Genomic DNA, 72,089 nt, shown 5'->3' on the forward strand with positions numbered 1-72,089 from the left:
CATAAAACTTATGATTCACTTTACAATTCAATCATTATTTCATTTCCAACTTGAATTTTTATCAATTTAGCCCTTAATTCATCTTTTTGTTCAACTTAATCAACACATAAAAATTTATTAACTTCCTAACTTTTGATATAATTCATGTAGTACTCTTCTCTAGAATTCCATAAACATCAAAATTGCAAGAAAAGGGATCAAATTGACTTACCTATTAAAGTTTAAAGCTTCAAAACCTTGATTTTCCCTTTTCTCCCTTTCTTTCTTTCTTTCTTTCCTTTCTTTCTCCCCTGTTCTTCTCTGTTTCGTTTGCTTTGTTTTTCTTTTTCATTTCTTTTATTTCATTTCTTTATTTTATTATTAAACTATTATAATATTTTATTATCTATACATGTGTATATTTATTAATACACATGTATTCATTTATCACCTTACACTTGTCATAACTTTTATTTATTTAATTAATTAATATAAAATAATATTAATATAATATACTTTAATTATTATTTATATTAATATTATTTTACTTATATAATAAGTAAATACACATGTATAATACATGTATACCATTTATATTTGTACACATTTAACTTATTTTAACCATACATTTTCACCCCTTTTTGGCTTATTTGCCTATTTAGTCCCTTCACTTTTCTTTATTCTATAATTAAACTTTCACACTTAATTCAATTTAATCCTTTCCACTAATTACTCTTAATTAAGCTAAATTTACTTAATTAAAGTCTAATTAACCACTCAATTGACTTCGTAAATATTTTTAATAAATATTTACGAATCCATTTTTTAGAAATGGAGACCCGAAAATTTACTTTCCCGATAACCGTAAAATTTGGGTCATTACATGGGTCGTGTGGGGCACACGGGCATGTGAGCCCATTTTTTGAAAATTTTGCTTAGGCCCGTATTGTTATGTGATTTGTATTTAGCCACTCAGTAGGGTACATATTGTATAAATAGGACTTGAAAACATTATATGTGATAGTATGTTACTGTAAGTAATGTAGAAATAGTATGTGAAATATATATATATACGTATGATCTATATTCTGATAATTTTGATAGCATGTCTTATGTGAGAAGCATACATGACATATGTGCATATGTAAACTGATAATATCTGCATGAACATTGGGGTGAGAATCTGAATTAACAGAGGAAGTGTTGGCAGTTTAATAATCTGTCTTATCTGGTGGTTTAAAACCACATATATTTGTTCTGGTGGCTCAACCACATTTATCTGTTTCTGGCAGTTTACCACGTACTATATCTGACAGCTTGACTGCATTATTCTGAAAAGTGACATACGCTCACTTATAAGTGTGTGGGGTTGGATGGGTTTTTAATACCCTATTTGGTATGTAGGGATAGACAAAGATGATGTGTAGCGAGTGGCGGTAAGATCTAATTATGCATATGAATATGCATCTCATTATGTATCTGCATCTAATTATGAAAGTACATCTGATTCTCTATCTGATTATGTATTAGAAAACGTATCTATAAATTTATGTGTATCTAATTTGTTGTTTAGGATGTGTTACACACTGATGAGCTCGTAAGCTCACTTTCTGTTTGTTTTCCTTTTGGGTAACCAACAAGCTTAGGACGAGTCAGTATAGTAGGAGCTCGGGTTAAATTTTTTATTGAATTTGGTTAAGTCAAAGTTTATTCTTAGTTGGACTATTTGTTGGGAAGAAAACGAACAACCGAAACAAAGCGAAAGCACAACCGGTGTTCTTTCTCTCCTATAACTCCTGTCAAAAATTATGGCAAGCACAATAGCACAAAATATGTTCTCTAGGAACCTTAATCAACCACAAATCAACTAATGCAACCACAACAAAAATAAATAGAAACACCGATATTTTTACGTGGAAAACCCCTCTAAATCAAGGGTAAAAACCACGGGACTTTAGAGTCCGATAAAGAGCTCCACTATCATCAAATGTTCGACTACAAGATCACAATATCAAGCCTACAACAAGCATTCAACTCCGACAAGGCTAACAATATGTAATCTTTAGCAAAAGAGAGACAAATGAGAGAACATCACCAAAAACGTAGCTGCTGAAAAACGGGTATTTCTGACGCTACAAGACTCGGATGAAAAATCTGACCGTACAAAGTCAAGAACACCTTATCGCCTAGCTGCTGTCCAAAAATCAGCTCAATCGAACCACGGATGGACTTTCGATCGAAGAGTTGATCACTGCTGCACCAAGCTTGAAAAACTGATTTTTCTATTCTCTCTTTTTCTCCAACGAGCTTCAATCTCACTCTCTGTTTTTCTCTTCTTTTAAATTGAGAATTTGACACTCAATAATAATAGAAAAGCTCTCACACTTTCTGCCCACACCACCCATAAAAGCCAAAAATGAATGGCTCTCTTTTTTTTTTGACAAAACCAAGAAGACAAAGACACTAAATATGTGGCAGAAAATATGGGTTTCCCACATAGTGGGACCCACACCTAACAAATCTCCCCCTCCAACTATGTGGGGGAATGCCTCCATGCTGGAGGTCAAACAACATGCTTCAAACTTTCCTCTTGGTAAGGCCTTCGTCAACATATCAACACCATTATCATTAGTATGTATCTTTTTAAGCTCTAATAGCTTAGCTTCAAGAACATCTCGTATCCAATGGTACCTCACATCAATATGCTTACATCTAGCATGAAAAGTTGAGTTCTTACCAAGATAAATAGCACCCTGGCTATCACAGTATAGGACATACTTCTCCTAAGTAAAACCAAGCTCATGCACAAACTTCTTCATCCAAAGCATCTCCTTACACGCTTCGGTTGCTGCAATGAACTCTGATTCGGTGGTGGACAATGCAACACACTTTTGCAGTCTCGATTGCCATGCCACAGCTCCCCCTGCATAAGTGATTAAGTAACCTGAAGTAGATCTCCTCGAGTCAATGTCTCTGGCCATGTCTGAATCTGTATACCCAACAAGAACAGGTTTCTCATTGCCGTAACAAAGTTTCATGTTGGAAGTGCCACGAAGATATCTCATAATCCACTTCACTGCATTCCAATACTCTCTGCCTGGATTAGAAAGAAACCGACTAACTGTACCAACGGCATAAGCCAAGTCTGGTCTCGTGCAAACCATTGCGTACATCAAACTACCCACGGCTGAAGAGTAAGGAATTTTCTGCTTCTCTTCCTTCTCCTTTTCTGTGGAAGGACTATGCTTAACACTCAATCTAAAGTGCATAGCAAAGGGAGTATTCACCGCTTTAGCTTTGTCCATACTAAACCTTTGAAGTACTTTCTCAATGTACCTCTCTTGTGATAACCATAATTTCTTGGCCTTTCTATCACGTGTCAATCTTATGCCAAGAATTTACTTTGCTGGCCCCAAATCCTTCATTGCAAAGGATTTACTCAACTCTTGTTTCAACTTCTCAATTCTAGAAGCATTCTGACCAACAATAAGCATATAATCAACATAGAGCAAAAGAATAATAAAATCATCACCACAGAATCTCTTAACAAACACACAATGATCAGAAGTAGTCTTTTTGTAGCCTTGCTCCCCCATGACAGACTCAAACTTCTTGTACCATTTCCTTGGAGCTTGCTTCAAACCATACAAGCTCTTCTTCAATCTGCACACATAGTCATCTTTCCCTTGTACAACAAAACCCTCTGGCTGCTCTATGTAAAGCTCTTCTTCCAAGTCACCATGAAGAAAAGCAGTTTTCACATCCATTTGTTCAACCTCTAAGTCATAACAAGCTGCCAAACTCAGTATAGTTCTGATAGAGGACATCTTCACAACCAGAGAAAATATTTCTTCAAAATCAACCCCCTTTTTCTGAGTGTAACCCTTGACGACCAATCTAGCTTTGTATCGTGGAGATGAAGACTTCTCTTCTTGCTTCAACCTGTAAACCCACCGATTCTTCAAAGCTCTTTTGCCCTTAGGCAGTTTCACCAATTCAAAGGTATGGTTCTCATGCAAGGATTGAAGTTCGTCTTTCATCGCTTCAACCCACTGATCTTTGCATTCACTCTCCATAGCCTCTTCGTAACATTCAGGTTCTCCCCCGTTAGTTAAAAGAACATATTCATCAGGAGAATACCTGACAGAAGATCGTCGATCTCTGGAAGACCTTCGAAGTGGAACTGCTGCTGGAGCTATAGGTGCTTGTTGTTGATCATTCACAACATCATCCATGGGAGTATCAAAGTCACCTATAGTCTGATGGTCACCACTAACATCACCATGCACATCATCCTGGATAGGATCTGGTGAAGAGTCTAGAGGAGCCGGATTCACATCGATCAAGTCACCACTACCTTGTGAATCCACTTTCTCCGTCTTATCAATGTCATCAATGGTCTGATCCTCAATGAAGACAACATCTCTGCTTCTCACGAGTTTCTTCTGAACTGGATCATAGAGTCTATAACCAAACTCACCATCTAGACCATAACCAATAAAAATGCATTGTCGAGCCTTGGCATCCAACTTGGATCTTTCATCCTTTAGAACATGAACAAATGCTTTACAACCGAACACACGTAGGTGATCATATGACACGTCTTTACCAAACCAAACTCTATCTGGCACATCACCTTTCAAAGGAACACTAGGAGACAGATTTATCACATGTGTCACTGTATTCAAAGCTTCAGCCCAAAACGATCTTGGCAACTTTGCATCTGACAACAAACATCTGACTCTCTCAATCAATGTTTGGTTCATTCTTTCAGCTAACCCATTTAACTGTGGAGTCTTTGGTGGTGTTCTCTGATGTCTGATTCCCTGTCGCAGACAATACTCATCAAACGACCCTGTGTACTCGCCACCATTATTAGTACGAATGCACTTCAACTTCTTCCCAGTTTCCCTTTCAACTGATGCTTGAAACTGTTTAAACACCTCAAAGACTTGATTTTTAGACTTCAAAGTGTAAACCCATAGCTTTCTTGAACAATCATCAATGAAAGTTACAAAATAAAGTGCACCACCATGTGATCTTACTTTTATCGGACCACAAATATCTGAATGGACCAACTCTAGCAATTTTGATTTTCTATGAGGAGGATGGCTTCTAAATGAAACTCTTCTCTGTTTTCCTGCTAGACATTAAGCACAATTCTTCAGTGTAGCATTCTTCAAACCCGAAAGTTGATTCTTCTTCGCTAAACAGTTAAGCCCCTTCTCACTCATGTGACTGAGTCGTTTATGCCACAACTCAGTTGAGTTGTCATTCACTGTCACATTCACCATTTCTCGAGAAGTCAAAGCTTGCATCAAGTACAAATTTGAGCTCTTCTTTCCTCGAGCCACAACCAAGGAGCCTTTAGTCAGCTTCCACTGCCCCTCACTGAAGGTGTTACAGAATCCCTCATCATCAAGCTTTCCTGCAGAAATCAAATTCAAACAGATATCCGGTGCATGTCCGACATCCTTGAGAGTTAACTTTGTTCCATTGTTACTCACCAAGCTAACATCTCCCATACCAATAACCGAAACCAAACTGTCATTACCTATCTTCAATACCCCAAAATCACCAGGAGTAAAAGATGTGAAGAATTTCTTCCTCGACGTGACATGAAGTGATGCACCAGTACCAATCACCCAACTAGTCTCGTCGCATGCTAGGTTGACCAAATTCTCATCACAAATAACTAACAAATCTTCACAAGCAACAGTAGCAACACGCTCGGATTTTTTATCATCATTCCGATCGTGTTTATCACCACCACCTTTGTTCTCTTTCTTCCACTTGAAGCAATATTTCTTGATATGACCTTTCTTACCACAATGATGACACTCAAGATTCTTGTATCTCGATCTTGACTTGCTTCGGCTTTTATATCTACCCTTTCCATCTTTGTCTCTGTTTCTCCCCCTGTTCTCGATAACCAACACCTCGGACTGTGATGTAGAACCCTGAGATCTTCTTCTAACCTCTTCATTCAACATACCACTCTTAGCCAAATCCAAAGTAATAATACCCTGTGGGGCAGAATTAATGAGCGAGACCCGAAAGGTCTCCCAAGAGTCTGGTAGAGTAGCAAGCAACCAAAGTCCTAAAATCTCGTCATCAAATTTGACACCCATACCAAGCAACTGATTCATCACACTCTGAAATTCACTAACATGGTCAGCTATAGACATTCCTTCTTTATATTTCAACGCCATCATTTGCTTCAGCAAAAACAACTTGTTATTGCCCGACCTCGAAGCATACAAGCTTTCAAGCTTCTCCCACAATGTTCGAGCATGTGTCTCCTGATCAATGTGGTTGTAAACATTTTCTTCAACAAATTGCTGAATAAAGCCACACACTTGTTGATGCTCAAATTCCCATTCTTCATCACTTTTCGAATCGGGTTTTTGAGTAGTAAAGACCGGAAGATGCAAAGCCTTCACAAACAACAAATCCTTCATTTTATTCCGCCAAAGTTGATAATTTGTGCCATTCAACATAATCATATTGCTGGTATTAATTTCCATAATTATCTGACACAATAACCAAGCTCTGATACCAGTTTGTTGGGAAGAAAACGAACAACTGAAACAAAGCAAAAGCACAACCGGTGTTCTTTCTCTCCCTATAACTCTTGTCAAAAATTATGGCAAGCACAATAGCACAAAATATGTTCTCTAGGAACCTTAATCAACCACAAATCAACTAATGCAACCACAACAAAAATAAATAGAAACACCAATATTTTTACGTGGAAAACCCCTCTAAATCAAGGGTAAAAACCATAGGACTTTAGAGTCCGATAAAGAGCTTCACTATCATCAAATGTTTGACTACAAGATCACAATATCAAGCCTACAACAAGCATTCAACTCCGACAAGGCTAACAATATGTAATCTTTAGCAAAAGAGAGAAAATGAGAGAACATCACCAAAAAGGTAGCTTCTGAAAAATGGGTATTTCCGACGCTACAAGACTCGGATGAAAAATCCGACCGTACAAAGTCAAGAACACCTTATCACCTTGCTGCTGTCCAAAAATCAGCTCAATCGAACCACGGATGGACCTTCGATCGAAGAGTTGATCACTGCTGCACCAAGCTTGAAAAATTGATTTTTCTATTCTCTCTTTTCTCCAACGAGCTTCAATCTCACTCTCTGTTTTTCTCTTCTTTAAATTGAGAATTTGACACTCAATAATAATAGAAAAGCTCTCACACTTTCTGCCCACACCACCCGTAAAAGCCAAAAATGAATGGCTCTCTTTTTTTTTTTTGGACAAAACCAAGAAGACAAAGACACTAAATATGTGGCAGAAAATATGGGTTTCTCACATAGTGGGACCCACACCTAACACTATTTTGGACTTTTGGGTGATTGTTAATTGTTTTGAATTTTATTTTTCGTTTTGAATTGCTTTATCGTACTTAGAATATTTTATTCCAAGCTGCAATGTCTTGAATTTCAAAATCAAACCATAGTTCCAAAACTCTGTTTAACTTGAAGAATTCTGCTACAAAATTAAGTGATCTTATAAGTGCTTTTCTGCAAATAAAAAGAATTAACTTAATAAGGTGTTTTTCTCTAAAAACTAGAAATATCATTATCAAGTTTTATACTTTGTTACGTTTTTGAATTTTAATTTTTTTTTTTAAAACGAACACATATAATTCCTCAAGATTCGGCCATAGTGTCTACACTAGGCATGAGGTGTTACATGAAAGTTGAGTGACTATTTTGTCATTGAAATCAAAATTGAGTGACTGTTGATGTATTTTACCTTAAAATATAATAAGAATTGATACATAACACAAAAATAAAATTAAAAATTTTATTATGTATCAAAAAAAAATCCTAGAAACCTTCTTCAAAACATGTCTCAAGAAGTATCCTGAAATTCAACTATTTATTCTTTCATGAGTTGCCAAAAAACCCTTTGAATCTAGACAAATGCCATTACTTATCCAACAAACCTAATCTAATTTATTCAAGCTTCGGTATTTTTCTACGCTTCAAAAGCTAAATTAAAATTTTAAACATCATATTTATGTTCATTTATGACAAATATAATGATCCAATTTTTAAAGTAAAATAAAATAATTATAATTATAATTAAACTAAAATATATAAAATATAAAATAAGTTGAAACATCAGACAACATATACCGAAAATAATTTAAACACCTCACGTAATGAAAAATAATATTAACATGATATAAATTCACTAATGTATCCAAGTTTACATAAAATAATTATTAACATGAAAATTTATATAGATTTATAAAATGCTTTAGAAAATTTTTTTTGTGAGAAATTTATATATTTTTAGGGTTAAATCATTCCATTAATTACTCTAAATAGCGATCGTTCATATTTCGATCACTTCAATTTTTTTTATGAATTTGATCACCTAAAAAACTTGATTACACTGTATTAAATGATAACGAATAAGATACCAACAAATATACATCAATGGCAAATTGTACAAAACATATATACATCAACATATATAAGTTAGATTTAGGCATAACATGAATAAGATACCAACAAATAAACCTCTAAACTAAACCTCAATGACAAATTGTACAAAACATGAGACAACATGAAAATAGTATAGTAAACACAACATATATACATCAACATGTCAAATTTTATATAAAATAAATTATTCATGTGTAAAAATTATATAAAATTTTATAATATATTCGCATAATACAAATGTAATTTAAAAATAACATAAATACAACTATATATATTTATATATATATAGATGAACGTATCAAAATTACTTAATACAAATCATTATCGTATAAAAGTGTGTATATGTACACATATATGCTTAGAAACAACTTTTTTTTTCTATTTCTTTTCATTTCTTTCTAAAAAGAAATAGGCATAATGTCAAATTTAGCCCTCAGTGTTTACACCTTTTGTCAATTTGGTCATTATTCTTTTTTTAACTAAATTTGACCCTCTACTTTTTTTAAAAAAGTTGAATTTGACCATTAACCTTTCAGAAAGAGTTAAATTATATTTTTTAACGAAAATATTGTTTATAACATAAAATTTTAAACTTGACAACTCAATGACAACCACATGTACTTCATGCTTTTTTTTTATTTAAAAATTTTATGAACTTTTTGTTAGATATTTTTTGAATTTTAAATATTTTTTAAATATTTTAAATTATTTGTTGACATGGCATATAAGACAAATAGTGTTATGTCAGCATGCAAGCACATGTGAACCACCATGCAAGTTGCCACACTAGCGTTGTTAAAAAATTAATGTTTTAGTTAGTATTTCTGTTTCTCTTCTTTAAAAGGTTAAAAGCCAAACTTAGCTTTAAAAAACGAACTAAATTGACAAAAAAAATAAACATTAAGGGCTAAATTTAATATTATGCCAAAAAAGAATCCCTATTTGTCAAGTGTTCACCATCCTTAATAACTAAAATGACTTCAAAGAAATTGAAAATGGCATTATTGAGTTGTCATTAAATTCATTGTTTAAATTGTCTAATTCTAGCATGAGATATCTTCGGGATAATTTTAAAGGTATTATATATATATACATATTAATATCTATACCATATATTAAAAAGAATTAGTTTAATTGAGTTTTTGTCACCCATCAATTGTGTCTCAATTCGATTGTAAAATTATTAAAATATATATATATTACAAAAAAAATTATTTTGAGAATATTTTTACTTTTTTACATTTTTATATAAAATTTTAAAAGTACATACCTACGTACGAGGTTGGTGTAACACTCCCTACCCGTATCTATTGCCGGAATAGGGTATGAGGCATTACCGGAGTTTACTGAACATTTTCAGATAATTCTGAGTCATTTATTATTCATATTTTGAAAATAATCATAACATCTCTTTATTGGGCCCTCGAAGCCCCAAACATACATTAGAAACCAACCGGAATTAAATTGGGATCATAGAAAAATTTTTTGCAAAATCTTAAATTTTATTTTCATCTAAGTACTTACTATTTCAATGCTCCTTATAATTAAACATGTTACCATTCAATCAATAGCTTGGCACTTGTCTAAGCGTCAAACAACATCATTGTTAGTATACTTGCACATATTTCATCTAAATTCAACATTGATATACTTATTTTCTCGACATATCGCATTTGAGTTTAATAATCATCTCAACTTACATAATTTCCTTGTATCAACATATCAAAGATAATCATATATGTACATGTCATGAAACATATCATGTTCTTACCGTTTCTTCATAAGCATATATCATTCATTTCATTATATCAATATTTCATGCTCCATCATTTCCATATATTTTATGTATATTTATTTCGGTAATAGTTTATATCAAACTTAACATAAATTATATTCCATGTACTTATACTTATTTCGTTTATCTATCTTCATAATTATTTCATACAACTATTTTGTACATATATTTCCATATGACCAGTTCTTGTAAACATTTCACACAACCATTTCATATAACCATTCGTCATCTGATATGTATTACCTGAATATCAATTGTTCAATAGATGTCATAGCGTCTCCCATCCACGGTCTTATTTATCTTTGACATAATGTCATAGTGTCTTTCAACTATGGTCTTACTCATTTTCTGTCATGTTGCCATGGTATCTTTCAACCATGGTCTTATTCTTTTCATGTCACGTTGCCATAGTATCTTTCAACCATGGTCTTATTCATTTCATATCACGTTGCCATGGTATCTTTCAACCATGGTCTTATTCATTTCATATCATGTTGCCATGGTTCTTTCAACCATGGTCTTACACATTTCATATTAGAGAGCACACTCCCGCGAACCTCATCCTTACAGTGGGATTACCAGTCCAGGCTAAATCCACTACAACGACAATTACTCTAATGAGCTTGGTCTGAATTACCAATCCAGGCTAAATTTAGACCCTAATTCGGATTACCCTTCCGGGCTAAATCCATTTTACACATATTCTTCAGGAGGGCTATATCAGGATAGGATCACCCGTCCAGGCTAGATCCTTTTTACCGTCAATTTCTTTTTAGAGATCCATCAAATTTTTCTTTCATTCAAACAGGATTTCTTCCCATTTTATCAAATATATCAATATTTCATTAATTTTCATACAATGAACATTCAAATCATATTCACATCAATAACATACAATCTCAAGCAATTTAAGAATATAATTCAAGTTACACGAACTTACCTCATTACTTGTTTGTGTTTATAATTTCATTAATCCGATATCTTTTCTTTTCCACGATCAAGTCTCAATTTGAGTCGTTCGGATCTTTATAAATAAATTTGATCATCATTTTCATTCATTTCATATTCTAATGCATTTAATTAATGCACTAGGAAAAATTACCATTTTGCCCCTAAATTTTTAATTAATGACGATTTCATCCTTAGGGTCAGGAAAATAAAATTCTTGCAATTTAATCCTTATTTCCAGCTATTATTCTCATACATATTGATAACAATCCATGAATTCTATAAAATATCAAAATTTTCAATAATTTCAAAAATTTTCAATTTAATCCCTAAAACATGTTTTCCCCCTATCTTGAACTAAATTAATAATTTCATTCAATTTTGTAATTTAAATAATAAATTAATCCATTTCACGCAATTTGGTCATTTTTGACATTTTTATAAAATTTTCCATAAAGTTTTACTTTTATTCAATTTAGTCCCTGAGCCTAAAATATGCATACTAGCCATGCTAAATGAATATTCATATATGTTTTCCTCCTCCTCCACTCCATTCCACATCCTTAATGTATATAACGCACTTGTAAGTAACATTATCTATATTTTTTTATTATTTACTTTTATGAATATTCAAGTTGTCCATCTGTGTCATAGTCACTAAATTATTCATATCTGGAGATATAGAACTCCAAATTAAGATCCGATAATTTTCCCTGAAACTGGACTCATATATCTTCTTATCATAAAATTTTCAGAATTTTTGGTTTAGCCAATAATACAGTTTATTCTTTAAATTTACCCCTGTTCTACTGTCTGACAGTTCTGACCCTTCTTCACTAAAAATTAATTATCTCCTCTTACAGAATTCAAATGATGTTTCCGTTTGTTTCTATTGAAAATAGATTCATTAGGATTCTAAAAATATAAATTTAAGCTCATAATTATGTTTTTTTCAATTTTTTATGATTTTCCAAAGTCAGAACAGGGGAACCCGAAATCATTCTGACATTGTCTCACAAAATTTATTATATCTCATGATTTACAATTCCATTGCTTACATAATTTCTTCTATAAGAAACTAGACTTAATAATATTTAATTTCATATTTTATTCATCCTATAATTAGATTTCTACAATTTTTGATGATTTTTCAAAATTAGACTACTGCTGCTGTCCAAAACTGTTTTAGTACAAGATATTAATTACCATGTTATAACACCCTTATTTTCTTTTTCTACACCATTTCTCATCACTTTCTCTTATTTTCTCTTCACTAACATATCAAGAACATAGGACCTTATGTAAGAAAACTCTACTATAACATTATTTCCATGCTTTGTCAATAATAACAAACTTAAAAACATATTGAAATCTTGATATACTTACCTTGTTCTATTGATACTAATCTTTAACTTGATTTTCTTTTCCTCCAGTTTCTATTTCTTGAATCCAACTTGATATTTTAACTCCCCATGGTCTCCTTAACATTTTTCTCTCTTGGTAGCTATGGAAATTCTTTTGATTTTTGGGTGAAAATGGTGAATTTTTGGTAAAAGGACCAAATTGTAAAGAAAGTAAAATTTTCTTTCTTTCTCTCTTTCTCTCACATTAGTGCATGAGAAATATGGATGAGAATTTCTTATCTTTCTTTTTTTATATACTAATAAAATAATAATAAAAATAATAAAATATATTATTAAAATATTAATAAAATAATATTTATCTAATTAAATAATTATAAAATATCAAAATATCTCTAGCATCATTATTACTTTCTAGATTTCTCTCTCTTCCAATTGACCATTTTGCCATTCATTATCTTTTAAAATTCCATCCTTGAGTCATCATTTAATTTGGTAAAATTGTAGTTTAGTCCCTCATAGTTATTCATCTACTCAATTTGGTCCTAATTCATCCATTTTCCTTAGTTTCTAGATCATTCCACCCTTAAAATATTTACACTATTGGTCCTTCAAATTTTTCATATTTACACTTTAACCCCTCAAATTTTGAGTATTTACTCTTGTGCAATAAAACTTTTTTCACTTTTACAATTTAGTCCTTTCTTGAATTAATATATCATAATATACTTCCCAATATTGACATAACTCAAAATTTCCCTTTTTGTCACTTTATTTCCTTATTTTACTATATCACGGATAATATTTTACTGTAAAAATTTTCGAAATATTACAGTTGGGATTTGAACCTAAAAAACCATGATTTTCACTCCCTCAAGTTTATCATTTTAACAAAAATCATATTTAATTTTTTATATAATTTTTTAAAAAAAATTGTTACTTAATTGTTTGTATACACGTGACTGTACCATAATATATTGGTGTTAAAAGCAGAGTAATTGTTGTATAATTGTCGAGACCTAAAAAATAAACTTAAGCAAAATAATGACTTTAATGATCAAATGTAGCGCCTTTAACTTAGTCGAAACTTCTTGGCTGGGTCAGGGGTGTTACATTAAGTGGTATCAGAGCTTAGGTTTTCTAAACAATAATTTTAAACTTTTTAAAGGAGTATGCATGCATAGGAATAAATTATTTTTGAAAACTAGTCCGAGGAATCCGATACCAGGTACTATAGAAAACTTTCTAAGAATTAGAAAAACCTTAGAAAGAAACCTTAGAAAGAAATGTGGTATAAACTAAAAACTTGAATTAAGTACGAATTGCTTGAAATTGTAGATTTTCATAAAATATCATTATGAACACTCAAGGCAAATGTGGTAAGGGTAGGCCGCATATGGTTGTACCCGTTGAACCATCCACAGTACAAGGAGAAAACCTAACTCGGGATTATGTAGAAAATTCTACCGCTAATGATGGTAGAGGTAATGAGAACAAAGATATAGGAATGGAAAATCAGAATGATGGAATCGTTGGAGACGATGCTGTGACTCAGGCTATGCTGGAGCTCTTTAAAGGGTCGTCGAATCGAGTAATGGAAACGAAAAGATGATCGCTGAAAAACTCAAGTCTAATGGGACTGAATTGTTTAAAGGAGTGGCCAGAAAAACTCTTTCTATAGCGAAGTACCAGATGGAAATAACAGAAAGAATTCTAAAGGACCTAAACTATATTCTGGAGAAAAATTTAAAAGGAGCCGTGTCCTTGTTAAAAGACGAAGCCTATAGATGGTGGCAAGTTATTGTTAGGGGAATGCTTGTAGAACAAATAACTTGAAATTATTTCTAGGATGCTTTGCAAAAAAGGTATGTGGGTCCCCGATATGTTGAAGCCTGCAGGCCTGAATTCATCGAGTTAAAACAGGGAGATATGTCAGTTTCTAAGTTTGAAGCTGAATTTTTAAGACTAAGTCATTATACTCTTGGATTTGTGACGACAAAAGAAGATAAAAGCGCATGGTTTGAAGAGGAGTTGAGATATGACCTGAAAGTACAAATGACCCTCATCCAATAAAGAAATTTTGAAAATTTGGTTGAAAATACCAAAATCTTAGAAGAAATTAAACGCATGGAGCAAGAGATGCAGAAGGTACCAAACAAAAGAGATTCGAGTTCAAACAATTCGAACCACACGCCTAAAAAAGAGGTTACACCACAACCTGAGTCCACTAACGAACGTGCTCCAAAATGACAATATTATGAGAAACACCATAATGGTGAATGTTGGAAAAAGATCGGTGCTTGTTTTAAGTACGGGTCAATGGAACATCAAATAAGGGATTGTTCTTGTTGGTATAATTCCACTCAACTGTAAAATCAAGGCCAAAACCGAACCCAAACACAAGGAAATCGTGATCCCAATCGAAAAGATGGAAATCGAGGCTAGAGAGTGCCAGTACAAAGTGTAAACCATGCAGAAGCGAGGCAACCAACCTTAGTTTATGTAGCAAGAAGACAGGAGGGTAAAGATGCAGTCGATGTTATCACAGGTTCTTCTTAAAAGTCTCACCTTAGAAAAAAACTGAATCATCATTTTATTGGACCTTACCAAGTATAGAAGAAAATTGGCCTAGTGGCTGCCCAACTTGAACCACCTCTTGAGTTAGATTGAATCCATAATGTGTTCAATGTGTTAGTGTTACGACGCTATCGTTCTGATCTTTCCCATATCGTTCCTATTGAAGAAATCAAGCTTCAACCGGACTAAACTTTTGAAGAGGAACCAATTAGAATAATAGACAGAGAGGTTAAAACTCTAAGAGATAAACAAACTCCTCTAGTAAAGGTTTTATGGAAAAACCATGGAACTAAAGAAGCAATGTGGGAACCTGAGGAGTTGATTCGTCAACATACCTTCACTTGTTTGAATAAGGTAAGTTAAAATTTGAGGACGAATTTTTTTAAGGGATAGAGATTTGTCACATCCTAAAAATAGGGCTAGAAGAAATAGGGATAAAATTTAAATTTCTAATTTTTAAAAAGAACAGGGTAAGAGAATCAGAATGCCAATGAGCTTGCTAATTCAGTGGTAAAGCCTTAACTTTCCCTTAGGTCTAAGTTCAAAACCCTTTATGCACCTTTCAGCCAAAATATTTTATTTTCTTGTTTTTACCCCATAAAAGTGCCAAAATTTTAACATAAGCCAGCTTAAAAACTATTTTTTTAAATTTAGTCCTTAATTTAAAATAATTGTAATTCTACATGAATTCCTAAAACCTATTTCAATTAAGGAAAGAAGAGTTTTATAAATAGAAAATCTTTTCAAACCTTAGAATTTATATTTAAAAAAGATTCAAGAAAAACTCCCAAAGTTTTTCCTTTTCTCCTCCATTGCTGAATCAATTTTCAACCAAAAGATTTCAAATATTTTCAAATCACATCCCTCTTCTCCCAAGTAGAACGTCTATCTCCTTATCCAAATTAAGGTTTTTGTGTTTTCAAATCAAGTGTGGGATTAAACATAAATCATCGTGTATGATTAATTGAAGTATTAGAAAGTAAGTAATTTGTACATGTGCGAACCCTCTGTATGCGTATCCCCTATAGGCGAACCCTTGTATGCAAACCCCTATAAGTGAACCCTTTATATGAGAACCCCTATATGTACGAACCCTTATGAATGAGAACCCTCATATAAACCGTTATATATGTGAACTCCACTAGGCGAATTGTAGTAGATATATGAGAACCCATATGCAAAATCTTATATGATTTAGTATGTGATAAGCCATAAAAGTAACTTGCTTTTAATCCCATTCTTGATGCGTTTTTGGATGATTTATTATGCAAATTAGTGAATTTGATGCTCCTAATCCTTTAAATGCATGTTTCTATACTTAGGTGAGCATAAGGGAGCAAAAAGAGTGAAAAACGAGCCAAAATTTAGGCAAAAAGAGTTGTTTCTAGGATCCACACGGCTTGGACATTTCCATACGAGATGGCCACACGTCCGTGTGAGCCACATGGGCTGGCCACACGCCCATGTACTAGCCTGTGTCAATTTTGCACATTGTTTCCCAAACACGTAAAAAAGCCTAATTTTTAGATTTTCTGAGCATTCTAAAGTCTATAAATACATATTAGAAGAAGACCTAAGGGAGGATGCAGAGAAGAACAAAGAAATTCCGAGAAGAACGCCATCAGAATCAACTCAGAAGTGGATCTCCTTCAAGATTGAAGATATCCATTTAATTTCCTTAAAAATTTTATTGAGTTTCTTTATATGTTGTTGTTATCCTAATTTTGAGATGTTTCCATCCTAGATTATGAACTAAATTCCCTAGATACCTAGGGAAGATGAAACCTATAATGAATTTTATTATTTGATTTTTGATTTACATGATAAATACTTTATTCTTGTTCTCAATTATGTATGCTTATTTCATGTTTTAATATTTTCAGGATATTTATTCATGTTAAATGTGCTTATTTCAACAGAGCAAAAGTCCCTATGTAAGAGTAGATCTAGCATAATTTAATGGAGTTGCATGCAGTCCTATAAATAGAACAACATAAATATACCGGATTAGAGTCAAATCTAATAGGGGAATCCATAGATCGAGTTAATGCAACAATAGAGGTTTTAATTAGAAAGAGAATTCAATTAATCAACCTAAAGTCAGTTTTTTTGCTCTCGATAGAGATATTAACATAATTTAGGGATTTCTACGGATCAAGACACAAGTGAATAAATCGTTTAAATCAGATTCAGAATAATAGGTGAAGTCTAGATGGATTCTTTCCTGGTATTGTCTATCTCATTAGTTATCTTTAAATATTTTCCTAATTCATTCTCTGTTGCATTCTTAGTAATTAGTTTAGTTAATTTTAGATTAAAAATAATTCCTTCAATTTATCAGCTAAATAATAGAAAAACGAATATTAATAGTACTTTTAGTCCTCGTAAATATGATATTCCCTATTCACCATAGCTATACTATTGTTCGATAGGTGTGATTGCCTTTTCCGTAATTATAGTTTAGTGACCATCAAGTTTTTTGCGCCGTTTCTGGGGACTAAAATATTAGGAACACTCGATTTTTATTTTTATTATATTTTTATTTTTAGTTTAATTTTTTGCATTCTAATTTTTCTTTTCTTTTATTTGCTTCTGGCAGGTTTCTTTAGTTTATGACTAAAAGAAACCCGTCGGGACCATTATTATTTGACAGTGAGATTGAAAGTACAGTTCGCAGAAATCGTAGAGAAGCGAGGTAGAGTCGACAGAGTATAGTAGAAGAGCAAGAGGGCGTTATTATTATTACTGAAGAGATGGGTGATAACCAGCATAATCAGCTACCTCCTACAGTTGCTGCAAATCCAGATCCTACTCCTCGTACTATGTATGATTATGCCAAGCCCACTCTAACTGGGGCTAAATTGAGTATAGTGAGACCCACCATTGCTGAGAATAATTTCGAACTGAAGTCGAACACTATTCAAATGATGCAACAATTCTTTTAGTTCGATGGTTTGCAAGACGAAGATCCAAATACTCATTTGGCTAATTTTTCGGAAGTTTATGATACTTTCAAGATAAATGGTGTTTTTGACGATGCCATTCGCCTACGGTTGATCCCCTTCTCGTTGAGGAACAAAGTTAAACAGTGGTTGAACTCCTTACCACAAGGTTCTATCATTACATGGGATCAAATGACCGAGAAATTCCTACTGAAGTACTTCCCACCGGCTAAGATAGCCAAGTTAAGGAATGTTATCTCTTCCTTCGTTCAGATCGACTTAGAGACCTTATATGATGCATGGGAGAGATACAATGATTTATTGAAAAGGTGCCCTCACCATGGATTACCTCTATGGCTACAGGTTTGGACCTTCTACAACAGTTTGAACTCTTCAATTAGGATTTATTGGTATAGGTGAATTAATACTTCATGTAAGTGATGACACGATTACACTCCAAGCTCGTGATTCTATTAAGATATCTAGTAATCGAGATGATTTTACAAGTTCTGTTAATATGAGTAACCATGTGGCTCAACCTTCTTTGCAGGAAATCCCTCGAAAAAATGTAACGAAATCATGTTCCAATCCATGTGACAGAAACAGAACGAATCATGAAGAAAAAATATTACAAGTCGATGACTTAGATGAATGGCGGACACATATCAAGGAGAAACCAAGAAAACACGATTAAGAGCTAAAGCGACGCCATGATGAGCATGTGGATAGAACGAACCAATTTAAGGTTGGAGACAAGGTACTTCTAGATAAAACGGATCCTCAAATTACTACTTCAGAGCTTGATGCAAAAGGATCGAACCCATTTACAATACTAAATGTCTTTCCATACGGTACAATTGAGGTAACTCATTTTGAATTTGAAACATTTAAGGTAAATAGTACTTGACTTAAACCTTATTTTGACAATTGAATTGATAACGAGAAAGCTTCGGCTCTACGAACCACCGTGACCACACGAGTATAGGGTAAGTCGAGCTTAGACTTCAAATAAGCACTTCTCGAAAGGTAACTCGAATGTTTAACTTTTTTTAATACTTTTAATTCCACTACATGCCAATTTAAAATAGTTAAAAAAGGGTGTGTGTTTTACCCACACAGCCTGAACACATGGGTGTGTGGAGCACACGGCCTAAACACATGGGCATGTCACAGGCCGTGTGTGAAATGAGGTAATCGATAGTGAGTTACACGGCCTGGCGATCACATGGCCTTGCCACACGGGTATGTAGGATCTCAAATGGGTGTGAGAGAAGCGAAGGAAAACACACACGGCCTGGCGACTTGGCCATGTAACTCACACAGCCTGGACATACGAGCGTGTCCTAGGCCATGTGAAATCTAGAGATAATTTTTTCAAAGTCAGAGAGTTACATGGGCAAGGCACACGGCCGTATGAGAGACACGGTCAGGCCACATGGGCATGTGGAATCTCACATTGGCGTGGGAGAAGCGAAGGAAAACACACATGGTCTAGCACATGGCCGTATGGTACACGGCCGTGTGTACCACACGGTCGTATCCATGGTCGTGTGAAAACTAGGTTAATTTTTAATTGCACACGGGTGAAAATACTCCACAAGACCGTGTCATACGGCCATGTGGCCCAAACCTTATAATTTCTTTCTCAATTTGTCTTTTTCTTCTCCCCCAACCAAGCCACCCCATTTTTATTTTATTTTATTTATTATTTGTTATATTATTTATTTTTATTTTACCAATTTTTTATTTTTTATTTTTATTTATTATTCTTATACTTATATTTTAAATTTATTTTAATTTTTTGCTATTTCTATTTTTTAGTATTTTTTTACTATTATTATTACAATTACCTTTAAGTTTATTGGTATCATTGAGTTTATTATTATTATTTTCGTTTTATTATTATTTTATTTTATTTATCTTTTTTTTAATTTTGTTTTAGTTGCTTTATTTTTTTTATTTTCTTCAACTTATTATCATTATTATCTTTTTAATATATTTTTATGATTGTTTCTAATCGAGTTATAACCCCTTAATCTTCTTTATTATTTGTGTTTATTTTCTTATTAGTTTGCTCAGAATCATGCGTTATATTTAGATTTGACTACAATTCCGCTTTTCACTATTCTGGGGATTTCATCCAATATTCAAGGCATTTCAGTTTTCTCCCTCTCTTATAATATTCTATTTTTACTGTGATTATATATGTTTGTACATTGAAGGCAATGTACATCTTAAGTGTGGGGAGGTTATTTATATAATTATTAGAAAATCCCTGAATTATGTCTTGTGTTTAAATCATTTTCTCATACTTCTATTAGAATAAATTTTTATCGATTTGTGATTTTTATTGATGTGTTTTGGATTAAATTCATAAGTATTTGTGCATTGATTGTTTTAAACTTTTAAGACATGAAAGAATCAAGCATGATAGGTTTATTTTCATAAGTAAAAATTTTAGGTTGTTTCCCTAAATTGAGGTATTATCTTGAAGTTTTAAATTTACAAGTTTGACATCAAAATCATAATTTCTTGTGAGATTTTGAACCTCTAGAGCATACACATTTCTTGCTCATTTTATTATTTGGTTATGAGTGTGTCAATTTGAATTGTTATTCTAGAACTTGCTTCAATTATGCATGTCGAGACCACACCTTTCAGTTGATATACTGAGATGATAAAGGCACTTAAATTTTATCCCACTTATCCCATAAAAAGCCTACCTGCATAATTAACCCTTAGTGAACTCTGTTGAGCCTAACAAACCATTTCTTGATAATGTTAACCCATAACTCATTTTTTGTTCGTTGAGAATTTTTCCCATTTTATTGGTGCCTTTTTTGTCGAGATCTGATTTGGTTGTTGTCTGACTGTACTCTTTTGTGATTTATTGAATTATTTATTATTGTGATAAAAAAATAAATAAAAAAAATAGAAGAGAAAAAAATAGAAAAAAAAATTGATTATTATTTAGTTCTATGATTGAACTTGAACAATTAAATTCATATTTTATGAAGAAGCTCGTTTTTATTCTTGAATAGTTTTCTATTAATGTAGTTGTTTTTTAATTCAGCATTTGTTTATTTTTCTAATTTGGTAATTTATAAATTCGATCTCGTTTTTAACCAACTTTTTCAGCCTTTCTCCACACCCTTAACCTAAGCTCCATTACAACCTCTTAAAGACCCTTTGATTTGTGTATCATCTCATTTTTTAGTGGTGGAGATTTGATTTTTAGGCAAGCATATGGTAATGACTTTTCATGTTTGACTATTGAGTGTTTATTCTTGAACCTTAAACACATTGAGTGATTTGAGTGAATCTTTATTGAGGATGTTGATTCTTGTCGATTTTGAATTAAAGGTAATTACTTAGATAAGGGAAAATACCTATGTTTTCATGCTTTAAAAATGGTCGTCTTGGATTGTTTGAATCTTTAGTGCTCTTTTAGTTGAATGGTTATTTGGGAATTATTTTGAAATATTATTGATGAGAATTATAAGTTGAGAAAGATTAATTTTAATTGTGAGTTGAGGACTTTGCTTGAGGACAAGCAAACGCTTAAGTATGGGGATATTTAATAAGCCATAAAAGTAACATGTTTTTAATCCCGTTCTTGATGCATTTTTGGATGATTTATTATGTAAATTAGTGAATTTGATACTCCTAATCCTTTAAATTCATGTTTCTATACTTAGGTGAGCATAAAAGAGTGAAAGGAGTGAAAAACAAGCCAAAATCAGGCAAAAAGAGTTGGTTCTAGGATCCACACGGCCGGGCATTTCCACACGGGCTGGCCACATGCCCGTGTGCTAGCCCGTGTCGATTTCGCACACTATTTTCCAAACATGAGGAAAAACCCAATTTTTAGGTTTTCTGAGCATTCTAAAGTCTATAAATACATATTAGAAGAAGGCCTAAAAGAGGATGTAGAGAATAACAAAGAAATTACTCGAAGAACGTCATTAGAATCAACTCAGAAGCTGATCTCCTTCGAGATTGAAGATCTCCATTTAATTTTCTTAGAAGTTTTATTGAGTTTCTTTATGTCTTGTTGTTATCCTAATTTTGAGATGTTTCCTTCCCAGATTGTGAACTAAATTCCTTAGATACCTAGGGAAGATGAAACCTATGATGAATCTTATTATTTGATTTTTTATTTACATGATAAATACTTGATTCTTGTTCTCAATTATGTATGCTTATTTCATGTTTTAATATTTTCAGGATATCGATTCATGTTAAATGTGCTTATTTCAGTGGAGCAAAAGTGTAATAGCCAATTTTCGGGTCAAATCGGAACAATGGTTTTGGAACCATTAATACGAAGTCAAAATATTTATTTTATTATTTTATTAAAGTTTACAGCATGATAAAATTATTGTGTGAAAGTTTCATAAAGAAATTTTACTGTTTGGATGCTTAATTCGGTAAAAAGGACTAAATCGCGTAAAGTTTAAAACTTATGTTCTATTACCTAAAAGTGTCAAATAGCTATAGATGTAACACCCCTAACCCCGTCCCGTTGCCGGAACAGGATCACAGAGTATTACCGGTCATTTCAATATATTTACACTAAAGACATGAATAAATGAAATTTAATACATTTAAACATAGTTGTAATGGGCCCACAGTACCTATTAAATATAATTAATATAAATCGGGACTCGATTGAAAGCTTAGAAAATTTCTCTTGCAAATTTCAAATTATTCTACTTTGAGCAGTACCACATGCCCGTGTGGTCAACTTAACACGCCCGTATGGCTTGGGACACGCCCGTGTCCTCAGCTCGTGTGCAACACTATCTTTTAAACACGGTCATGACTCACGCTCGTGTAGCCTGCCCGTGTACTAAACTGACTTTGAGACACGACCGTGGCAACCAAGGCACACGCCTGTGGACTAACTTGGTTGTAACTATTTAGATGCAGGGGACACACGACCTAAAAACACGCCCATGTGCAAGTCGTGTGTCTCACACGGCTTGGTCACACGTCCGTGTGACAAACCATATGGACTCAAAATGAACCTTGTATTTTAAAGTTTACCAACCCTACAATTTGTAGAGAACAAGTATTACAAAATTTCTCTATTCAACCAATCCAAATATGATTAAACACACTTAATACTCATTAAACTATCATTTCATAATCTAACACATATACTCAATAATGCCTTAAACTAAGCCATTCAAAGTTGCACCCATGTGCCTTTGTATTCAATTCAAAAGGTTACACATTATAGTATTCTCCTTACAACTATTAACTATCCATTATCACTCTTCATTAACATAACTTATAACCAAAATAACATTAAACAACCTAGGTACATGCCATTCATCATAGATAGGTACATCACCAAGTATTGAGTTCGAGAGTTAGCTCGAATGTTGAGACTTTATTTTCTTTGTACCTAACCTATGTACGGAACAAACAGTACACTGAGTATCCACTCAGTGGTATTTCTATAAACTAATACTTAAACAAATAATAAACTTTGTATAAACATTCTAACTTAAACTTTTACTTTCATAATCTTAATAACTTCATCTTTCAAATTCATTTCGTATCTTTTTCATGTAGACAAGAAATTCGTAAATATTTCATATCATTCAATGTCATTCAACATCTTAAATCAGTTATATAAATGATAACATTCAGTCTTCAGTACTTTATTTACCCCTATTAACATGATTCGGACCTGAACGGATACACGGATCCAACCTACACACCGGGGATAATGTACAGTGTTTCATCGGCCGAAACCGGAATACACTGTAGGGTAACAGTAATAGTAGCAGTAACAGTCAAAGTCAGGTACAAAGTACCTCTTCGGAACGAATCTGAAACAGTCACAGTAGTCGACACATATAGTGTCTCATCGACACACAGTCGGAATATCCCTGAACACTTCCAATCCTATGGCATGCCAATTATATCTGACTAGCCCGACATTGTTAATAGGGTATTCAAATCGTTTCATTTCTATCATATCATTCATTATACATTCTAACTATTAAAATAGCAATTATATTGTATTAAATCATTAAGCATAGTTTATAGAAATACAAACCGAATTTCTCGAGTTTACTCGATATCCTCGTTCACTTTCTCCTTTCTCTTTTTCGATGATGTTTCCGGTGCTACGTTGGCTACATAAAATTTAACATTTAAAATTATCAATGCATGTTATTTAATAACACATTCTTTTATTTCCATGTAACTTTTACTATATTTCTAATTAAGTCCTTCCACCATAACCATTCTTTTCTCCTCAATTAACCCTATATTCTCCTTTTATACCTACTTTAAACAAGTTTCAACTCTTAATATTCAATATAAAACATCAATTCTACAATTTAGACAATTTAGTCCCTACTATGACAAAACTTATATCAATCTTTACAATTCAATCCTTCTCCCACTTCTAACTTAAATTTCTCTCACTTTATATCATAATTCATCAATTTATTCAACTTAATCAACATCTAAAAATTCATTAACTTCCTAATTTTTAACATAATTCAAGTAATATTCTTTCCTAGGACTCCATAGACATCAAAATTATAAGAAAATGGATCAAATTGACTTACCAATCAAGCTTGAAATCTTAAAACCCTAATTTTCCCTTTTCATTTTCTTTCCCTTTTTCCTTCTTTCTTTCCCTACTCATTCGTGCCTTTCTTTTTCTTTTTTTTTATTTCTTTATTCTTTTATTATATTATTAACTATTATATTTTACTTTATTATATTATTTAATAATTATAATTATTATTTCTTATTTAATAAGTAAATACACATTTATACATACATTTGTACCCATTATAGTAATACAAATGTACTTATACATACCACACACTTGTCACATAAGGTTTATTTGCTAATTTAGTCCCTTGACTTTTCTATGATCTATAATTAAATCTTCACACTTTATTCAATTTAGTCCTTTCACTAATTTAACCCTGATTAAGCTAAATTTACTTAATTAAAGTCTAATTAACCTCTCACTCGACTTCGTAAATATTTCTAATAAATATCTACGAATCAGATTTTCAGAATCGAAGACCCAAAAATTCACTTTTCCGATGACTTAAAAATTTGGGTCATTACAATAAAACATTAAAGTAAAGGTCCTTAAGTGGTAAATAGGCCATTTATGAGTTAGTGGATGACAGTGGAGTGGCATTTGGTGTAATTACTAATGTTTTTAAAGGATATTTTAGTAATTAGTTAATAAAGTTAATGTTTAATAAAAACAAATTAAAATCATCATCTTTTCACCATTTCTCCACCAAAAATTAGAAAGAATGGCAGCCATGGGAGAAGCTTTTGGTTCAGCCAAACTTCAAATGCTCGATTAGGTACAGTTTTAGCTCTGTTTTTAATGATTTCTACGTTTTTTAGATCGTTGCAACTAGTACGAGCTAGCCTGTGTCTTCGATTTCAAAACTATTAAAAATTTTGATAGTTTCCATTGATGAGCTTATGTGTTCTTTGATGTTTAATGGTGAAATATGAATATTTGATGTTAGATTTTCATATTTTATAAAGTAATTTTTTATGAAAAATGCAAATTAAGGATTTAATTGTGAAATATTGAAATAATATGGTTAAAAGTGTGATTATTTGGAAAATGTGGGCTGCTAAGGCAATAAGAAGAATTCGTCTAAGCATGGATAGGATGAAATTGCATGAAATTGTGATTTTATGTGATAAGGACTAAACTGTAAAAATGTGAAATGATAGGGGAAAAAGTGTATTTTTGCCAAAATGTGTAAATTGTGTTAAATTGAATGAATTAATGATTAAATAAGTAAATTTTTTTATTATATAGATTGAGAAAAATGAGATTCGGATTTAGAACGGGGGAAAATAAAGTATTGGATTAGTCAACCTAATTCGTCATTACATCGAACGAGGTAAGTTTGTATGCTAATAAACGTACTTAAATTGTGTTATAAATGCTTATTTATTATTAAATTGAATTGAATGTTGAATGGTCATGATTACGAGCCAAAATCGACAAAGTTACGATGTCTGAAAGTCCCGTACGAACCTTAGGAATAGTATAGGATACAAATGTCGTGACATTAGGGTTATCAAGATGAGAATACATGTAAGACCATATCTAGGATATGTCATCGGTATGATATTACGTGTAAGACCATGTCTGGGACATGGCATCGATACGAAATTTCGTGTAAGACCATGTCTGGGACATGGCATCGATGCGAAATTTCATGTAAGACCATGTCTGGGACATAGCATCGATACGAAATTTCGTGTAAGACCATAGCTGGGCTATTGGCATCAATATAGGATTATATGTAAGACCATATCCAGGATATGGCATTGTATGACTTATGTGTGATTCCCGAGTATCCTTAATGATTCCGAATAGTTCAACGGGCATAATCAATACAAGAATGAAAGTACAATTAAATTAAGTGTAACAAGTACGTACAAAACCTATATGAGAATCGAATGAAGATAATTTTGTGAGTTCTTAGTGTATCATGTGTATGAAATGAGAAAGATTTATGTATAAGTATGTTTCATGCCAAAAAATGTGTTTATTTGGCTATAATGAGGTATGAATTGAATGATGTGTGAGATATGAGTTATAGATGTTTTAACTAAATATACATATGGCACATAGTGTGCAAAATACCGTTATTTGATGATATTTCACATGATTCATCTTTACTAAATAAAATTTGATTGATATTGGATTGAATAAAGTTATATATATATTCGCTTATGTACATGTAAATGTGAATGATTGGATAAGAATGTAATTGATCCACACGAGCAAAGAAATAAATAAACTTGTGAAACTTTGTTAATTATGTGATTGGAATTATGGTATAAAGATGAAATCAAATGAATTTATATTATAGTATATGTAAATGCTTAATATGTGCTTATTCAATAAGATAAGTTTAATATCATACGAGCTTACTAAGCTTCATAGCTTACTTTGTGTTATTTTTCTATGTTTTATAGTGATTTAGATGTTTGCTCGGGTTGGAAGTCGGCGGAGATCGCATCACACTATCCAGTTTTTTATTTTGGTATTTATACACTTGTGACTTGGTTATATGGTATGTATAGGCTTGAGTTATATGGAAATGTGTTTGGCAATGTTGAATATGAGTTTGGCTTGTATATGATGTAAATGTTGGTGTGTATTTGGCCATTTAATTTGGCTTAATTCATAAGTTTTATAAGTGATATATGATATATATATAGCCTTGTGTTTTGGCATGTTTGGTATGGTATAGGGATGATGAATTGGTACATTTTGATGATGATGATTTGGTATATTTTGTGGCATGAATTAGATGATAATATGGTGAGAACTTACATATAGAAGATAAGTGAAAAATGTAGGTTATGACATATTGATGTGGTATGTTTATGGTTATGATTTGAGTAGTGAAATGGTTGAAGATGAAATGGCATGATTTGTATATGAATTGGCATGTTTTGGTTGTCTATAAGTGCATTGAAATGGTATGAAATGATGTGGTTTAGGTATGCTTAAGGAGGGTGAGAAATGTGGCTTAAACCAAGCCTAATTTCACCCCACACGTTGAGCACATGGACGTGTGACTCAACCGTGTATCTACTGTAACTTAATTAAACAAGTCAGTGAGTTACACAGCTTAGGCACACAAGCGTGTCTACTAGCCGTGTGTGGCACACGGGCTGGCATATGGGTGTGTGGTCGGCCGTGTGACCAAGTCAGTATACCCTCTAGATTTCACACGGCCATGGCACACGGGCGTGTCTTCGGCCATGTGATACAAGTCAGTATTTATGCCCTGTTTCCACACAGCTTATAACACGGGCATGTCTGGTGGCCGTGTGATCCCTATATGCATGAAAATTTTATAAGTTTTCCAAAGTTTTCAAATGTTATCGGTTTAGTCCCAAACGTCTTTCAAGCATGTTTTAAGGTCTCGTAGAGCCTTATAATGGACAATATGATTATGTTTGATTGATGTTTATGTGATAATGGCTTTATGTTCAAGAAATGTATATTGTATGTTGTGATTTTGATCGGTAATGCCTCGTAACCCTATTTCGGTGACGGATACGGGTTAAGGGTGTTACAAAAAGTCCTTGTGTAATAGTAGATCTAGCATAATTGAGTGGAGTTGCATGTAATCCTAGAAATAGGACAACATAAATCTACCGGATTAGAGTCAAATCTAATAGGGAAATTTATAGATCAAGTTAATGTGACAATAGGGGTTTTAATTAGAAAGAGATTTCAAGTAATTAATCTAGAGTAAGTTATTTTTACTTTTGAAAGAGATATTAACATAATTTAGGGATTTCTACGGATCAAGACACAAGTGAATAAATTGTTTAATTTAGATTTAGAATAATAGGTAAAGTATAGGTGGATTCTTTCATGGGTATTGTCTATCTCATTGGTTATCTTCAAATATTTTTCTAATTCATTCTCCGTTGCATTCCTAGTAATTAGTTTAGTTAATTTTAGATTAAAAACAATTCCTTCAATTTATCAGCTAAATAATAGAAAAACGGTAATTACTAGTACTTTTAGTCCTCGTGGATACGATATTCCCTACTCACCATAGCTATACTATTGTTCGATAGGTGTGCTTGCCTTTGTCGTAATTATAGTTAGTTTAGTGACCATCAATATGCGATCTCTTAATATATTTATCTGAACCCTATCTATTTTGTCATGCGAACTCAATGTGTTTAACATGCTAACCCTACATCTACTAATATGCGAACCCTACATGTAGTAATATGCAAACCTTATATGTTATTTATGCGAACCCAACACATTAATGTATACGTAAACCCTACACATGGTATATGCGAACCCTATATGCGTGAACACTATATGTGTGAACACTAGATATGTGAACCCCAGATGTGCAAACCCTAGATGTGCTAACCCTAATGCATGCAAACCTTATACGTGTGAACCCTAAATGTATGATAAATAGTCTATTATCAGTAACCTATTATTTTTTGTTAGCCGAACAGGCATGATAAATAGTCTATTATCAGTATACTGTTACAAGTTTCTATTTGCATGAATAAATTGTATATGTGAAATTGCTATGAATGAATGCATTCATACCATTAAATGATAGTTTGAAATATTAAATGTGCTTGACAAGCATAGCATCGATTGATGATACATAGGATGATATGCTGAGTATATATGCATAATTACATGAAATTGTGTATGGAGGATAGAGGAGTTCTATAGGAGAAAATGACAAATTAAGTCCACACCGAAAGTTAGTATTGCACGAAGCAAGGGGCAATGTCATCAAAACTGGATAAACCGAGATGATAGTTTAAAAAGCCATCAAAACAGGGCAACCGTCATGATAAGTTATTGTAGTAAAAGTCATCGTCACAGATGACAAGTGAACGAGATCATCACCAAGAAATTTGGGATGGTTAGTTATTGATATGTGTTTTGGTGTGTCGAGCGATACTCAAGGGCGAATAGGATGAATGGGTGGAAACAAAATTAAAATTGCACTGCATCATGAACATAATTTGTACATGCATTGATTTACTGAATGTTCTTTACATTATGCTTAAATTTTGCTATGATGCTATAAATTGAATGTTTTACTATTTGAACAATTATATATATAATGTTTTAAAAATTAAATTCACACTGAGTTGTCATATGCTCACTCCCCCTTTTTTTAACTCTCAAGTAATATAGAAAACTAGGACTCGGAATGGCATCGAAGGAACCTCAGACTAGCAACTCGTTTTTTCAGTTATTATTATTTTCCATTAAAGTTTTTCCCTAATTGTTTTTTGTAATTATTAATTTATTCTTTCTTTTATATCTTAGATTTGGGATTGTTTAGCTTATTTATTTTAAGCATGATATTTAGTTAACACTCTGATAATTGCATGCTAGTTAATTTAGAAACTATTATTTTTAATAAATGTTTTCCACTACTTTGCAAAATATTTTAAGTTTTGATAAGTTTTTTCTTGAAAACCTTAAGTCGTTTTTTTTCAAATCTTCACATTAATAATAATGTAACTAAATTATTAAGTAAAGCCGGTTTAATGAATGAATGTTTTTCCAAAAAAAAAAGAGCGATTTTCATACAAATCAACTCAAGTAAAAGAATGGTTTTACAGGATCATTTCGGTTATCAAATGTAACGCATTTGATTCAGCCGAAACTCGTAGACAGGATTGGGGGTGTTACAGCTCTCCAGCAGTGGTTCGATAAAGGAAGCGGTGGTATTTTTAAGGAAAGCAATGACTAAGATGTCTGAGTTAAAAAGGTATGAAAAAAAAAAGTAGAAAAAATAAAGAAATAAAAACATAAAATAAAGAAATAAAACGATGGTGACCAAATTAACATATTTTTTTTAGGTGACCACCAAAATTCAACCATCTAATTTTAAATCACTAACAGTGTAGTTTAAGCTAAAAATAAAATAATTAATGCATATGGTAAACCAAATTATGGGGTACAAACTCAAAAGCTGCTAATTTGTTTGTTGCGAAGACCAAGGAGTTTCCGCTTGGAGTTGAATCCTCCTATTTAACCAATGCTTTAAACATACTTTCTTAACAACCCTCCTCCACTTTCATCAATTCCCAAACCCATATAAACATGTCCATTTTCCATTTTCTTCCATCGGCATTAATGTTCTTCCACTGTTTCATGGTCACCTACACCGTGACTACCAGAAACCTCACCACCGATCAATCTGTTCTTCTCGAATTTAAACACCAAATCAATGATCCTCATGGCATCCTAGTCGACAACTGGACCACCAGCCACTCTTTCTGTAACTGGATCGGTGTCACTTGCGGTGCTAAGCATAAGAGAATCAAAGCTTTGAATCTTCCCAACATGAATCTTATCGGAACTATCCCTCCGGAATTAGGGAACCTCTCGTTCTTAGCCTCTCTTAATTTGAGTGGCAATGGATTCCATGGCGTTTTGCAGGAAGAGTTGGGGCAACTGAGTCGTCTGAAACTCGTCGATTTAAGCTCCAATTTCTTTACCGGGGAAATCCCATCATCATTTGGAAGATTGAACCAGGTTTCAGACTTGGTTCTCAGCAATAACAATCTGACTGGAGCAATCCCTCCCGAGATAAGTAATCTTTTGAATATGAGAACACTCGACTTGGCATCGAACAAGCTTTCTGGGACTATACCCTCTTCCATTTACAACATTTCTTCATTGCGAATGGATTCTTTATCCTTCAATGGTTTATCTGGTAAAATGCCAGATGATATGTGTCACCATCTTCCCAATTTGGAGGCACTTTACTTGGGTACAAACGAGTTGTCAGGTCAGATTCCAAAAACTATAAATGAATGCAAGAATCTTCAAGTATTAGCATTAGATTACAATCAGTTGAGTGGCAGCATTCCCAGGAGTACTGGAAATCTAACTGCACTTACAGAGCTATATTTGGGTGGAAATAATTTAGAAGGTAAGTTTTAAAGAAAAAAAGTGATGATATTTTAGAGTATAATAAGAAAAGAAATAATCCATAAAGTGAGATTAGAGGGTGTGGCAACTTGATTTATGTTATTTGAAGAGGTGAGATCCCTTGGGAAATTGGAAATCTGTTGAATTTGGAGATATTTTTCGCTGTAGATATGAGGCTTACTGGACTCATTCCCACAAGCATCGGCAATTTAACCAACCTCAAGGAGATATATTTAGGTCCTAATTTTTTAGAATGTATTTCTAATTAATTAACATTTATTTATTTATTATTATATTACAAAAATAAATAAAAAAAGAGAGAAATATATTTTGTAAAATTAATAGAATGGCCTAAAAGAAAATAGCCTTTCTTTTTTTATTCAAAGCTTTTCGTATTTATTTCTCATGAAAATAGAATTTTAGTATTTGAAGAGATCAAGAGATGTCTATGGGTCAAACTTGGACAAAATAATTTTTTACTTAGTCTTGTCTGGCAAAAAAATATCATTTAAATATAATTATAAATATAAAATATTATAAATATTGATATGTTCATATATAATATAATATAATATTTTAATTAATTTTCATGGTGCCTACCTAAGATTTGAAAGTCTAAAAGAAAGTGGATGGTGACATATGCAGGTGAAATTCCATGGGCGATTGGGAATATTCATTCGTTGGAGATATTTTCAGCACCAAATATGAGCTTAAATGGGGAGATTCCACATTCTATTCTCAATGGTTCTTCTTTGAAAGCCATTTATGTCATGCTCAATCATTTATCTGGTAAGTTTAAGCATACATTTCATCACTTTTTTTATGTTAGAAGTTGTTTAAAAGGTTTAGTTGCTGGTTATATAAAAACACCAAATTACCTTTGCAATTAATTTAGGGAATTAAAAGAAAAGGTGTTGAATATACATTTCAAATTTTGTTTAAATATGTTTAAGTTGGCATATATTACTTTTTTAAATATATATATAATTATTTTATTTAATATTTAGTAGTTATAATACATTATCATTATTATAGATTTTATTAAATTTTTAAATATAAATAATTTAATATATTTTATAATATTTGTATTATATTTAATTATATTTAATTTGCATTCATAAAAATTATATAATTCATAAAAAAACAATATATTGTAATCTTTAAAACAGGTTGAGTTGATCTTCAACTTTAAATATTAGACTTCAAGTCGACTCATATTTTAAATAGACTGATTTTTTTTTGTCTAATCTCATTTTTTAAGTTTAATATTTTTCTTCTAACCCTCTTAAATTTTAGACAAAACTTTAAGCTCGGTCAAAGAACTAAGTCCAAACTCTACAATCAATGTTAGAATCATGACAAGTATCTCTTAAGATATAGTTTAAAAAATAAATTAATATAACACTTGTCATTATTTTAACACTGCTTGTGAAACTTTTACTGAGATTGAACCTGATATATATATATATACACACACTAGTTTTAACTCACATGTGTTGTACGCTAAAGAGATAACCATATATGTGTTAAATAATTAAGATACCGATAGAAATATTAAAAAATGTAATTAATATTAAAAATAATTTTTTAAAAATTTAATGTATAAATTTACAAATCATTTCATATAAAAATATTTAATTATAAAAAATAATGTTATGTAAAAATTACTTAATTATAAAAATATATGATTTATAATAAATAAATTATAATTAATATATATATATTGTTATAGAGAACATTGTAGCCTAAGAATTTGAATCCTAAATTTGCTAGATATTATCTTTTAAGTATAGCTATAAGAATCAAATACATTAAGCCTCAAGTTCAATCACTTATTAAATATTTAGTATTAAAAAAACTTATCTCTTAGAATTATGTATAATTTCTCTCCAACCTTTAAATATAAATATAAATATGTTTTAGCGTATTTGAACTTATGCCTTATACTGTTAACAATTATTATGAATTGTCCTAGACATTATATAAAAATAATAATAAATTTTTCCCTCATCCAACTTAACCTTTATTAAAAGTGATCAAGAACCACATGTTTGTGGAGTACATACAAAAAAGGGTTAAAATTCGTCATTATACTTTTAAGTAAAAATTGGAACTTCCCACTCTATTTTGCATTAATCGAAATTTGTTATTTTTAAAATAAAGGTGCATTTACCACTACATAGACTCTATATTGATTTTTGCATTGTTATTTTCACTTGAATTTTGGTACTAATATTTGGTTTTTCTTTAAATTTTGCTATTGAATTTCAATTTAAAACAATTTGACTATAAATTAAAATCAATATTTATTTCATGTATTTTATTTTAATATCTAAAAATAATATAATATAAAAATCAAAATTATTTTATAAAAAACTTATTATTATTTTTTATTTTTGTTTTAAAAAAATGCAAGTGTTTCTTCCACTAAATTAGAATTCATAGTTAATTTATTAATATTTTATAAATTTAACTATATAATAGTGAAAATTTTTAATATTTTATAAATTGAAAAATAATTTAGTTATATGAATTAAATTTAATGACAAATTTTAGTAAAATTCAAAGTTTAATAAAAAATTCAATTATATAATAGTTGAATGATAGATTTATCTATATTCTCAAAATGTAATGACAAAAATCAATTAAAATAAAATATAGAGACAAATTTTAATATTCATCTATAATATACTTGAATCAGTCATCACTGATTGAAATAAAAAGACACAGTAGATAATATCACCTAAAATCTAGAAGACGATAGGCAACAATATGAAAAACCTAAGGAAAACAACACATAGACATAACAGTGCATATAAATTCTATAGAAAAAGAGGCTACTCTAAACATTCACACAAAGCATACAAACACCAACGCAAGGACTTCCAATTATTTTCATTAGCAATCATGTTTTTCCTTAAACCATTACATAAACATTAGCTTACCACATACAATCATGCAAAATAATAAAACAATGAAATTAATTTATGTCATTTAGGTAATGATCGATGCAAACATTTTTCTTCGGTTCTCCAGGTAAATTACCAGACATAAGGTCGGATTCAAATCTTGAGGAGCTTCACCTATGGGGCAACAATCTTAGTGGAAACATTCCTGAATCTATCTCCAATGTTTCTAAACTCAGAAACATCGCATTGATGGCAAACTCATTCTCTGGTCATATTCCAAATAGTCTTGGCAATCTAAAATTTCTCGAGGAGTTACGCCTTTGGAAGAACAAATTGACCATTGAAACTAATTCAAATGGTGAGTGGAGCTTCTTCGCTTCCTTGCTGAATTGCAAGTATCTAAAAGTGTTAGATTTATCGGTCAACCCATTGAAGGGAGTTCTTCCAACTTCCATCTCCAATCTCTCCCAAACGCTTCAAGTTTTCTCATGCGCGGATTGCAGAATTGAAGGAACCATTCCCATGGAAATCGGTAGCTTGAACAATGCAATCATTTTGGAACTTACCAACAATGAACTTATTGGATCCATTCCAACAACGATAGGAGGGCTAACGAATCTCCAATACTTGGGTCTTAGTGGAAATGAGTTGCAAGGCTCCATCCCACATGATCTTTGCGGTTTAAAGGGATTGTTTGAATTATCATTAGATGACAACGAGCTCGATGGACCTTTACCTCCATGTTTGGGCGAGTTGACTTCTATGAGAAAACTACACTTGTCCTTCAACAAGTTGCATTCATCAATACCTTTCAGTTTATGGAGCTTGAAAGATATCTTAAAAGTAGACTTGTCATCCAACTATTTTAACGGTTCCCTTCCACTTGAAATCGGAAAGTTGAGCGTATTACAACACTTGAACTTGTCAATGAATTCGTTATCAAATGACATCCCATCCACAATTGGAAATATTCGTGATCTGCAAGTTCTAGCCCTTTCAAGTAATAGGTTTCAAGGTCTTATCCCCACGTCATTCGGTGACCTGGTGAGTTTGGAAAGCTTGGATTTATCAGGCAACAACCTCTCCGGAGTCATTCCCAGATCTCTAGAAGGGCTTCGTCACCTCAATAATTTTAATGTGTCTCTGAATAGATTGGAAGGGGAGATACCAAGTGGAGGGCCTTTTGCGAACTTCACAAGCCAATCATTCATGAAAAATTACGCACTGTGTGGTCCACCTAGATTACAAGTCTCACCATGCAAAAGAAACACCCATCGAAATTCCAAGAAGACCCTTTTACATGTTTTGAAATATGTTTTACCCATAGTTGTTTCAATCATCATAGTCGTTACCTTAATAGTTGTCTGCACACCATTGAAGAAGAAGAGGAAGAGTACAAATTCCACTACGATAGAAGATTCATTTCCTTTGAAGGAATGGAAAAGAATTTCGTATGATCAGTTATCGAAAGCGACCGATGGATTTAGCGGAGGAGGGAAGTTTCGGCACTGTATACAAGGGAATACTTTTTGATGAGACCGAAGTTGCAATAAAAGTTTTTAATTTGCAAATAGAGGGAGCGTTTAAGAGTTTCGACGTCGAATGCGAAGTGATGAGTAAGATCATTCATCGTAATCTTGTCAAGGTCATTACTTGTTGTTCTACTACTGATTTCAAAGCCCTGGTGCTTGAACTCATGCCAAATGGAAACCTTGAGAAATGTTTATACTCTAACAATCATTTCTTGGATATTCTACAAAGAATCAACATAATGATAGATGTTGCATCGGCATTAGAATACCTCCACTCGGGATATTCGACTCCTTTAATCCATTGCGACCTAAAACCAAGTAACGTCTTTCTAGACAAAGACATGATTGCTCATGTGGGAGATTTTGGGATTGCCAAATTATTAGGAGAAGTAGATTCCATGAAGCAAACAATGACGCTTGCCACCATTGGCTATATGGCACCAGGTGATGTTTTGACTTCTATTTGTTTTTTTGTTTTTTTTTTTTGTGACATTTTAATATTTTTTATTGATATTAAATTAATCTCTAATTGCATCATATCATCATTATTAATTTAATTATATGTTTGAAATGTAGAGTATGGATCAGCGGGAATTATTTCTATGAAAAGTGATGTCTATAGCTATGGTATTTTATTAATGGAAACTTTCACAAGAAAAAAGCCGACAGATGAAATTTTTGCTGGAAAAATGAGCATGAAGCATTGGGTGAAAACATCACTAGGTAATGGAATAATTGGGGTAGGAGATTCTGGTTTAGTGCAAGAAGATGATAAATACTTTGTCGTTAAAGCAAATTGTATATCCTCAATTATGAAATTGGCTTTAGATTGTTCGGCTGAATTACCTGAAGATAGAACTGATATGGAGAACGTTCTTTCCATGCTCAAGAACATCAGAAGAAAATATTTGAATGACCTAGCTGAAAATTAATACGATAAAGAATGCAATTATTTCTCTCTCCCTGTCTCTCGCTCTCTCTATATATATATTGTAAGCTTACTTAGAAGGCATAGAATTTAATTAACTTCCTTTTGAGATAGCTTTCCCTTTTAGAATTTCTTTTTTTGCATATTAAAAGTTGTTACCATAATACTTAATTTTCTTGCAAAAGACTAATGCGATAATGAATGTTTTGAGTTCAATTTTCATTAATGGTCCTATTTGGTAAGTGTTCTGTAAGCCCTAACCCTAGATTGAGATAATCGTCCTCAAATATTTTTTGTTGGCCAATTCAAATTACATTCAGCCTTCTCTATAACATCTACCTACTATAACAGTAATTCGCTAAAACAACCAAGTTCTTAGAAGAACTGATTTTTTATATTTTATTTTAACCTTTTATAACAACGTTTCACTTATAACAACATCTATAGTTATGAAATACGTTTTTTAATTTAGTTCTCTATAACACATGGTCTAAATTTTTAAGTAAAATTATAGTTTTCATATAAGCAATCCTATTAATTATCATTTATTAAATGAAAATGATAACTAAAATATTATTTCAACAAAATAATTAAATTTTACGTGAAGAAATCTATTAATCATATTTTATTAAATGAAAATAATTTTCAATGAGTGGAATTAAAGATATCAATTCAATAAACTATTAAACTTCCTAATTAAATATTCTATTATGAATTTGAAACATCGTAAACTTATAAATTAATTGCTTGAATTTAGAAACTGGTGATAAATTAATTAATTTTATTTGATAACTCATATTGATTAATTGAACTTGTTAGATTTATGAACTTTATAACTAATTATGTGAAAGAATATACAATAAGATATGCATAAAAGCATTAACACATGCATATGCTATACGTCTTTTAATTTTGTTGAATTAATTCTCGCTTTCTTTCTTTTTTAACATAATTTTCACTTTCTTTATTTGATAAAAAATCATGATATCAATTTTGTGATAAGCTTACAATGATTGTCTCTTTATAATAGCATCTTGTTATAGGTGTGTAACAATCATCTCTCTATAACAGACAAAATCTAGGCAGACAAGTAAAGCTATTATAAAGAATGTTGACTATACTTCACATTAGTTTGCTGCAAATTAATTTTATGATTATCTCTTATTTTCTTAAATTCAAATAAATAATTAAATTTCAGTTCAATTTGTTCAAAAACATTAAATAAAATCATAATCACCTTTAAATATTAATAGTTTGATCCGGTTCTAACTTAATTCTCAATTAATTTAATTTATTGGTCTTCCAAAATTTCAATTCTTCGTATCTTTAAATTATTTCAGGTTTTATTAAAAAAAAATTATTTCAGATTTTTAACTAAATAGTAATAATGAAGATAACGTTGTACAATTAAACTTTAATTTTATATATTTTCATATTTTTTGTAGGATAAATGTTTTAACAATTTAACATCATATTTTATATTTTATTTATGTAAATTATGCATTTTAAGCTGGAAGTAAATTAAAAAGAATTTACTATTTACATAATGTAAAAAAACACCTTTCAATTTATGTAAAAAAACTTTGAACCATTCAATATATTAATAAAAAACAGTATTTTAGATCAATATAGTAAAAATATCGGATTAGTTAAAAAAGTTGCACAATAAATACAATTATATCAATAAAATTCATTCAATTATAATTCCACCATAAATTAATTCTCAAAGAACTATTTCATGAAAATATTTTTCATTAATGACTTTGAAACATCTACTTTCAATTGAAAACTGTAATTTAACAGCAAAATCACCTCTTCCTTTTTCTTCCTTTTTTTCCTATCAAAATCATATTTTAGACTGTAAATTCGTATCAGACAAGCTTGAAACATGTAGGAAAACCCTTATAACCTACATGCATACATATATACCTAATTCCACAAAAGAGTGGATGAAAGCTTAATGTGAACCGAAAGAGCAGCCTACACCAGAAAACAGCTGTTGAATCAAAAAAGTCTCGAGCCGTTTTCATGGCATAAACGATTTCTTCAAGATATCGATTGTTTAAACGGCTCTTGAGTTAATAATATCAGAATGTCCGAAGAATGTGCTTCATGACAATGAATAAAATCACTTCACTGGTTTTGAAGGCCCTCGATAGCTTTTTTCCACTGCCATGCTCTTTGTTTCACATCATCGAATGACAATACCTTTTTTGCCTGAAAACACAAAAGAAGAACGCATCAAAAGCATGAATAAAGTAGAATGTAGGTTTGAATTTTTCTTTGTCACTGGCATATAAGAAGCAAAAGGAACACGAAGGACTAGGGAGAATGTAAATTTGAGGAATTCATTTCTATCCGATTTTGAGATTTGCACGGACTTACCGTGCAAATTTTGAAGTGTGATGGACTTATGACCTGGACGCTGAGGTCACTAGAATTGTCAGACCAAATAATATTCCCTTTTACGACCAATTTCGAAGGATTTACATAAATCAATTTCGGCTTGTTGGTGAGGATAAGTTGCACCTTCTTGCTCGATAACTTCTGTAGTTTCTTCACCATTGAGATCATAAGAACAGATTCCCCCGGTTCCAAAAATTGTTGCCTATTAACACAATGTAAGTCATCAAACAAGTTTAATTCAGTTAGCCACAATCTGGTGCATCGAAAAGAAAGGACAAAAACCATAATACTCAGATTACAAACTACAAAATCAGTATGTAACACAACTATCTTCAAGATAATGGTTCATGGTGAACTGATTGTGCTCTATCTATAATACTTTCCGTAAGTGGCGAAAATGGATGAACTAATGAACAGTTAGGTCGATAAAAATGACTTGATGATGTTACTAAATGTTAATAGGTTCTGCAAGTCCACAAGTGGACGAGCTTGCTAGCAAATGTCTATGTCCTTTCAACGAAATCTAAGAACACATGCTGAAAAAATAGCAAGACATTAGAAAATACCATTTCGAGTCAAAGGAGTCAATTGAGGCCAATCTAGTTATATGGCCAGATGATTCAGCTGACAATGGTCCATCATTTTGTCTACCTGAACCATTTTGGAGGTGGGTTGAATTCTGTGAAGAATCACTATGATCATCACCATCACTTGAATGAGCCTGAAATAAATAAAAAAAGATAATGACAATATTTTAGAATTTGCAAAAGACAAGATGCAAACGGAAGTCAAATTCCCCATAAACAATGGTTGGAAGCATGCATGATATCATACCCCTGTCTTTAATGCAAGCTTCGGAGGGGTTTCTGCTCTTACATTACTCCAGTCAACTCCCTTAAAGAAAGGATGACTCTTGACTGCAGCATAACCATCGGGTCCAGCACCTGCTCGCCTACTGGGATCGATATCCTGCATCAGATTAGCATTACAATTCTAGGGCTACAGTTTTTATACTCATAAATCAAAATCATGCATGAGATAGAAGGATTTATCATGATAATGTTGGATGAGCATGACTTTGACCCTGTTCCAAAAAAGAAACCAAAGGAAAAGCAATTTGTCTTTGAACTTCAAGATTATGGCCTATGAATTTGCCATGATACCTCATCTGAAAGATGCAGAATAGAGATAAGAGGAGAATATGAGCAAAAGAGGGAGTAGCTAAAAGATCGGACAAAGAAGCAAGAGAAGAAGAGAAATGAAACACTCTCCAACTATAACAACCCTTCAAACAAATTAAACAAATATAAAGTTTCACGTAAATTACGAGGAAAATTTGGGACTGCATCATATTTAACCATAATATGGTCATGTCCTCTTTGCATATTTGCCAACCAAGAAAAGCCTGTTTAGTGGCAGAGGTGGGGAGACACCACAATAGGCTCATAACAAACACATTAGTTGGAATGTGTTGGAGCTAAGTGCAACAAATAGTAAGGTTCAACAAAAAGCTTGCCGAGCAAGAATCGAGACTTGCGGCAGAAACAAAGAAGAAAAATGAAATAAATTTTAAGCAAAACTAAAATAGAGAGTATATGGATGAAATCTTGATTGAATTCATTCATTTTTTTAAAATGGCATAAAGCCTATTTATACAAGCTTACAACTTGACAACTTAGTTGGAATACAACTAAGTTTCATCATTACATCCACTTAAAATAAATCACCACCTACTACCACTAACAAACTTAGTTGGAATACAACTAAGTTTCATCATTACATCCACTTAAAATAAATCACCACCTACTACCACTAACAAACTTAGTTGGAATACAACTAAGTTTCATCATTACATCCACTTAAAATAATAATAATAATAATAATAATAATAAAACAAGTGATTGCTACATGCTAACCATTGCTTCAATACTCCTCCTTGGTTTGCATGGAGCAAACACCTAGCTTCCTTCTTAGACATTCGAACCTTGTGACATTAAGGGCTTTAGTCAAAATGTCTGCAAGTTGATCCTCAGAATTACAATGGATCAGCTTCACTTCCTGAGCTTGCTCCATTTCTCGAACAACATGCAACTTGATGCTAAAATGCTTTGTTCTTCCATGGAACACTGGATTTTTAGCAATTGCAACTGAAGATTAGTTGTCATAGAAGATCTCAGTAGCTTCCTTTTGATGCACTTTCAAATCAACTAAGATTTTCCTTAGCCAAATGGCTTGGTTGACAGCACTTGCAGATGCCACATATTCTGCTTCAGCAGTAGATTGAGCCACCAAACTTTGCTTCTTCGAGCTCCAGCAAAACATGGCTGAACCAAGGTTGAAAGCATACCCTGAGGTGCTTTTCATGTCATCTATCGAGCCAGCCCAGTCACTATCAGTGTAGCCAACCAGCTTCAGATTTCCTTCCTTGCTGTACCTTAAACCATAGCTCAAAGTGCCTTTGACATATCTAAGCACTCTCTTAGCAGCTTGTAAATGCTTTTTATTGCAACAATGCAAGAACCTTGAGAGCAATCCTACAGCATACATTATGTCTGGTCTAGTGGCAGTTAAATATAACAGACAACCAACTAGACTTCTGTAGGTTGTTTTACAAACCTTCTCAAAATCACCTTGGCTCGATAGTTTTTCTCCAACAGCAACAGGTGTTTTAGTTGCTTTACTGTTTTGCATGGAGAACTTGGTCAGAATCTTTGTGGCAAAGTTTCTCTGACTTAGAAATATCCCATTTTGTGCTTGAGTCACCTCCATTCCAAGGAAATAAGACATTTCCCCTAGATCAGACATTTCAAATACTTCTTGCATCTTGGTCTTGAAATCGACCAGCACTGCTCGATCTCCTCCTGTCACCAGCAGGTCATCAACATATAGGGATACAATGAACTGTGTTTGTGTCCCTTGCTTCTTGACATACAGTGTTGGCTCACTCTTGCTTCGATCGAATCCCAAATTAGTCAAGTAGCCATCGATTCTGCTGTACCAGGCCCTTGGAGCCTGTTTTAAGCCATATAGGCCTTCTTCAGTTTGTAGACCATATGCTCTTTGCCAGCTATCTCAAACCCTTGTGGTTGTTCAACATAGATCTCTTCATCTAAGAAACCATTCAGAAAGGCTGATTTCACATCGAGTTGATGGATCTTCCACTCGAGCTGTGCTGCTAAGGCAATCAGTAATCTGATGGTGTCTAGCCTGGCCACTGGTGCAAAGGTCTCCAGGTAGTCCAGGCCATACCTCTGACTGAACCCCTTGACAACTAGCCTTGCTTTCAGTTTGTTCAAGGTACCATCAGCATTTTGCTTGGCTTTGTACACCCATTTCACCCCAATTATCTTCCTTTTGACTGGCCTTTCAACTAATTCCTAGGTCTGGTTCTTCTCAATCATGCTAATCTCCTCAGCCATTGCCTGCTTCCACTCTTGCTGAGCTTCAGCCTCTTCAAAATTGCTTGGTTCAGCTATGGCTACATGAGCTCTTTCATAAATCTCAGTCAATGGTCTTGTTCCTCTAACTGGTTCATCATCAATGTCCATTTCAGGAACATTTTGATCTGGCTCAGCTTGATCTGCTGCAAGTCCTTCTGAAACTTCCTCAGGTTCATGTTTTTCCCAGTTCCAACATGACTTTTCATCAAATACCACATCCCTACTGACTGACACTTTCTTTGTTGAAGGATCTAAGATCCTATAGCCCTTCTTAACAGTGCTGTAGCCCACCAAAATACCAGGTCGAGCCCTTTCAGACAATTTATCCCTTTTGACAGCAGGTACATGAGCATAACAGATGCATCCAAAGACCTTCAGATGAGCCAGTGATGGCTTGAATCCAAACCAGGCTTCGAATGGAGTCTTCTGATCCAAGGCCTTGGTTGGAAGCCTATTTTGAATGTAGTTTGCAGTGTTAACTGCCTCTGCCCATAGTGCTTTAGGCAAATTCTTCTGAATCATCAAGCACCTGGCCATATCCATCAAACTCCTATTCTTCTTTTCACTTACACCATTTTGCTGAGGTGTATATGTGTTGGTAAGTTGATGTTTGATGCCTACCTTATCACAGAAGGCTTGGGACTGAGCTGAGGTGTACTCAGTCCCATTATCAGACCTTATGGACTTCAGCTTGCAACCTGTTTCAGTCTCAGCAGCAGTCTTGAACTTCTAAAACACTGAGGCCGCCTCTAATTTCTGTTTTAGGAAGTAAAGCCAGCAATATCTTGAAAAATCATCAATGAACAGTATGAAGTACCTGTTTCCACTTAATGACTCAGTCCTCATAGGGCCACACACATCAGTGTGCACCAGTTGGAGTTTTTCAGAGGCTCTCCAGGCTTGATTCGAGGGAAATGGGAGTCTGGCCTGCTTTCCTAGCTGACACACTTCACACACATCATCATGATCCACTGAGTTGATGAAGTTTTCAGCCAAGTCCTCTCTGACCATTCGAGCCATCGATCTGATGTTGGCATGTCCCAGTCTTTGATGCCAAAGCTTGGATTCATCTGATGTGACTTTGTAGGCAATGTCTGACTCCCTGGTTCAGTCAACTACAAAGCTCTTATTAGCCATAGGAACTGCCATCAGCTTGGATCCACTTGGATCATTGATTTGGCATTGGTTGTCTTTGAACACAACAGAATAACCTTTCTCCAGCAACTGAGCTATGCTGAGCAGGTTTCTGTCAATTTCAGGCACCAAAAGCACATTTGAAATCACTTTGGCACCTGTGGGGGTGCATATCAGCACATCACCCTTGCCTTCAGCTTGAATAAAATGTCCATTTCCTATCTTGACTTTAGTTCTGCAGCTTCTGTCTAAAGACTTGAAGATTGCAGCATCAGGTGTCATGTGGTTGGTGCATCCACTGTCTAGAAGCCAACCAGATGAGAACCTTTCTTGAGCAGCTGAGCATAACACAGCAAAGACTTGCTCCTCTTGGTCACTGTCCTCCTTAGCTACTCGAGCCTCAGCTTTCTTCTGTTGAAACTGACTCTGCCTTGATTTGGCCTTGCTCTTGCAGACTCTCTCAACATGACCCTTCTTTTTACAATGCTGACATACAGCATCTGGATTGAACCAGCATTTTTCTTTTGGATGACCAGCCCTTCTGCAGTACTTGCAAGTCTGACCCTCTTTTCTTGCAACATCAGTCCTTGGCTTGTCTCTCCAGGCCTTCTTGCCTTTGTAGGCAGTGTTTGTTCTTGCCTGAAAGGCACCTTCTTGATGCTCCTCCAGTCTGCTTGCTCTTCTTTGCTCTTGAGCATATAAAGCATTGATCAACTCTGTCAGGGAGATGGTGTACAGGTCCCTTGAGTCCTCGAGAGATGAGATTTTTTCCCTCATACCTCTCGGGCAGAGTTGCAATAACCTTCTCCACTATCCTAGCTTCCTTGAGCTGCTCTCCAATGAGCCTTATGCTGTTAACCACAGCCATAATCCTGTCAGAGTACTGCTTGATAGTTTCTTCTTCCTTCATCTTCAAATTCTCGAAATCTCTCCTTAAGTTCAGCAACTGTTGCTGCCTTGTCCTCTCTGTCCCTTGAAACTCCTCTTGCAACTTGTCCCAGGCTTGTTTTGGTGATTCACAGGCCATAATCCTTGTGAAAATCACATCTGACACTGAGTTCTGGATGCAAGACATGGCTTTGTGCCTCTTGGTCCTCTCATCAGCATGCTGCCTGATTTGAGCCACTGTTGGATTGCCTCTAAGTGGCTCTGGTTCAACATCAGAGTTGACTACCTCCCACAGATCGAAAGCTTGTAGGTAGGTCTTCATTTTAACCACCCATATGTGGTAGCCTTCTCCATTGAAGACTTGAGGTGCAGCTGGTGAAAAGCTTGATGAAGCCATGAATTTGTATAACAGATCCCTTAAGAAATAGGCTCTTGATACCAATTGTTGGAGCTAAGTGCAACAGATAGCAAGGTTCAACAAAAAGCTTGCCGAGCAAGAATCGAGACTTGCGGCAGAAACAAAGAAGAAAAATGAAATAAATTTTAAGCAAAGCTAAAATAGAGAGTATATGGATGAAATCTTGATTGAATTCATTCATTTTTTTAAAATGGCATAAAGCCTATTTATACAAGCTTACAACTTGACAACTTAGTTGGAATACAACTAAGTTTCATCATTACATCCACTTAAAATAAATCACCACCTACTACCACTAACAAACTTAGTTGGAATACAACTAAGTTTCATCATTACATCCACTTAAAATAAATCACCACCTACTACCACTAACAAACTTAGTTGGAATACAACTAAGTTTCATCATTACATCCACTTAAAATAATAATAATAATAATAATAATAATAATAAAACATGTGATTGGTACATGCTAACCATTGCTTCAATAGAATGCCTGCAGAATAATAGACTCAAATACATGCATCAACTCTTTCAGATTCCGGATTATTTTCAATTTTTTGATTCAAAGATCCACCTAGTAGTGAAGTCAAATGAAGAGCACTTCAGAGACCCCTAATAACGTCAGCTAACAAAAATATTTGCACTAAGATTCCACCAAAATATTATGACAACTAAAGATACATGGCAAAATAAGTGTCTAAAGCAATTTGAAAGGCAAATTTCTCATTATCTTAAAAAATCATAAGTTGATTTCCATCCCCATTGCAGAGAACCCCATGCATATTGAAATCTATGCAGTTTCTAAGTTCTCCGAATAATAACATAAATAGATAACGAAGAAAGAACTTCAAATTTAGAAGTCCTATGAATACAAGGTTATGGATGCATAGCAGAAACCAAATTAAAACTTGCATAAGATTGTAGCCTACCATTAAGCGATCGATAAGGTCTCTGGCTTCTTCAGAAAAATAATTCGGAAATCTTATATCTCTGGCTATAATTCTTTGAAATATAAGCCATTCACTTGAATCTTTAAATGGAGAAGTCCCTGAAAGCATTTGGTACAAGGTGCAGCCAAGTGCCCAGATGTCATTTCTGTTTGAATATGTTAAAAAGAACAAACTAGTTATCCTATAAACAACAATTTATCGAGATCAAGAAAAATGACCAACCTAAATCGCAAGTACATACACTTGCATTATTTCGAAAACCAAATGGTCGGGTAAAATAGTGTTACTTAGGCTTGAGTATAGTCAGATACAGGTAATGTTCAGTTTGTTCAGATACAGCTAATGTTCAGTTTGTTCTAAGCTTTCCCCTTTTTCTGAGGACCCTTGAAGGGTCATCGTCAAATCCCCATACCCATGTCGAACACTGTTTCTTCAATAAAAATGAAGACTCAAATCAACATAGGGAGAAAAAGAGAAAATGGATGTGGAATGGGAGTAAGGGGGAAGCAAAATGTTAAAGAAAACAAAGTTCAATTAGTTGTAATGAGGTTTAATGTATGACGGTTTTAATCTAGATTGTGAGACTAATTCATAAAGTGACTGAAGGTCACTAACCCGAAAGTTGCTGGAGAAGAGTTAAGGACTTCGGGAGGAACATATGCCGCCGTCCCCACAAAAGTGCATGCTTTATCATCTGGATAAGGCATCAGAAACAAGCTTAGTGTTTAACATTCAAGAATACAAAGAAACAGGTGTTTGTTTCTTCAATCTGTTATGACGAGGACTTTACCTGAGGCTGCATTGGGAAGGACTGTAATTCGGCTATCTTGCAGTGGCTTTACACTACCAAAGTCTGCCACCTTAAGATGGCCGTCTTTGGCGAGTAGCAAATTCTCTGGCTGCCATAAAAAAAGCATTTAGCATATCTCAAATGTTGATGTAACAAAACAGACATGCTTGGGAAATACCTTAATATCTCTATGTATCAATCCCATGCCATGTATGTATTCAAGAGCATCTACAAGCTCTGCAGTATAAAAACGAGCTTCATCCTCTGATAAACGACCTTTCTGCAAGAAATGTAACCAGGTGGTGGACACTGAACATGAATAAACTAGCAGAGATAGGTGCAAATCACTAAATCACAACAATGAAGTTCAAGCTCAAGAACAATCCAGAAATCTATACTTTAAAACTAAGGGCTTGAAGGCATTTGCAACATTATGGAATGAATTTTAAAAAGCTTCAACAGCGATATTCAAGAAAATTTATGATCATCCATAAAGAAATATACATGACTATTCCAGATTAATTTGACAGGAAATCTGAAGAAAATATACAATGAATGATGAGTTCAATAATAATTCAAGGAGCCACCAATTCTATATCAAACAACTCAATCATAGTCTACCAGAAAAAAGTTCAAACAAGGAACCCTTTTTTATGTCTGAATCAACTGCATGCTAAGAATAACTTACTCTTGTTATTTGGTCAAAAAGCTCTCCACCTTCACATGATTCAAGTGCCATGTCTTCACAAAATAATCAAAGAAAGAAACATTAAATGAAGACAAAAACTGAATGAACTGGAAATCAAGGGAGAAAAGTCATTGTAAAAACTAACCAAACAAGTATGCACAACTACTGTTAATTGATACAGCCAAGAATACCTACACAGGGAAAAAGTATCTTGAAATGTAAAATATAGCCGCACAACACCGGAATGGTCCAGTTGATCGAGCACAATCCGTTCCAACTTTACGTAAGCTGTTTTGTTTTCTTTGGTGATGAACTTTTTGTCCATGATTTTCAATGCATACACCGTTCCGGTATCTTTCTTCTTTGCCCTTACAACCTGAAGACAACATCAAAATCGTATTCAGAACAAACCAACGTGAATATGAAGCTCACATGAGGAAAAAAGCAAGCAACATGGAAAATGAACATATATTAAGAAAATAATTCAATAGATATTTACCATAAAACTTTGAAAACATTACTTAAACAAAACCAAAACAAAAAAGGTGATAATGATGAATGTGCCGAGATCTATGTTCTGAATCATCTAAAACTCTTGACTAAAAGACAGGATGCTTATTTATCTGCAAAGCCAACCAATATATATATATATATATGTATATATACTTAACTAACATATCAAGCAGCAGCTACTACTTTAATGGACAAACAGCCAAACCCTTGGAATAGATACTACAGCCCAAGTAACAAAGAGCAGATATCGAGGTGCCACATCGATGTGAGATCTTTGTACAAATTGTAGTTTTCTTAGGAACATAATTTCATGTAATGATTGTAAAGGTGTAACACGAAACATTTTTTAAAAAATTACTATCTGAATCATCTCTGCTCATCTTTATGATAAGGCAGTTCTTTAACCAACCATACTATCTCTAGGACACGATAGAAAATGTTCAAAAAGTTGAAACATGTACTTCAGTTTATCCTGACAATCTCAAAATTTCATAGAAGTTACTAATAAAAGAAACAATCACTAGTGTTTTGTAATATGATCAAAAAGGCATTTGTAAGTCCTTTAGCTTCTCAGAGGGTGGAAAAACAAAATAACAAAAGGGTCAAACAGATGAACACCACAAAAATGAACCCAATGGTTTATGATAACAATGTGTTATCCTCAGGAAACCGCTGGTTTTTCCTATCCAACCGAGGATTTCTGTTATATGTAAGATCTAGAAACAAAAAGACAGCAACCTATAAAAGTTTGATCAAACAATGGAGGGAAAAGCTGACACTGGGAGCCACAAAGGCATGTGTTCCAATGGTAGTTGAAGCTGAATCCATTAGACAATAAAATATTTTCCACCCAACTTTATACCAAGCTATGTTACTTTAACTCGGTAAGAGTACGAGATTCAAATATGTGTCCGAGACGGATATGTGAAATTTTTCATTTCCCACATAATTGGAGGAAGATCAAATCCTCGTAAACATGTTGGACATGAGTTTTGATCACAAGTGCTTAAAGAGAAAATTAAGATTTGAAGCAACATATATACACCAAGCATAGCCTAAATATCAAGCATCTTCAGAAAGAAAGAATAAACATTTTCAAGGAAAGAAACATGAAGAAAAATAAATGTTAAATTTTCTTTCCTTTGCATCAAATTTTTAGGAGACTAAGGAGATTGAATGTCTTTCTATTCAAACATCTTATATCACTAGGAAAATTCAAAATCCACATAATTCACAAAGATAAGCTAAAAGTTATCTAAAAGACACACAATTCATCACAAATCAATGAATCATCACTGCCCATCTAATTTATAAAGCTAGAACATACAAATATAAATGAATAATCAAACATAAATTTTTTATAAAAAAACCTAGAAATCCAAAACAAAAATGAAACGTTAAAAAGCTAACCTTTGAATAGGAACCAACGCCATAGATCTTGCCTAATTCAAAATCCTCAATACTGAAATTCTCCTGAGGAGCTCTAAATGAAAAGCTTTTAGATTTCAGAATATTGTTGGAAGCTCCACCATTGGAAGAACTATTACAATTTTTCTCATCATCAACCTTATTATTATTGGTTCCTTGAACCCTAAGCTTTGGATCAACATCCTTCTCCATTGCCAACATTTCTCTCTCGAAAATTCCCTCACTTTTCTTTTAAACATAATAATAAACAATTTAACAAACAAAAAAATTTATTGGATGTCTGACGAACAGCTTTTTTGCTATTTTTGGTCCCAGTCAAAGAGGAATAAAAAAAGAAATTCTTTTATTGGGTGGATACTTAGATTGGATCCTCCTTTCAATTCTTTCTTCTGAAAAAGTGAAATGATTCTTTTTTCTTTTTTTTTTCTTCCAGTAAATTTTATTAAAAAAATATTTAATTTAATTTTGTGAAAGGGTAATCCAGGCTACTATTTATATTTTTATTTGGGTAATTTTACATTTTGGTACCTGAACTTGGCTTACGATTCAAATTGTTATCTAATGATTTTTTTGTCCAATTAGGTACTTGAACTTGGCTTAAGGCTCAATTTAGTGCCTAACGTTTATTTTGGTCCAATTAGGTACATGAACTTGGCTTCTTGGTTCAATTTGGTACTTGGACTTGGCTTTTTTGTCCAATTTAGTACTTAGCTATATGAACTAATTTGAAACGTGAAGCCAAGTTCAAATACCAAGTTAAATAAAAAATCAACTTCAGGTACCTAAGTACTAATTTAAACTTTAAAGACAAGATTAAGTACCAAAATGTATATTTGCCCCTTTTTATTTATATCCAACTAACATATATTCTTTTAGATAAGGTTGATGCACTTTTAAAGTCTAAACTCGGTAATGGTTTTCACCTTAGAGCTTAAACTTTCTTTTATGTAGGTTAATCTTTTAACAAGGCAATTATTCCTAGATTGGGCCTTGAAAATATTTTTATCCAATATTTTTTAAGGAAATATTAAGGATTAACTTGGATAAAGAAAAAATAAGCCCTCATGTGTTTCTTTCTTTTTTTAAATTTGCTTCAAACAGTATTCCTATCTCAGTTATTCTTAGTTTTTCTTTTTCCTCCAGCATGGAATTAGGGTTATGAATAGGAGAAGAGAAAAAAGAAAGAAAGAAACAGGAAATAAAAGAGAATGAATTAAATTGCTAAAAAAAGAATAGGGTCTAACTATGTAATTTGACTTAAAATTTTCCTATAAAAGGATAATACAATATTTATATGTCACATCAACTTGCTATTACACCATTAATTGTAGTTAACAATTCAATGATTAAAATATAACAATTTGATAATATTAGTGACCGTATTATAATTTTTTAATGTTTAGTAATCAAAATGTAATTTAAGTCATACATAAGTGACTAAATAAAAAATTTACCCAAAATTAAATACATTTGACTTCTTTTCGTGAAATAATTATATTTGATTTCAATTAAAATTAAATATTTTTAAATTTATATTTAACTAAGATATATATTAACTTTCACATAATTCATTTAATTATTTTATGCAAAATTAATATAAAAGTAAAAAAAAAATCTCAGAGTTAATATTTCTGGTTTAGTTAGTAAAATATATATTTTTTTGCAATTACAATCGTTACTATATATGTGTAACTTCAATATATATTTTAACATATAATTATATTAGAATATAATGCAATTTACAACTCAAGTTAATAATTAATTTTTTTATATACAAATATTTTTTTATTATTTTAATTGGAAAATATTGAAAATAACAAAACAAATAAAATAATATTTAGGCATTAGTCAAAAGTGTTTGAATATTTTTGGGTTAAATTCTACTTTAGTACCTATACTTTGCAAAAGTTATTATCTAGTCCATATACTTTGATTTGATCAATTTTAGTCCCTATACTTGTTCGAATTGGTCAATTTTAATCCTTGTACTTCTCAATTTTCAAAAATTTAGTCTTGACTCAAATAATAACAGTTAAATCCATTTAGTTAAATTCAATTATTAATCTTGTATGATGCGTACAGTTGTAGATTTGGTCCAAATTCTCTAATTGAATCATTCTAAGTCTATGTATTTTTCGAATTTTGGAATTTCAGCATTGATGCAGATGGTAACCATCAATCTATTAGTTGGATTTTAGTAGTTGACATGAAATTGTATATGTAATAATATGTTTGGCATATCAAATTTTGGAAAGAGTAGAACTTAAGTTGATTAACTTAACCGCTATCATTTGTTAAGGCTTGAATTTAAATTTTGAAAAATACAGGGACTAAAATGACCAAATTAAAATATAGAGATTACATCCAAAACTAATACAAATTACAGTAACTAATGGCAGAATTTAACCTATCTTATTATTATTATTATTATTATTATTATTATTTATCCTTCTAGCTTTTGATTGAGACATGAAGTCAAACATGGACCCAAAGCAGTTCAAAGATATTTAAGAAAAAGAAAAAAAAGAATTCGATACAAATAAAAAATTTATTTAACAGGAAAAAAAATGATGGACATAGAAAAGGACATGTAAGTGATAGTCTTAGACTAGGTCGGAACGGAGACACACTCTTTTTAATTAGTTAATATATGGTCCATAGACATGTGTCTAAAGTCCACAACTTGCATGCACATGCACGTCCATATTGAAATTTTATGCACCTAATTCGGATTTTTTTAAAATGTTGACAGAAGACCGCATAAAATATGACACGATAAAAAGCAATACAACGTAGACATACAAATTTTTTTATTAAAAATAAATCAGACTTTGCTTATAATCACATACATTGAAAATTATAATGTTTTTTTCTCGAATCTCATTATTTACATTTTACATATAATGAGTTATAAAAAATTAATTAAAAAATGAGTTATACAAAAAATAATGGTGTTTATAAGTAATTTTTTAAGTTTATTTATTTTATTTAAATATTTATATAAAAATAATAAAAATAATAATATCATTATATTAATATTAATTTTTTTTTAGTAATTTCACTGATTAAGCTAATGTGAAATTGGCCACATTCTTAGTTAGCCACGTCACGTTATATAAGTATAAATTACGCCAAAATTATAATGATTATGGAAAGATTGAATAAGGTGTCAAATACCTATTTGGATACATTTTGTTATTTGTTAAACCTATCCACTTGGGTGAATATATTTTGTTATTTATTAAAGCGTAAACTACTTAGTTAATCACTCAATTTTTAAAATATTTTCATTTTAGTTATTCAAAATAAAATCCTTTCACTTTCATCACTCAATTTTTAAGGTGTTTTCATTGAAATCACTCAAGCATTAAATTTCTAGTGATGGTTAGCTATAGAGAGCACATCATATTCACATTTTCATTTTAGTTGCCCAACTTCTATGTCGCTTTTATTTTGGTCACCCAATTTTTTTTTTTAAGTATTGAGGATTATTGTAACACCCTAATCCCAAATACTGAGTACTCGAATACTAAGGCGCTACATCAGGTCACCGGAGTAACCCATCAAAATTTTCAAAAAATTTTAAAACATTGAAATACATTTTATATAAGAGAAAATACCATACATAGTTATACTAAAAATAGTAATAAAAGTAGTTATACAAAATATGTGGAGCTCTAGTATCATAGTATATCAAAATAGTCAAAATAACAAAAAATGATAAATGAGTTACAAAAAAAAAAAGTAAGGCCTTAGGAATACAATCCCACTAATAGATAAGGTATTGTACTCTGAATGCATGATGCTAGGAGTCTTTCGTCGATGATGTTCCTCGAAAACGAACAAAAGTCTACAAATATGAACATTAAGAAAATTCAAAGGCTGAGCTTTACCAGCTCAGTGGTACACATCAAATCTACCATACTTCAAGCAATTCATAAATATAAGCATAAAAATCAAATGTATACATAGAAACATGACATGAGTATCGAATAATTTAAAACATGAGTCATTAAATCTACATAACCAAATCGCTTGCATATCAAACTTGTCAAACTTGTTAGATTGCACATACTGCTCAAATAATCGGGTATCCAGATAGTCTCATGCCACACATGGCTGCTAGTCAAATAATCCCGGGTGTCCGTAGGGTTATCCCGAGCGCCACTCATGACCGCTAGTTAGGTTAGAGCCCAAAGGCTGAGCACAAACAAAGCATCAAACATATAATCACAAAAATACAACCATGACATTCAAGTCTCATACTCGTTTCAACTTGCTTATCATTCCAGCTAAAATATTAACTAAAGAGATGTAACAGTCTGCTACCTTGACATTCTGACCTTTTCTCATTCAAAAATCAATAACTCTTAATATATAACTCTAAATAGAGCACCATTTGTTTTAAATGAAACTAGACTTCTGTACGGTTATAGAGATATAAGGCTCACTTCCTATTTTATCTTATAAATTTTTTGGTGATTTTTCAAATTCACTGCTAAATTTGTTTTATAAGCTGCCAGATTTTTATGACCTTTCAACACTCAAAAATTCAAATCTTTTAAAATACAAATCGAAATTGATCTTCGTTTGTTCTAAACAAAACTAGACTGACTCACGGTTACAATGATGTATATATCACTTCTTAATTATGTTTAAAGAATTTATGGTGAATTTTTAAATTTACTGTTCATGTAATAATCTGTTTTTAACAGATTTCACAACCAAGTTTTTAGCTTCATTTTAAAACATCCAAACAAGATTTTCATCCAAAGACATATAACATGCATACATTATCACACAAGCATCATATTTATGACTTATCAAGAAGTATAGGAGAGTTAGAGGGTCCACCTTGATGGAAGAACACCAACAAAGTTTCTTGCCTAGCTCTCCACCACTTTGCCTTTACCCTTAGCTTTAGAAGATTAACCACCGTCTTTAACTAATAACCATGTAACACACAAGATTTCCCACAAAAAAATAAGAGTTGATCGGATGTAAAAATACATACTTTAAATAAATAAAATATGAAAAGATGGGTATAGACTTCCTCAAACTCCAACCCTTCCAAACAAAAAAAAAACATCCACATTCGTCCTTGATGAACATAGATTTTTTTTCTTCCACAAAACTTTTTTTAAAAAAAGAAATCAAGACCTTTACCTTCTTTGACAGTTGGAGGATGAAAAAAATGGTGAGAACTCACTCAAATCTCTCTCCCTCTAAAAGACTTGCTAAGGAAAAAAAATAGATGAAGAAAAGAAGAAAAAAAATGAAGAAATGTAAAAGGAAAAAGGAAAAAAAATAATAGGGTGATTATAATATAGGGAAAAATAGGGACAAAGCCAATTTATCCCATACCTCAATCTATCAAACCATCTTTTCTCATCAATTGGGAGAAGATTTTTAATTCAAAAATGGTAAAATCACCATATTAGTCATCCATTTTCCCCCACTTCACACAAGCTTCCCAACATCCTTACTTTCTTATAGAAAAGGTCCAAAATTCACCCAAATTAATTCCAACAAAAACCCAATCCCAAAATAAATTTATCCATCACCAACCCATGTCAACACTCAAATGTTAACTCAAGAATTTGAGGCTGTTACAATTATAGTGAAAAAAAAGGGTAAAAACTAAAATAGTGCATTAAAAAAATCAAATTGTACTTGTTTCCCCCCTGGCCAAAGTTCTAATTAATTTAATTTAATTTTCTTGTAACGACCTGGAATTTACGATTATCGAAAAGTGTATTTTAGGGTCTCCGTTTTTGTAAAACGAATTAAAAATATTTACAAAGTTAGTTGTATGGTGAATTAGATTTTGGTTAGGTGAATTAGCTTGAATTAAGAGTAATTAGATGTAAGAATTAGATTGCAAATAGGGTAAAAGTTGAATTATAGAATAGAAGAAAATCTAAAGGACTAAATAAGCAAATAATCCAAAAGATGACAAGTGTATGGTATAAGTGATAACAAGTGTAGTATTTATGTACATCTACTTGTAAAAATATTATATATATGTATATAATAATAATTAAGTAATACTTAAATATTTAAGTTATATATATTATATTATAATAATTAAGTAAATAATATAACAAAACAAATAAAGAATAAAATAGAAAAAGGAAAGAAACAAAGAAACGAAACAGAGAAAGAATATAAAGGAAAAAAATGGGAAAGAAAAGAGGGAGAATTAGGGATTTTAGGGTTCAAACTCAAATTGGTAAGTCAATTTTGTCTCTTTTCTTGAAATTTTGATGTTTTTAGAATCCTAAAACAAAATACTACTTGATTTATGTTGAAATTTTAGAAGTTAGTGAATTTTTAAATGTTATTTATGTTGAATAAATTAAAGTGTTTGAGGATGAATTGATAGAATTTCAAGTTAAAAGTGAAAAGGGGATTGAATTGTAAAATAAATCATAAGTTTTGAGTAATAGAGACTAAATTGAGAGAATTTCAAAATTAGGATTTATGGTGAAATTTGAAAGTTGAAATTAGTCTAAAGTGGGATTTGAATGAAAATATGAAATTAATTTTAAAAAAAATAAAGTTAGTTTTGATTAGGGACTAAATTGAAATGTGAGCAAAGGTTGAGTGTAAATTGCAATATTCAATATGAAATTGTAATGTATTGATAAATTTTAATTGTTTCGATTTCCATAGCTAACGTTGAGCCGGAGACCTCCGCTAGGAAAGGAAAAGACAAAGTCAACGAGGATTATCTTGAAAATTACAGTTTGTATTTCTATAATCCGAATTTAATAATTAATAGTTGAATTTATTGCTTAATGTGTATGCTAAGTAGATTGAGGTAAGTAATTAATATTATGGTATTGAATTGAATAGAATTAAGTTCTATGAGCAAATGTAAATAGTTGAATTGAAATTGTGAGAATTTGTGATTGGTATGGATTTTGATTGAAATTGAATTGAGAAATTGAAATTAAACCCTATTAACTGTATCAGGCTAAGTCGGATATAGTTGGCATGCCATAGGATTGGAAGTGTTCAGGGATACTTCGACCACGAGTCGATGAGGTACTGGGTGTCAAATTATTACTTCGGATAAATTCGATGAGTTACTAGGTACCAATTTACGTCGGCAAAGCCGATGAGACACTGGGTGTCAATCTATTACTTTGAATTATCTGATGAGGCACTAGGTGCCATATTGGTGTGTTTTGGTTAGATGCGTGTATTCACCAAAGTCCAAGTCGTGTTAATAGCGGTAAATAAATAAATTGGCAATAAGATTAATATTGAATGTGAAATTTGAAATTTGACGTTGAATTGAATTGTGCAAATGAAATGCATGAACCAAGGGTTCATGAAAAGAGTATTGCTATTGCTAAATGTTATGTGAATCAAAGTGAAAAAATCTATTTGAATTAGCTATTGATCAGAAATGAAGGTTAAATGGATGAATTGAATTATTGATTGATTAATGTTTACATATGGTTAAAAGTGTATGCTTTATAATATTATTTTCTCTAAAATATTCAGATTATAGAAATACCACTAAGTTTTATACTCAGCATACGGTTTGTTTCTGTGCGCAGGCTAGGTTAAAGTTGTGTTGCCGAATCAACATCCATAACCGATCCCGAACTCAAGTGGTGAAGTATGTTTCCTTTTGATAATGACATGTACCTAGGACATTTTGTATGTCATTTTAAGAAGTATATGTAAATGAAATTATAAGATGATGATGGTTGTTGTTTGATGAATATATGTGATATGTTAAGTTTTAATATGAAAAGTTTAAGTTTATGCAAAAGTGAACATAAATAGGCAAAATTTAAGTTGAATTGACATGTTTTAGATGTATTTGAATGTGTTTTGAATTGGTTGAAAGATTGGTAAATGAGTTGCTTGTTGTTCAAGGTTTGCAGGGTTGGCAAACTTGATATATAAGGCTCATTTTGAGCCCACACGAACGAGCACACGGGCGTGTTACTAGACCATGTGGGACACATGGCTTACACATAGGCGTGTGGATAGGCTGTATGTCCCTTACATTTTAAAAAATTTAAAACAAAATACACGGGCGTGTGTCTTAGCCATGTGAGGAACACGGGCTTGTGGTTGGCCGCGTAGCCTAAGTCAGAGAGTTACACGTGGTCGGATAGGGCCTGAAGCACGGGCATGTTTAAGGTCACACGAGCGTTCCCCTGGGCCACACGGACGTCTGAGCCCCGTATTTAGGAAAAATTTCTAGACTTCCGATTAAGTCCCAATTTGTTTATAACAAGTGATTTGGGCCTTGATGGCTCAATAAAGGGACATCATGATTAAATTATGATGTGTATGTTAATTTATTATGTAATTGTTTGTATTTTTTTTGAAATATCTGATAATACTTCGTAACCCTGTTCCGGTGACGGATAAGGGTCAAAGGGTGTTACATTTTTTCTAAATTTTTAGGTTTCATTTTATGTTTCCAAATTAAAATCAACTAAAATAACTCATCTTTAATAATTGTCTACGAGACACAAATTTCTTTTGGTTATGTGATCCTGAATCTTCCATGCTAAGATAAAAGCAAAGAAAAATTCATGCAATTAGTTCATTTTATCTTCTATACAAAACAAACTCATAAGTTTTTCATCACTTATTTACCCAAACAAGGAACAAACAATTAATTTAATTAATTGCAAGAAATTTTTTCCTTTGCTTTCAGCTTAGCATAGAAGATTTGAGATTATATAATCAAAGAAATTTAATTTTTATAGGCAATTATTAAATATGAGTTATTTGAGTTGATTTCGTTAAAATAATATAAAAATATAATTTTATTTTAAAATTTAGGAGATTAAATGAATTAATTTGACATCATCATTAGGAAATAAAAAAATTTCAACATTTTATTTAATTTATTTTAATGTTTTAGAATTTAAAATTTCAATATAATTTTTTTTAAAATTTTCAGTAATGGATTAAACAAATACAATTTGATAATTTTGTATATTATTTTAGTTTCTATCCTTTTTCACTTTAATGAAAGTATAAACATAATGTAACAAGTTAACAACCGTTAAAGATTTAACACTTAAATAACTAAAATAGAAACACCTCAAAAATTAAATGATAAAATTACAAATAAGCAAAAAGAAAACACCAAAAACCAACAAAGTAATTTACCCATTATTGAACCTATTGAAGAGGGTGAGAAATGACTATCGAATAAGGTGACAAATGCCTCGTTGAAATTAACAAAAACGAACATAATTTTTAAAATATTTTTAACATTTGAAGAATTTTATCATTTCAACCGATTTTCATATCAAACTTTTAATTAAATTAATTACAGAGAGTGGCTTAACGTAGTAGATGGGAAACGTTTCTTATATCTGGAACTGGAGTGAACCGGACATTGCACGTCGGCCCCGAACTGGCCGGGTCAAAGGAATTAAAAATAGTTTAAACATTCCATTGTCACAAGTTACATTACAACATTCAAAGACCTTTTCTATTCTGTAAGAAAACCTGAACATCAATGTGCAAACTAATCCGAACCAACTTCAAAGAAAAGATGGACAACTCGAAGAAGTGCAAGGGGACACCAATTTACCCAGACAGCATGAGCAAGTTGGAATCATCGGACGACCCACTCTCAAAGCTATTACTTTTGCACTATACATCCCAACGATCCTTCCGGGAATCGAACTCCCACCGCCGGCCACTCATACTACCATACATATCACTGAATTTCCTAAGGCATTCACTTCTTATTTTGTAATGCACATTTGTGTCTCGGCTGATTGCTGCACTGGAAAGTTTTGACGTATCTATTGCCCAAGCAGGTCTCACGTACTCAACGGTTTTAGTCGAGCTTGCATTTGCGTATAAGAAGTTCATTAACACATCCTCGCAGTTGAAATACTTGTCGACTACTTCCCTCCCCGGCCTAGCTTGCTCACTCCAATACCGTTCAAAGGCTACTTGACTATCCATGAAAGCAGCCCCTGTAAGAATCATATTATACCCTTTATTTTTTCTGGCATATTTCTCACCACTATACTCTAATCGGCTCCCGTCAACATATCGAGGGTAGAATCCCACAATCCTATCGGGATGTTGACGCCACAACATAAATCCCCGCTCAATATCATCACAAGGCATCATTATATCATCATCAAGCTCAAGAACAGCTCGAGTCTTAATCAATGGATCGACCTTGAATCTATTATTGAGGGAGTTCAGGTCCTCAACCCTGATCCGAACAGGCACTGCTGAATTGAGATCACTCACCTTAGGCGGTATCCCTTTGTTCCAGACCACAAGGATTTCTTTTACCGAAGCGCACCTCGAATAATGATTCACAAACATTTTCAAATTCCAGAGACGAGCATCGTAAGTCATCGTTATTAACGTAAACTGAGAAAACTGACCCTTCCATGAGTATGGTTCTTCTGCACCACTGCCTCCGTAGATGAATGTAACACCTGTGCAAGACAGCGCAACTCCTAAAGCAAATATCAGTGTCAAAACTGATCTTCCAGCAAAGGTGTTTGGCTTTATCCAGCTTCGCAGAAATGAAGGTACTCGATTTAAGCGGCTGAAAACCCGCCTCAATTTCGAAGAAAATACATTTGCTCTTTCCCAAGCAATAAGAGTATCACTTCTCTTCCCTGAGTAATCCGCACACCAGTTAAGGGGGATAATGCAGTTCACTGCTCCTAGTAGGACACCTAAGAACAGAATGAGGCCAGAAACCGCTGCAACTGAAGCACATCCAAGAAGAAAACGATGGACCGAGTCTCCTGAAGGTACTCGGTCACCATCCATAACCCCAACCCATTCACCAGACTTTAGCTGCTGTACATCGAGATGATGGTACCGGGCACCATTCCAAGCATTCCGTCCCTTACTGGACTCTTCAAAGGGAAACGGGACTTCAACTTCCTTGTAATCAACCCTTGAAAGAACTTCAACCTTGAATATTCGCACCCGTCGCCCATACGTTTCACCACAGTCCTGACCAATCCGATAAAGATTTCCATTGTACCTAAATGGCCGACCCCCATTACGAGCCCCAAAGCTTCTGTAAGTATTATAAATAGGGTTCTTCTTGTGCGGTTTCCAAGGACCAAGAGGAGAGCTGCTATACCAAATTTCCAACTGTCCATTCGTTGCTCCAAAAGAGCTGTGTTCTGAGCCGAAAAGCCAATACTCTCCATTGTGATCAATAATAAATGAATCAATAAGGGGCTTCTTCATGATAACCTGATCAAGTTCCCACTCTAATGGAAAGTTCGTTACTCGATAAAGACGAAGTTCTCCTTTCTGACTGCTTTCGGGCATCATGTATATCTGTAGTCACAAACAAAACAACTAACAATTCTGTCAATGAGATAATATACCACATAGACATAACCATCAGAATATGCCGATACTTGATCATTATAAGAAATGATAATATTTAAACTGGTCAATCTTCGAAACTCAAAAAGGCTGCCTTAGAAAATCTTGTCCAAAAAATTAGATACTTTTCATCAGTATTAGATTAACTAATTCAGCACAATCCAGCAATATCACTATCACTACCTATGTTTTAAGGATAAATCTATATGCTCATGGTCAACAATAATTTGGCCACACTGTATTAGATCACACCAGTTATGTCTTGCCAACATTATGAAATCAAAAGGTGCCTAAACTTGTCTAAACTGAACATTAAATGTGTCTATATCTTACCGATGTGCATAATAAAAAAAGGAAAAAAAGAAACCAATAGTCTTACTTGGCCAAGATAGTTAAAGACATAAGGGTATGAAAGATGCCATTCCTCGTCCAAGGCTATGCCCAGTTGTTGCCATGTTGCTCCCTTATCGATACTTTTTGCAACCCCTATATCCCCTTGCATGGTGAATGAGTTCTTCGTTTCATAAAATAGGTAAAATACATCTCCCTGGATCATGATGCATTTCAAGCAAACGTGAGAATAGGTTTCAAAACGTAACAAAAACCAACATTTAACTTAAAGCTTTAAAAGTCAGGATATTTCATAGAAAAGAATACAGGTCTAACTACGAGCGCAAATGTGTTCCAATGAATGATAAATGTGTGAGATGAATGAAGTGATAGATTTGCATCCTACAAACTTTGTTTATTTATCTATTTATTTTGAATATCTTTAGATGCAAGACACAAACCAGCTAAGGCATATCAGTGGACTTATTTACAGGTGATTGTCAAACATTGCCAAACATGGGATGGGGATATGACCTCCATGGAACCTCCAAACACATGGAAAAAATTTGAAAATGTTGAAAATATTGATATAAGACTCGTACCTATACACTCATGTCCGAGTAACATAGTGTATACATGTAGTGGATGAGGAAATAACCAACTTATTATCTAATTTAACACCTTAGAAATCAATCTCCTCCATTTAACAAGCACAGCACTTCCCAATTCAACTTAGGTTAACCTACCTCACAGTAAGCACATGTCAACCCCTTTTGTTCATAAAATTTTCACCTCCCCAGCCTATGAAGACAACTTGCTGAAAATTAAATGCAGATGTCTGAAAATTCAGCTTTGAACCAAAAAATCATAGGAAGCGCATGCAAATTACATGTCTAAAGGCATTTCAATGTTCAATGACGCATGAAGATAAAAGTAAGCCACTGACCAGCGCTTAAGGATGGCAATGGTGTCTAGCTGCCCACAAAATTAATACTAGTATTTTGAAGTAAAAAATAGTAGTAGCGGTTCAAAAAGGAACCACTCATACAAATAAAATAATCCAGTAACATAATCTAATAATAAAAAATGCTTTAAAGGACCTGTTTTGCACCATATCTAGGTACCAGCTTAGTTCATGTATACTAAATGTAACAAATACCACATTCCAACTAAGTATAGTAAACCCAAGAATCATATGAGAGGAACTTTGCCAACAATCAATTACTCTATTACTTACTCTATTATGATTACCAACAATCCACAGCAACCGCGATGGAAGAAGTGGAGGGAGCAAGCATTCTCACTGATTTAAGGAATTGCCAATGCCAATAATCACAAAGATTAATATACTAACAGGTTGACAACATTTCGATATCAATCCTTCATTTCAAACTAACTGCGCCACAAGTCAAGGCACGAATCACTAAATCTTTACTCATAAACCTCTACCCCTATTCTTAATTGTTCCCAATACTCTCATTCATATTATCTCCAAGAAAAATGCATAAAGAGGCTTAAGAAACAAGCTTGAGTCATCCAATGCCAAGAAAACAAAAGTAGTGTAGTAAATGTCAACTCAAAAGTATATTCTAGGTACTTTAGTATTTGTTACCGATCAGCAGGTCACTTCTAATGTTCTTTTGTACAATAATAAAACAACCGAACAGAGTCCGTAAAAATGGGACTTTTAATTCAAGTCTGCATCATTCTGTAGTAATCATATTACTCGAACACGGGTGTAAGAGTTAGATAAGGGTTTACATCTGACAAGGGAGTGCCTAACCCAAATCCTAATACAAATTGGAAAACAGCAAATATTAACAAAAACAGCACCACGAGCCCTACAATTCCTCTCTCTCGGCAGACTTTTCTATTGCACCGACATATCTAGCAAAAACAAAATCTATATATTCACAGATCTGTGGATTTCCCCGCATATTTCATTGTCAATATAGACTTCAACCAACAGGCTAAAATGGATTGGTATCTGGAAAGTCAATTATACAGCTCTGCACCTTATATAGTTCACCCTACTTCAACAACATAAAGTTGAAGACAATATACCCCAAAATAAATACTATATCATTGTCAATAGTAAATTGATATCATATATGGCCCAATCAATTGCATCGACCATGCGTAACATGTATGATACAATACACACTGATATCAAACAAAAGACATATTTAGTCAAAGAACTTTGGATATAAACAAAAGAAAATTTCTGCTGCTGGTTGAAATAAAAAATTACCAAAAGAAAGAAGGAGTTGAAGTTGGACATATTTAACTAATTAAATATGTGATATAAAAATTCTCAGCTTACTACTGTTTATTGGGCCTAAAAAAAATTCTCCTACCTTGGTTAAAGATACAAAATAAAACAGAATCAACTAGCAGAAACAGGTGAATAAACAAGTAAGTGCCAATAACATAATAAAAATATTTAAAAGGATAAAGTAAACGATAGTTACCTGAACATAAAGAAAAGGATCAGCCACAAAATTACTAGGGAAACCAGAATCAGAAGCTGAAGCACAGGTTATAACTGGGTTAGCCACCGGCCATGCTGCACTCTCATTTCTCCATATTTCAGTCTAAAAATTTCCACATATTAAAACCACCATTAAGAAAAACCAAAAATTTAAAAGAAATCAGCATTAAATTCAATATTCAACAGTACATCAGAAGAGAAGTAGACCCCCCTCCCCCTCAAACAAAAACAACGTTCACAAAAACCAAGCAAAACCCAGAAATAAGAAAGTTGGCATGTATTAAAAGCCAAAAGAAAAGTTTACTGAAATGAAAAGACCCAATTTTTTTAAATGACATTTTTACATAATTACTACATACAATGATGAATAACAACAAATGGAAAGCTATAAAAACTGAATTATTTCATTTAAGTAGAACTTATAAGAAATCGGCACAAAAGATTACATCTTTAACTGTACATGCATAAGAAAATCCCCCACAAAGAATTACACTCACACACAAAAAAGAAAAAGCAAACAGAACCCAGAAATAAGAAAAATTGCATGTTTTGATAGCCAATTTCCTTTCCTTTAAAAAAAAAAAAAAGTAATCAGCAAAAAGTTTTCACTTTAACTGTAGATGCATAAGAGAAAAACTCAAAAAAATAAGAAAAAATAAACAAAACCCAGAAATAAGAAATTTTGCATGTTTTGATTGCCAAAAGAAAAAAAAAATCTACTGAAATGAGAAAACCCATTTTAAATAAAAAATGACATTTTTACACGATAACTACAAACAATGATGAAAAATAACAAAAAAAAGAAGCAATAAAATAACAGCCCATAAAAAAAAGGACTTACAGTTTCAATGGGTTTGAGAGAGAATGGCGATTGTCCAAAAAAAACACCAATAGCCCAATACCCTTCATTATCTTCTTGACAACCAAGCCAAGGCAAACCCTTACGTTCATTTAAACTGACCGGCGGCGTTAAAATCAGCCACCCATATAGAACAGCGATCAACCCATTTATAACAAAGCAAACCAAACAAAATACGAACCCCGCTGCTACCACCCTCCCACCGCCGCCACCGCCACCACTAGCAGTGTTACTATTCCCACTGGAATTGCTATTATGATTGTAGTGGTGTTGGTGATAATAATGATTACGGTTATGCTGCCAACACTTCATGCAGCAGTTTCCTGCACCACCGCCGTGGTCACCGCCTCCAGCAACCACCATAGTAACAACCGTAGTTCGTTTTTATTTTCTTTTTATCAGGGAAAAGATCACCACCATTTTGCTTTCTTTTTTTTTTTTAGGTTTTTTTTCTTGAAATTAGAGGAAAGAAAACGTTACATTACAAAGGTATAGCATAAAAAAATTACATAATATTTGTGTCATTTGAAAGGAAAAACACGAATAAATAAAATTTAAAAACATTGCTTAATTTTTTTAAATAAATTGCTTTAATATCCTTCTTTTTTGAAAATTTAATTTGATAACGGGGTGGTAATTCGGCATGGGTTACCGTGTAGTTCACTCGCTCTACATGAATGCCACGTTTAAATCAGTGTGTTTCACACGTTGAGACGTGGAAGAGAAGTGAAATGTAAAATGGATTTATAAAATACATTGTGGAATGGATATACATTTTTCAAAATCTTGATTGCAAATAATTATTAAAAAATAACCAACTTAAAATCACCACCTACATTTTGATCAACCATACAAATAAAACTACAATCAAAAACCCACATGGCCAAAACAAATCCACTTTTATCGCTTCATTTATAATTATCATTATTATTGGAGAAGAAGTAATTGTGTAGAATATTTTAATTTTTCATTCTTCCATTAAAAATTATAAATAATTTTATATAATTTTATCTTATTATTAGAATTATAAAATATTCAATTTGGGGGAATTAAGTTGGTGCAATTTATTTAACACTCTCTACTTCTTTTACCCTATATATATGGGTGTCATCATAATACATCTCAACATCTTTAAAAAAATTATTCTTATTACCAACATATTATAGGATAATGATTGAGATATGATTGTGCAAAAAAAAAAAAAAAAGATGGTGCCGCCCCCTCCGTATTGTTCATATCATCCCATTTTGATAAATAATATTATCGAAATATTATTTTGATATTTAATTAGTTTTCTAGTATTATCAAAATAGGAAAACTTAAAATTAGGATATTTGTTTCGTAGGGACTTATAAAATTATTTTATATTTTATAGAAACAAGTGTAAAATTATTTTCTAAAAAACAACTCTTTTATGAATAATTTTTATTTTTAAATAAGCTTAATATTATTAATTTTAATTTTTAAAATATGTAAAATATTAAAATGTTAATATCCGAAATTGTTGAAAACACATATTTATTTATATTGTTATGTGATATACTATTAATATACTTTGTTGTTTTAATAAATTACTTTATATTATAATTTTATTTTAATAATCAATTTTAACTATAATAAGTTTAAATTTTAAATGATATTTTAATATATTATTAAAATATTTATATCAACGTTTTAATAATAAATATATTACAATTTATAAATATTTTATACATTGTATCAATAATAATAAATATTCTATAATATAAAATATAAATATTTTAATTTAAAATTGCTTATCCTCTATATATATTGATGTTTTAGAATATTTTTACTTATTTTAGAAATAAAAATTTGTGCTTTTAATTTTTTAAAATCTTATTTTTTTGTTTATTAGATCTTAATTTATTATATTCTTCATCAATTCATGCTTAATCTGTTTTTTAAAATGTCAACTTAATATATATATATATATATATTTATGATTTTACAATCATGATAAAATTAAATTTTACAAAAATATATTTTTAAATAAATTTAATATTTTAGTCAATAATATATTTTTATTAAAGGGCACGCTTTTTATACATTTCTTATTTATTTTTTAATTACAAATTGTTTTAATTTTTTTTTTGTTTTTTCATCTGCATCACTTTATAAATGTGCAAAACATGATTTTTTTTTCATTGTTTTGATTTTTTAATTCATTATTATTTTTACGGATATCTTTACGGTAAGTTTGGTTTGCTGGAATAAAGTAGAACTATAATGAAATATTATTTTTTAGGAATGAAATAGGGTTGGAATGGAATGCAATGAGAACAACAATAGTTTGATTAGGTAAGATGAAAAGTTCAAGCAAGTAAGTGATATAACAGCATAAGAATAAATATTCAAAAGATAAAAATACACATTTAAAAAAATTTCTTTTAAGTATTATTTGATACATGTATTAATATTTTAACAAATTATTTAAAATTAACTATAATTAATGGTAAAAAATTTATTTAAAACCCACCTAATTAAAAAATATTTAAATGTTATTTTTACATATAAATTTCTACTGTTATTTTTCATATCAGTAAAAAAAAACCTTGATTATCTTTTTTTTCTAATTCCTCTCCCCTCTCTCTCCCTTCTCTAGAACATCCATCTCTTTTCCAGAAAAATGCAGTAAGAATCCAGAAAAAGGCTGAAAATACATTGTTTTTCAGTTTTAATAGCATCCACCACTAGCCGCTGCCATCGGCTGTTGTGTTCTCACGCTCAAAATTCTAGAAATTTAATATCCTGGTTTCCATCATGCTAGCTATTTCTCTTTCTTCTTTATCATCAACCTACTTCCTTTCTCTTTTAATGGTGTTTTCATTCTTGAAAATCAACAAACCGAAACTCAATTTTCTCCAGTTTTTATGTTCTTTTATCTTTTTTTTTTTGTTCATTCCCTTTTTCTTTATTATTTAAACCTTCAAAGGTTGTATTACTTATTGTGAGTTATTAACGATGTTGATTTTTTTTCACTAAAGAACACTTAGTGCAAGAGTGTTATAGTGAAGGAAAGGAAAATGTTTATTACAGGAGGTATTGTATATTACCCATTCGAAAGGGGGGGCTTGAATGGCTATTTAGCCTCATTCGGGCTTCTCTATAATAACTTACTGTGGAATAGTATTCAATGAACCAAAAAAAAAATCTTGACCCTTCAACGAATATGCCTGGAATGAATTCATAATTACAGCGAACCAAACACGCCGTTAGTATTCTGTAAAAGATAATCAATGTGAAGTATTAAAGCATTTTATGATTCTTGAATAAATTTTTTCTTTTTTTTTTGTTAATAACTTAATTTAATTAACTTTTAAATTTTATTAAGATAGCATTTCAGGATAAAATATTTTAATTTATTTCTCTACTTTTATTTATTAATAATTTTAAATGAAATACATGTTTTATTTTTTTATAATTTTAAAATTATAAAAGATATTGATTTTCATTTATTTATTTAAAATTTAGTTTTATTAAGATTTCATTTTTGATGTATAATTTTTTATTAATATAAATATATATCTAACGATTTTTTAATAACTTTTTGACACTTTGTATATTTTTACAATACATATAGAAAAAAATTTTCTATGCTATATAATTACAGTATTTTAATTTATTTTTCTTTTATTTTAAATTATTTTGATCATTAAAAGGATATGAAAGTTAATAAATTAATATAAGTTTAAAACTTTAAATAAATAAAACATTAAATGTTTTTAGTTATTTAAAATTTAATTTGATCAAATTTCTTTTAATTTATTTTAAATTATTTCACAATCATACATGTTTCGAATATTTTGGTTAAATAATAATTTATTATTAAAATTTTTATAAGTAAATAATAATTTTTATTTCTATCATTAACTCTATTTACTTTTATTTTGTTCTATTTTTTTAATATTAAGTTATAAATTTAATATGTTGTTATTTTAAATTAGAATTTAATAATATTCATAATGCATTTTTATTATATTAAAATTTTTAATAATAATTTTAAATTATAAGATAATATTTTAATTTTTTTTAAAATATTTAATTAAATATTTTTTATATATTAAATAAATAAAACTAGCAAAAATTAGAATATTATATTTCAAAGATTTATACACATAATTAACTCATTTTAACTATAATAATTTTGAATTTTAAATAATATTCTTAATATATTATTAAAAATATTTATATTAATATTTTAATAATAAATATATATTACATTTATAAATATTTAATAATAAATATTTTATGCATTGTGTCAAAAAAAATAATTTTTTATAAAATAAAATATGAATTTTTAATTATATAAATATGAGTATTTGTTTAAGCTTGGTTTTGTTTATTACAACCAACTCAAATGTATAACTATCTACTCTCGTATATGTAATATATATACTTGAAATTAAATTTTAATTAAGAATTATTTATTATTATGTGTATATATAATATGAATTATTATAAAATATTATCTTATTATAAAATAAATTTTGATTGTCGGAAATGCTATTATAACATTTTATAAAAAATATATTTATGTTATGTTTGTTATAGTGAGAACAATTTTTAAAAAATAATTTCAAGAAAATTAATAAAAAAATAATTAAATTTCCAGAAATATTTTTCAAAAATTGTTTTTAGTGAAATGTTAATGAAAAATTTTGATTTTTTAAATTTGATAGAACTAAAATTTTAATATTATATTTTTTAAAACAAATAGCAGAGATAAGCTTAAGAATTGAGATCATAGGGGTGTTAATTTAAAACTTAAATATAAACTTTTGGTAATCAATTTAGTTTATAAATTAATAATTTCAAGAAACAATGATAATTTCAACCAAATGAAACTTATGTGATATATGGTTTTTGAAAATATTATATAGATATTTCAAATTTATTTTGTTTAATATAAAAGCTAAAGAGGTTTTTATTTAGTGTGTGTTAAAGTAGTCATTTATAATAAACAAATTAGTTGAAAAAAAATGAAATAAGTAGATATTCAGTTTAAGTTGGTGGACCCCAATGGAAATTTCATAGAAGTAGCAAGTCACATGCAAAATTCAAGGATAATATGTTTTACATACATTATTTGTCCATTTTCTTTTCTAGAATAACATGTTTTTGTCACTCTATCCTTTTTATTTGCTGTTTAGGAAGTGTACCAAAATATATGTTATTTTTGGTACATAGCAGAAACCGAGCAATGTCTAAAAACATATCCATTCCATGAAATTCTTTTATTATCCACTTCATCCATAACATTTTTTTTTATTTTAAATTTAATGATATAGTTTCTAAATTAAACAAATTTAAAAGCTCAATTATTATCATTTAAATTCTAGAGAATATTTGTGAGTCTCTGCTACTGATGATAGTATTTGGTTTCACAAATTGTGGTTTATTAATCGGATGTTCATCATTTTCTAAAATAGCTTAGATTCAACTTTTTTAGATTTGTTTTAATCAAGTGTTGTATGCAATGATAAGATATATTACATTCTCAAGGGAAGATGCATATTTGAACTTTGATAATATTATTGGAAGCAACAACCTCAAACTGCAAACAATGACAATAAAACAAATATAAAAAAAATAAATAAATGGAAACATTTAAACTCAAAATAATTTTAAGTTTAGGGAAAAAGATAATTTGACGTTTAGTTTGAATTCCATTATGTACGGGTCCTCTCCAAAACTACTCTAATTTGTTTCAAGATATATTTTGATTATTAGTTAATGTTGTAAACTAGAGGAAAATTTAAGTGAAATAAAGAAATAAAGGAGAAAATCCGATGCATTAAAATTGAAATAACCTTGGCTTTATAAATTAAGTAACCTTTAAGTCTATGGACTTTGACTAACAAACATAATCATGTAACAAGAATGAATTCTAGCAAAGTAGGGATTTTATTCACTGAAGGAACTAACTAAATCCTAACAATTCCTCCATTAAATTGGATCCTATAAGCACTCAATTTATTTTAGACTTATAACAAATTCTAAAAAGTTCTCGCAGCTTCAAGAAAACATCCAACTTGTGTGGTTTAATCATCATATCTACCAATTGTTCTTGTGTGCCACAATGTACCAATTCCACTTACCATCTTTCCTAAGCCCTCGCAAGAAATGAAATCACACATCTATGTGCTTGCTACGACCATGCATAGTTGGATTTTTTTGAAAGTTTGATTACAGAACTATTATCGCAACGAATAATTGTTGTCTAGCCTTGATTTGAATTTGACTTTTGCAACACTCATTTTAATCAAACTACTTGACATGCATATGAGGCAGAAAGAATAAATTCAACCTCTTTAGTAGATAAACTTACTACTGATTATTTTTTTAAAAAAAACCGAGATACCGCTCCTTAGCTTAATAGAAACACATAGCTTGATATGCTCTTTCTGTCTTCTAAATCTCTAGCATAATCATTATTTGTGTAAACAATGAGTTCATCATCTCTTCCTTTCTTATAAAAAACCCCAAACTCATTTGTATCTTTCAAATACGCCAACACCCTTTTTGTCACCTAAAAATGAAGCTTAGTGGGATTCTCCATATACCTTCTAATAAGACTTACCACAAAGATCATATTTGGACGAGTTGTTGTGAGATACATGAGACTACCCACAATTTGTTTATAGTAAGTCTTTTTTCCCTCAACTCCACTCTCATCCTTCATGAGCTTAAAACCATGAACTATTAGATTATGAACAAAATTACTTTTATCCATCCCAAATTTTTGCATTACCTTCACAACATTTTTCTTTTAACTAATAAAAATTCCATTTGATCCTTATAAAACCTCCAAACCAAGAAAATATCTCACCCTTCCAAGATTTATCATGTCAAACTCATGCTTCATGTAATATTTGAATTTTGCAAACTTTTCATCATTTCCAGTAAAAATAAGATCAACATACAAACTTTCAATTAATACTTTGCTATACTCTTTTGTCTTGATGAACAAAGTATGTTTGTAGTCGCACTTTTCAAAACCTTGATTAATGAAATATGCTTTTAAAAGGCTATACCATGCTCGCAGGGCTTGCTTAAGCCCCATAAAGTGCTTTCTTCAACTTGTAAACTTCTTGCCCATCGCCCTTTTGGACATAACCACAAGGTTGTTCCACAAAAACATTTACATTCAACTCACTATGCAAAAATCTATACTTTACATTAAGCTAGTATATGGATCATCCTCTTTGAGCTGCAAGTGCAATCACCAATTGAATTGTCTCTATATGTGCCATAGGTGTAAAAACTTCCACGTAATCCACTCCTTGTTGTTGGGCATACCCTTGTTAAAGTAGCAACACCAGCAATGTTTATCTGCTGCTTGTTCTACAACCTCTGCACTACAAGTCTAGCCTTGTGTTTATTTATTTCTCCATTCTCGTCAAATTTAGTCTTAT

General features: G+C 31.8%; 4 protein-coding genes and 1 non-coding gene across 5 annotated transcripts; 2 read left to right on the forward strand and 3 right to left on the reverse strand.

Annotated features, from left to right (window-relative positions):
* Positions 1–18,323: 18,323 nt before the first annotated feature.
* On the reverse strand, positions 18,324–18,430 carry LOC121229779 (small nucleolar RNA R71). Its single transcript, XR_005927735.1, has one exon. It is a non-coding gene; the product is annotated as a small nucleolar RNA R71 (small nucleolar RNA).
* Positions 18,431–30,720: 12,290 nt separating this feature from the next.
* On the forward strand, positions 30,721–31,841 carry LOC107902494 (LRR receptor-like serine/threonine-protein kinase ERECTA). Its single transcript, XM_016828665.2, has 2 exons — positions 30,721–31,573; positions 31,684–31,841. The coding sequence occupies exons 1-2, from the start codon at positions 30,739–30,741 to the stop codon at positions 31,839–31,841; spliced, it is 993 nt and encodes a 330-aa protein (XP_016684154.2). The 5' UTR covers positions 30,721–30,738.
* Positions 31,842–32,242: 401 nt separating this feature from the next.
* Positions 32,243–36,060, forward strand: LOC107902493 (receptor kinase-like protein Xa21). The gene is made up of 2 exons (XM_016828664.2): positions 32,243–32,361; positions 34,609–36,060. The coding sequence occupies exons 1-2, from the start codon at positions 32,277–32,279 to the stop codon at positions 36,012–36,014; spliced, it is 1,491 nt and encodes a 496-aa protein (XP_016684153.2). The 5' UTR covers positions 32,243–32,276; the 3' UTR covers positions 36,015–36,060.
* Positions 36,061–38,677: 2,617 nt separating this feature from the next.
* LOC107904334 (3-phosphoinositide-dependent protein kinase 2) lies at positions 38,678–49,930 on the reverse strand. Its single transcript, XM_016830673.2, has 11 exons — positions 49,580–49,930; positions 47,852–48,032; positions 47,657–47,709; positions 47,147–47,248; positions 46,969–47,077; positions 46,794–46,872; positions 46,158–46,323; positions 40,182–40,316; positions 39,914–40,068; positions 39,327–39,549; positions 38,678–39,158 (listed from the first exon to the last, which is right to left on the reverse strand). The coding sequence occupies exons 1-11, from the start codon at positions 49,796–49,798 to the stop codon at positions 39,075–39,077; spliced, it is 1,506 nt and encodes a 501-aa protein (XP_016686162.2). The 5' UTR covers positions 49,799–49,930; the 3' UTR covers positions 38,678–39,074.
* A 9,041-nt stretch (positions 49,931–58,971) lies between these two features.
* On the reverse strand, positions 58,972–65,447 carry LOC107904333 (glucosamine inositolphosphorylceramide transferase 1). The gene is made up of 4 exons (XM_016830672.2): positions 64,636–65,447; positions 63,775–63,897; positions 61,353–61,520; positions 58,972–60,922 (listed from the first exon to the last, which is right to left on the reverse strand). Exons 1-4 carry the CDS (start codon positions 65,014–65,016, stop codon positions 59,243–59,245), a joined length of 2,352 nt encoding a protein of 783 aa, XP_016686161.2. The 5' UTR covers positions 65,017–65,447; the 3' UTR covers positions 58,972–59,242.
* Between the last annotated feature and the right edge of the window lie 6,642 nt (positions 65,448–72,089).

Source organism: Gossypium hirsutum, chromosome A05 (genome assembly GCF_007990345.1).
Source record: "Gossypium hirsutum isolate 1008001.06 chromosome A05, Gossypium_hirsutum_v2.1, whole genome shotgun sequence".
NCBI lineage: Eukaryota > Viridiplantae > Streptophyta > Magnoliopsida > Malvales > Malvaceae > Gossypium > Gossypium hirsutum.

Bases quoted from the DNA above. Each gene is read 5' to 3' on its own strand.
- LOC107902494 (XM_016828665.2), top strand. From the start codon at position 30,739: ATGTCCATTTTCCATTTTCTTCCATCGGCATTAATGTTCTTCCACTGT. The intron at 31,574-31,683 runs GTAAGTTTTAAA...TTATTTGAAGAG, and splicing joins GGGTGGAAATAATTTAGAAG to GTGAGATCCCTTGGGAAATT.
- LOC107902493 (XM_016828664.2), top strand. From the start codon at position 32,277: ATGAGCTTAAATGGGGAGATTCCACATTCTATTCTCAATGGTTCTTCT. The intron at 32,362-34,608 runs GTAAGTTTAAGC...TCGGTTCTCCAG, and splicing joins CATGCTCAATCATTTATCTG to GTAAATTACCAGACATAAGG.
- LOC107904333 (XM_016830672.2), bottom strand. From the start codon at position 65,016: ATGGTGGTTGCTGGAGGCGGTGACCACGGCGGTGGTGCAGGAAACTGC. The intron at 63,898-64,635 runs GTAAGTCCTTTT...GGAAATTTTTAG, and splicing joins CTCTCAAACCCATTGAAACT to ACTGAAATATGGAGAAATGA. The intron at 60,923-61,352 runs GTAAGACTATTG...TTGTGACTACAG, and splicing joins TCTTTAACTATCTTGGCCAA to ATATACATGATGCCCGAAAG.
- LOC107904334 (XM_016830673.2), bottom strand. From the start codon at position 49,798: ATGTTGGCAATGGAGAAGGATGTTGATCCAAAGCTTAGGGTTCAAGGA. The intron at 46,324-46,793 runs GTTAGTGACCTT...ATATTCAAACAG, and splicing joins TCTTCTCCAGCAACTTTCGG to AAATGACATCTGGGCACTTG. The intron at 39,159-39,326 runs GTAAGTCCGTGC...TTGTGTTTTCAG, and splicing joins CACACTTCAAAATTTGCACG to GCAAAAAAGGTATTGTCATT.